The 72,089-nt window shown below is 34.7% G+C and overlaps 4 protein-coding genes across 10 annotated transcripts in view; 3 read left to right on the top strand and 1 right to left on the bottom strand.

The window, feature by feature from the left end:
- Positions 1-4,579, top strand: part of LOC110715681 (transcription factor MYBS3-like) — a 6,285-nt gene extending 1,706 nt beyond the window's left edge. The window contains exons 2-3 of the mRNA XM_021894285.1: positions 2,145-2,341; positions 3,784-4,579. Of these exons, the coding sequence (XP_021749977.1) occupies positions 2,145-2,341; positions 3,784-4,314 (728 nt within the window). The 3' untranslated portion in view covers positions 4,315-4,579. The remainder of the gene's footprint in view (positions 1-2,144; positions 2,342-3,783) is intronic.
- A 19,350-nt stretch (positions 4,580-23,929) lies between these two features.
- LOC110715532 (histidine-containing phosphotransfer protein 4-like) lies at positions 23,930-30,017 on the top strand. Of its 3 annotated transcripts, XM_021894113.1 has the most exons (8): positions 23,930-24,733; positions 28,021-28,095; positions 28,457-28,518; positions 28,620-28,750; positions 28,871-28,939; positions 29,047-29,118; positions 29,479-29,551; positions 29,698-30,017. In XM_021894113.1, exons 2-8 carry the CDS (start codon positions 28,080-28,082, stop codon positions 29,743-29,745), a joined length of 471 nt encoding a protein of 156 aa, XP_021749805.1. In that variant the 5' UTR covers positions 23,930-24,733; positions 28,021-28,079; the 3' UTR covers positions 29,746-30,017. The 3 variants fall into 3 exon arrangements, with proteins under 3 accessions (XP_021749805.1, XP_021749806.1, XP_021749804.1); XM_021894114.1 differs by lacking the exon at positions 23,930-24,733 and having other exon boundaries at positions 26,861-28,095; XM_021894112.1 differs by lacking the exons at positions 23,930-24,733; positions 28,021-28,095 and having other exon boundaries at positions 28,134-28,518.
- Positions 30,018-34,068: 4,051 nt separating this feature from the next.
- Positions 34,069-38,865, top strand: LOC110715355 (protein PAF1 homolog). Its single transcript, XM_021893917.1, has 13 exons — positions 34,069-34,464; positions 34,733-35,720; positions 35,944-36,012; positions 36,376-36,483; positions 36,586-36,766; positions 36,851-36,927; positions 37,024-37,143; positions 37,370-37,475; positions 37,645-37,731; positions 37,839-37,907; positions 38,001-38,072; positions 38,191-38,334; positions 38,433-38,865. The coding sequence occupies exons 2-13, from the start codon at positions 34,756-34,758 to the stop codon at positions 38,580-38,582; spliced, it is 2,148 nt and encodes a 715-aa protein (XP_021749609.1). The 5' UTR covers positions 34,069-34,464; positions 34,733-34,755; the 3' UTR covers positions 38,583-38,865.
- A 369-nt stretch (positions 38,866-39,234) lies between these two features.
- Positions 39,235-54,761, bottom strand: LOC110715358 (MMS19 nucleotide excision repair protein homolog). 5 transcript variants are annotated; one of them, XM_021893921.1, is made up of 22 exons: positions 54,540-54,761; positions 54,386-54,448; positions 54,211-54,265; positions 52,756-52,853; positions 51,805-51,963; positions 51,567-51,626; positions 50,915-51,103; positions 50,623-50,670; positions 49,511-49,597; positions 48,685-49,414; positions 47,611-47,990; positions 47,164-47,237; positions 46,614-46,719; positions 45,619-46,484; positions 45,149-45,224; positions 44,931-45,042; positions 42,283-42,359; positions 41,869-41,949; positions 41,405-41,484; positions 41,257-41,309; positions 40,724-40,826; positions 39,235-39,669 (listed from the first exon to the last, which is right to left on the bottom strand). In XM_021893921.1, the coding sequence occupies exons 1-20, from the start codon at positions 54,609-54,611 to the stop codon at positions 41,294-41,296; spliced, it is 3,429 nt and encodes a 1,142-aa protein (XP_021749613.1). In that variant the 5' UTR covers positions 54,612-54,761; the 3' UTR covers positions 39,235-39,669; positions 40,724-40,826; positions 41,257-41,293. The 5 variants fall into 5 exon arrangements, with proteins under 5 accessions (XP_021749613.1, XP_021749611.1, XP_021749612.1 ...); XM_021893919.1 differs by having other exon boundaries at positions 50,623-50,676; positions 54,540-54,760; XM_021893920.1 differs by having other exon boundaries at positions 45,619-46,481; positions 50,623-50,676; positions 54,540-54,759.
- Between the last annotated feature and the right edge of the window lie 17,328 nt (positions 54,762-72,089).

A 72,089-nucleotide genomic window follows, 5' to 3' on the forward strand; every position in this document is an offset into this window, starting at 1 on the left:
GATAGTACGTAATCCAGGACCATAGTATAGTAGTTGGGAGGTGGGGGGTGAAGGGGATAGAAGTAAGATGTTACACCTGTGTATAGAACCAAATTTTGGAATTGTGGTGTTGGAAAGAAATGATGGATGGTATATTGACGGAATTTGGGATGGTATATTGACGGAATTAGGGATTTTGAGGGGTGTATAGATGTTCCACGTATTGGTTTGTTATTGGAATTTTTTGATAGGACGATGTTGGTTGTTGTGCTGTTGAATAGCATGCTTGATTTTCAAGGGGATTAGACATTCATGCTTTTTTGATAATCTTAAACATTTGTGGTCCTGGTATTAGAATTTATGGATAGCCCCTTATCCTAGTAGGAGATTAGTTTAGTAGTATGTGTGTTCAAGGTATACTGCTGCATGCGACAGTACAAGCTGAGATGATTTGCTGTATCGAGTCATGTTGTTGTGGGCATCCATGTCTCTAGTATTGTTCCATTGATTACTCAGATTCTTGGGAGGAGTTTTGTAGGTTCTTGGACTAATCAAAGCTTTTTGATCGTAATTGATTTTGTGTGAATGTCTGTTATATGTTAATGATACGGGTCATAAGGACGTGCTAATGCACTGTAGAAGGACAGTGTGTTTTGAGTCACGTAAAAGTTATAGATTGTCTGAATGCAGTAGTTACAACTCTTACAAGGTGTGCTGATCTTGGGGGCTCTGTATATTTGATCAATGTGATGGTGGGTGTGTTTAATTTCATCAATTTGTATCAGTGTACGTTTCAAGAAGTTGCTGACTGCTAGGTTTTTGCAATGAGCATGGATAATGGTGGCATTACCAACTGCGTGATAGTAACTTTACATTTTTTTTTAATTCTGCAACCACTACACATGAATGGCCTATGACGAAGACTGAGATGTTTACTGGGTGTCAACTTAGGATTCCTGAACTTTTCCATGTGAATGGCCTTGGAGTTGCTGGTGGATTAGAAGGGAGCAGTAGGATTGGTGTGTCTTGACTTGGTGTAATTAGTGAAAATGCAAGAAACACTATTGATGAGCAAGATTGGACATGTATTTTAGGGTGAGGGAGTAGCTGCTCCATCTCACCTTGTCCTATTTTCACTGTGGAGGGGAGAGGGATGTTGGTTTGGTGGGGATAGATATGAGGGAAGTGTTTTAGGGGCTGGTTGCCTTTGGGTTTGGGCCCATTGGCTGAGATAGGTAGGACAGGCAGTGGCTGGCGTACCATGTGAAAAAGCGGGGCCTGATTTGTCTCATGTTGTTCCAACATCATGAATCAATAATGTTTTGAGAATACTTGTGAGGTAATTTGGTAGTTTGGTAAGGTTGACTAGCACTACCCTTTTTTCTCCTCAGCTTTAAATGGCCTCACATGCTTTCGTGGACTGGAATTGTTTTCGCAAACCTTGTTGATGTTGTTTTATTGCTTTTAGTACTGTCTTGATGGTTTTGCTTTTGTCTTCTGAACTCTACCGAATTCCTATGCCCTTTTACTATGGACTTGAGGGATGTGTTCATGTCAGGATGTCAACTACTCCCTCCGTCCCTAAATTACATTCCTACTTCTCTCTATTATGTGAGGAATAAATGCTAGAAGTAGGAATGTAATTTAGGGACGGAGGGAGTATATTGAGTCTACCTAAACTTTGGAAGATTTTTTAATCAGCTGACAAAGCTTTGATCGCCTTTGTTTGTTCCCCCTCCCTCCCCCGGTGATCTTTGCTTTAGTTACCTTGTACGCGAAGACAAACCATAGATATATGTAAGCTTTTCTGCAAAGATGTTGGTTTTCCTGATTTTGATAATTATAGTTTTCCTATATGCTAAATTTGTTTGCCTATAATCTTATTGAACTAATGGTTTTTCCCTGCCCACCTCCTAACTCCATCTATATAGACTTTCATTTCTTGTGAGGAACTGAAATCTGCAGATGTGAACAAATTTCATCATTCCTGTAAATATGAATGAGTTTCATCTCATTATATAGTTTGGCCTGACATCTAGCTTGCTATCTTCTTCTTTTCTTTGTATGATACTGAAAACTGCAAATGTGAATAATTTTCATCTTATCATATAATTTGGCCTGATATAAAGATTGCTACTATAATACTGTTGTAATACTGTTTTCAGGTAAACCATGGACAGAGGAGGAACATCGTTTATTCTTAATTGGTCTGCAGAAGTTGGGTAAAGGAGATTGGAGAGGGATTGCACGCAGCTATGTGGTGTCGAGGACTCCTACCCAGGTGGCAAGTCATGCTCAGAAGTACTATATTCGACAGAAGAATGCCAGTCATAGAAAGAGGAGATCTAGCCTTTTTGACATGGTTAGTTTTTTTTTTTTGTTTTTTTAACCCTGATTTAATGCTGCACTGATGGTAATGACATGTATATGACGCCATTTTTATATACCTTTTTTTTTTTCCTTCCCCATACTGTGAATAGAGATTTAAGCTTCATGGATAACATAAATTTTTCATGAACAAGCGCCAATGTATAGTCTGGTATCTCAGTATTAAGTCGTGACATTTTTTGCAGCACAGAACAGATGACAAGGATGTGGAACCTGATTTTTATTTATTTATTTTTTTTATAACAAAAAATTTACGGACTAATATGTTTAAGATGTCTCTTACATACAAGGAAGTTGCTAAATTTGTAAAAGGTAAAATGGTCTCATTGGGATTTGCTTGTCATATCTGGTTATCCATTCACCATTTATTAAATGATAAACATGGGGACATCCGGACATGTAGGATGTGGAGAGATATTTAGGATAGTCAACATTCAGTCTTTTCTTTGAATGTATATTGTTCATATATGTGTCATTGCCAAATATATATTCTGAGCTTGCTTACCTTTGACTCTTTAAGAACAGCCATACTCTTTTTTGTTTGTTCTCGCTTCAAAATGTATGTAGTAGTGATTCCAAGGTCCACTTTCTATATTGCCCGGCTTTTTCCATCATTGCCCTTTGTATCTCCTTAAAAATCCATCAATTCTATCCTGTGTGGACACAACTCTATATTGTATGTGTTCTGTTGGTCTTTGAGTGTTGGACACAGAACATGCAGCCTTCTAGAAGTGTCTTTGCTACCTAGAAACCCACATGTATGAATTGTTTATGCTTAGGTTTATTTTGAAACGATAGTGGGGAATGGGGCCCTATGCTTTGCTTTCAGCTGGCTCACTTATTGACAATTTGCTGGCCGACACAATATATCCACCATAGTATCTGTCTAGTTACATACTAAAGTAATAGCTTATTGGTCATTTTTATGACATGCTGTGTGGTTTCTTGAAGGTTTTCCCTTGTCTGAAAGAGAACAATTCCCTACTTGCTAAATCACTCGTGGTTTGCCTCTCTAGCTAATGACTTATTGCACTAAGGGCTGAGGCCTGTTATACACTAGTTGTCTTAATGTTTGAAAGTCTTGAGAATTTATTTTTCAATACTCAATAGTGCCTTGTGTTTATGGCATATTAGTTTTTTTGAGTTAAATTTGTTTGGGTAGGGTTCATGAGTAAGAACACCCAGTAGTAGAGTTTGCCAATGATAGTACTATATGTGCATAGTTTTGAAATGTTCTTCCACTAACCTTGTTTTAGGCCTTGATTTCCTGGCCACAATAATTTATTCTAGAAATAATTAGTTTTTTTCCAAATTGCATCTGGATGTACATGCTCATACTCGGGAAATTGTTTTTAAAAGAACTTATTAAACAATTTTGGTCAATTCATCCATATTGTTATGTTTCTTATGTTTCAGGTAACTGAAGAGCCTGAGACTGTGCCTGAAGAACAATTACTCCCCCCTCCGCCTGAACCTAGAGAAACCGATAACGCAACCTCACTGCCATCATTAAATCTCTCTCTTAGTACAGAACCTGAGCCCATGGAAGCCACTTCCACAGAAGAAGTTAAAGCAAATAATGAAACTCAGTCACTCCCGAACAACTTGACACCTTCTGTTCCTGCTTTCTATGTACCCATTCCATATCCACCCTTCTGGACACAACCCACAATCCACCCCGAAGAGGATAAAAATGGTGAAAACTCACAGCAGCATCAGGTCCTAAAGCCCACCCCAGTGCTTCGGAAAGAACCTGTGAATGTTGATGAACTTGTGGGACTGTCTCAACTCAATCTCAGTGAGACTGAAAAGTCCCATGTAGTTCCTCCACAGCTCTCTCTTAATCTTCTAAGTGCTCCATCTCGACAATCAGCATTTCATGCAAGTGTTCCTGTTAGCAGCTTAGACCTCACTGAAGGAAAGAACAGCGTGATTCAAGCAGTCTAAAGGATTTGAAGAGGATAATCTTTTATCCATCTTTTGGATGTCTTTTGTTCTGTTCGATGTAAACTATCTTTATTGTAGCTGGTAATAGGGTGCTGATAGCAGTTCTTAGCTTTCTGTCTTTGGCTTATGAACCTTTTAGATTAAATTTTATTAGTTGATTTACATTCTTTCTCCCTGTAAGGAAACTAGAATATTTCAATAATTGAGAAGAAAAAAAGAAAGGGAAGCAAAATGGCCATCTTGTACATCATCTTTGAAGAATCAAGTTTCTCTTGTCGGTTATTTGATATGCTTTCCTTTCTTCCATTGCTGTGATGAATTTTAAGTTGTAACCAAATAGTTAGATGTTATCAGGACTAATCACACCATAAAATTGCTGCAGATTGTATCATGCATGTCATCTCATTTAATTTGTTGAAGTCAACTGACAGTTTTGTGGTAAAGAAGGCATGTTGGTAAAGAATGGATATCAATCATATCATGATGTGCCCTTGAGCAAATATGATTGCAAAAACTAAAAGGAAAAATACACTTTAATAATCCCAACTATGGACAATTTACTTACAATAATCCCAACTATTGATTATTCTACAATAATCCTAACTATTAGGTGAGTTTTTCTCCAGCAGTCCCAAAAACCGGTTACCTGCTAAAAGGGTAAACTCTTTTTTTTTTTAAAACGCCACATGTCAACACATGATTGGCTTAATATAAAAAAAATAAAATAAAAAGAAAAAAAAATCAAAAGTCATCCCAGCCACCCCCTCCTCCGTTCAACCACCTTACACCCACCATGAAACCCTAGGCCATGGTGGCTCAATGTTTTTTCTTCGCCCAACACCGCGGCCCCGCCGCCTCGACCGTTCACCTACCCCCTCCGACCAATTGCAGCAGCGCAGCCCCACGCTGCTGTTCTCAACCACCACGAAACTCCCTTCTCTCTCCTTCTCGTGCCTCTTTCTCTCTCCTCCACTGACGAACACCCACAAACACCCACGCCAACGAACACCCACAAACACCGACGAACACCCACGAACACCGACAAACAACCACTGAATTCTCACGAACACCAACGAATACCCACGAACACCCACAAATACCGTACCCAAGAATACCCACGCTGCGATTTGGGGCTACTTGTGGTTTCACGGGCAAGGGCTTGGTGTTTTGGCCGGTTTCGGGGGTGCGGCTGGTCGTGGGAGCCGTTTCCGACTTGGGTGGCTGGAGAAGGTGGTGTTTTAGGGTTGGGCGGCAGGAGGTGGAGGTGTTGGTTAGGGGTGGCTGCCATAATTTTTTTTTTAGTTTTTTTTTTAAAATTTTTTTGAACCACTTACACGCTGACACGTGTCAAACAACCTACAATAATAGGTTGTTGACTTTTGTTGACCGGTTTGGGACTGCTAGAGGAAAACTGACCTAATAGTTAGGACTATTGTAGAATAATCAATAGTTGGAATTATTGTATGTAAATCGCCCATAGTTGGGATTATTAAAGTGTATTTTTCCAAACTAAAAAAAGGTGCAAAGGAATACATGCACATGTTCTAACTTATTTATTTATTAAAAACAAACATCAATCAATAACTAAATACTAAAGGCAAAACCAAGGATGATGGTTAAATTTTTATTCACCACTCTTTTTTTTGTCAAATCTTCAAGAAAACTAATTTATTTCCAATACTATTTAACTAGATGAAGCCCGTGCGATGCACGGTTTGTTTGAATTTTTTAAAATAATTTTTTTATACATATATTTATGTGCTAAAATTTGCTATATGTTTAGATAAAATTCCTAATATCAAAAGATAATATTTTATATTTAGTTAATTTAAATTGGAAAATCTTATTCGCCGATTTTGCTTACGTGGCATTTGAATTATTTAATTATAAAATATTTTAATAATCTCCTATTTAATTGGTTACTACTAAAATTTATAATCCTACCTGGCACACTAAGAAAATTAGATCCTATGTGGCTCTCTAAAAACTCGAGAAAAAACTCCCCTTTATATATATATACATTAGATTTCTAATTTGGCAATTTTATACGAATTATATTATATATGCATTCAATGATATATTTTAACAAATCTTTCGTATATTTTATATTAGGTATTATTTTTATAAAAAACAAACATATACTTTACACTACCTACTAAGTAATATGTTAAATAATGTAGTATCATTCTAAATCATATTATTTTTATTTGAAAGTTTGTTTGCTACAATTAGGATTATATATATATAATTTTAATTTATTTTATTTTATTTTTTGACAGTTGTGAAACAAGTTAAGAGTACATAGACCTCTTAGTCTCCTACACCCATTTCCTGGCTCTCATAGCCAAATCATGGGCTCTAGAATTAACAATCCTAGGGACATAATTAGAGCAGAAATAAGTATAATGAGAACCGAGGAGGATGATTTCCTTAACCAAATTCCTTAACTCTTTCGGTGCCTGGCTAGGTCTTCAAGCGCTCTAACACTTAGCTTACTATCTATTCTGATCTCCAGTTGGTTTTATCATCTGCATGCCTCCACATTGTACTTCCTTCCCTAATAGCCAGTAATTCACATTGTAGTGTTGAGCTCCAATGACCCTTTTCCCACCTTCCTGAACCAGCACCCCGTCTTTCATGATCAGCCACCCTACTGCATCCTTTTCCAAGCCCTATCCATAATCACTATTGCAACCTATTGATGAGAGTCATGCATGCCTCTATGCCAGTAGTTTAACTCTGCTTTCCCCGCCCTATGAGAACCCTGTCTCTAATTAACCGAGATGCCTCTACTTTATCCTTGACTTACTTTAGCAAAAGCTTCACTGCACATCTGCATAAGCCGGTCTGGAGAGCTGGTTACTCCTCTAAAATTGACATTGTTTATGTACTTCTTGATACTCCACAGAGTAGCTAATATCATTCCAACAAGCGCTGGGATTTATTTCTTCATACTAAACACATAGTTCAGAATTTTTTTTTATCCATATCGCCAGCCACCAGGCACGAGTCTTCACTTCTCATCTTAAGCCCTAGAGGGCCGCACAACTATATTCGTCGAACCACTTGGCAGTCTCTAAATAGGTGAGAGTCCTTACAAAAGACACACAGAGAGCTGACATTCAAACCTCTTATGATAAGCCCCTCGTTGCTGCCACAAGCGTTTTGCAGCACCTTCCAGCCAAGCATAAGCCAAGTTGGGGTTATTTTCAGTTTCCAAAATTCCTTCCAAAACTTGGGTCTTTCTGTTTCTCGGAAGGAATCCATCAACCATAAGTACCCAAACTTAACCGTGTATTGCCCATTTTCCGTCTCCCCCCACATGATCTCATCCTGTTCCTCCTGTCTTGGGTGAATACTCAAAATTTGCTTTACTTCTTTCAGTATATATTTGTTGATTTATCTCTCTTTCCAACCATCTTACATGTTATAGAATTTATATCCAATTACCAAATGGTAATCCTTTTCATCCTCTTCCCCACACACAGCTTCACTGGAATCACTACCACCATTGCAGATGAAAAATCCGCCATGGATGACTTGTTGAAATCTTTCGTATCATCTCCTTCTTCTGAGTGGGATTCTAGCCTCCACAGATTTCTTCAAATGGAAGGGTGTAAAGACTGTAATTTGTGATAATAGCAATAGGGTTACCTCCATTAATCTTGCTTCTCAATCTCGGAAAACTACACTTCCTTCTTCCATTAATACCCTCACTCAACTCACAACTCTTTCTCTTTAAAACAATGAAATCATTGGCCCTTTACCTTCTTCAGCTAATGTCTCTCTTATTCAAACTACTTTTATTAATAATAACAAATAACAATTTCACTTTAATCCCATCAGGTGCTTTTTCTGAGTTGAGTTCACTTTAAACTCTCTTCTTCTCTCCTTTAATGATGACCTTGCGCCATGACAATTTCCCTTTGAGCTCACTAATTCTTTAAGTTTAGCCAGTTTTTATGTTAATGATGTGAACGATGACGGATCTTAGACTAGCTATAAGGTGTGGGGGCCAAATTTTGAAATTTAATAGCTTCTAATAAAATTATAGATATCTAACTTTTAACAAAAAACAGTAATTTAACAAAAAACAGTAATTTGACGGAAGTTAAGTTTAAATCAATGAAGTCTATCGAACCCACTAAATTCTTATAAAAGCTTGTAACCTACAATGAAAAATTAATGATTAAATAATTAAATCAATGTAAGAAAACAATATGTGAGTTTGATCTAAAAAGTTAAATTACATAAATTTATATAGGTCAATAGGTGTAAACAACATATTACGATACATGTACAATTGTACAACATACGTAGAATATATGTAAAATATATATACATATATATATATATATATATAATTTTAAAATATGTAACAATTTGGTTTGTAGTTGATAAACTTTCACTACCTAACTAAATTTGTATATTAGATAAGTTATATTTTATTTTTAAGATTATTTTTTTAAAAAAAATATATCTGCACTATTTTTTTTTCCAAACATAATTGACATTAAAATTCATTATCTAATATTATCTTGTTTATTTCATTTTCAATTGTTATTAGAAAAATCTTTAAAATTGACATATATATATATATATATATATATATATATATATATATATATATAGAAAACAATAGCATAAAAAATGTAACATATTTTTAGGTTACATATTTCAAAAACTAGGGTTGTATTTGTATATATAAGTAAATGAAAGAGATATGATCACTTTTGTTATCATATGTTGTTGTTAAATATGTGTATAAAATCCATATTGTTATATAATAAAGAGAACAAGAGAAAAATTGAGGAGAGAATCGATCAGTATATTTCCATTCCATATGATGGGGTATATATATATATACACGCACAATGTAGTTAGGGTTTGCTTGGATAAGAATATAAACTCTAAATATATCTAGAATATTCTGGAATGATACAACAATTATAATGGGCATCCACACAATATTTCATAACACATATATATTATTAATTTTGAAATTTATGAACATGTTTAACTCTTTTTAATATAACATTGTTGATATAAAATGTGTCATTAGAGCGGTGAGTTTGATCTAAAAATTTAAATTACACAAACTTATATGGATCAATAGATGCAAACAACATATAATATTACATGTACAACGTACGTACAATATATGTACAAAAATAATATAGTTTAAAAATATGTACCATTTTGGTTTGTAGTTGATAAACTAATTATGAAATAAATTTGTAATGTTATGATTTGAGCGTAAAAGTTTAATTAAATGTATTTGTCACTTGAAATGGTTTTAAAAAAAATATGTCACTTGAAATATTATTTTTATCATGCAGATCTAATAGCTCTTACGTCTAATAATGAACCCGTTAAAGACCCACTAAAATTGTTGAAATTAAATTCTGCAATACGGGAAATGACTCGAATACATCTGGAATTGGGCATACCTTTTTCACATTCAGAAAAGGATCTTCACTGGGGCTCATAGGGGTTCGACCCCTATAACAGATGGAATCCTAAGAACAGGGTCAAGTTTCTCACAACTAGCTCCTCATTTTCTTATGAAATTTAGTTATGAAAGCTTGATAGGTGCAACCAACAATTTTAATGTTAAGAAGAAACTTGAGTAGTAGTTCATTAGATAAATGGATTAGTGCAAATTCAATTAGGCATCTTTACTTGAGATGATAATAGCCGAGAAATATCATCCTTCATATTGCAAAGGGCCTGGCTTATTGGATGAGGAGTGTCTAGATGATGCTCTTAATGCCAAATATTCGCATTTAGTCTTGTAAAGCTTTTTGGCAAGGATGAAAGTTATGTAATGACTCAAATGAGGTGATCGGAACTCGAGGGTATGTTGCCTATTAGAAGTCAGTTGGTTTATGTTAATATTGAATATTTGTCATATTTATCTTTTAGAAGTTTTAAGCAAGTTAGGGCTTATATATATATATATATATATTTTGTCGTGATTATCAATACAAGGCCAAGTCGTTTTCTCCGATCTCTCTTGAGTTTAACATGGATCACAGCCTGTCTAATTTCTCGAGTTTTTTTTTTTTTTTTTTTTTTTTTTTTTTTTTTTTTGTGCAAAGTAATATATTAAAGGAAAAATTGATTCTAATTTAATAATACCACTTTTGCCAGTTCGATGTTAATCATCCCACCTTTAAATTAATATTTAACAATCCCTCCTTTATAGGGGATCTTCTTCTATTGGTCCCTTATTATGGATTTAATTTAACTTTAGATACTTTTAGAGAAAATAAGGTGAGATAATCCGATGTGAATTTTTCTAACATCAAAATCCATACCCACCACACTTTCAGTAGGAAGTCTTTGGCAATATCAAATTATCAATTGTGGTCTTTTATGACTATGAAAGAATAAGAGTAATTTGGAGGTTGGAAGAAAAAACCAAATGAGGGAATAAATTAAAGGAGATGGAGAGAAAAAGGAAAAGAGAGGCCCCACACATGTAGTGAGATAGTAATCTACCATCACGTGGTTCAACCAATTGCTGAATCAATAGGTAGATTAATCTTATCAAGTTATTAGTATTATTGTATCAACCTTGCTACCAATAATTCTTTGTTGGTACCATTTTATTAGTATTGTACTCTGTATTTCATTTTATTTACATGAGTCAACACCAAAACATTTTTGGTACTACTTTACTTTTCATAAATTAACTCAATTTTTAAATTTTAGATGATAAACCCTGATTGAATATCTTTAACAATGACAAAAATACAATAATAGTTAGGGGAGATCAAACAATCACCAAACTTAAGTTGGATTTTCTTGACTTTCAATCTTTTTATTTCTTCTTGTGTTCCTTTTATTTATTTACTAGTTTTGTGCACCGTGCGATCCCCAGGTTGTTTATTGAATTTTTAAGATAAATTTATAATCTATAATTTTCTCACGATTTGCTATCTAGTAAGCATGTAATAACTAATGATAACGTTGGTGAAAATGTTCGTTTTAATACATTAAAAAAATAAAAAATAAATAAAATTAGCAAAAAATAAACTAAATGTTTAAAGCACGTTGGATTGACCCGAACCCAAAACTTTGGTTAAGGGTTGAACATTTCTTGACTCATAACGTGAAGTGACCCAATCCAAGATGACTCATGACCCAATCCTAATTGACAGGTTTCCATTTTATTAGATTGTGAAGTATGAAGTATATACTTTTAACCAATTAGTATATACTGGATTAGAAATAATGGATGTTTTATGCTTTAAACTACTTCCTTTGCTCCAAAAAATATCATGATACAAAAATAAATTTATATGATAAATTTTGAGAATTATAATCTAATAAATTTTTGAATAAAATTATAATTCAATTTGTACATATTAGTATTATATCGATAATAAAAATCTAAACTAATAATTTTATCCTAAAATTCTATCCAAATAAAATTCTTAATTAACTTTTTTTTTTATCTTATAAAGTCTATTTGAATCTATCTAACGTGGCGCGATACTTGTCGAAAAGTTGGAACGCTAAGTGTCGCAATCTTGTGACCTGGCTAAAAGTTTAACTTTATATATTAGTAACTAGTTTTGTGCCCGTGCGATGCCCGTTTTTTTTTTATTATTGAATTTTAAAATAAATTTTTTTAATCTATATGTCTAATTTTAAAAAAGATCATTAATACAAAATTAATTAGTAATTGACATGCTTTTGTGACGATTTGTTATCTAGTAGGCATATAATGAATAATAATAATGTTGGTGGAAATGTTTGATTTAATTACGTTAAAAAATTAAAAAATAGCAAAAAATAAAATAAAATAAATAAATGTTCAAAATCCGTTGGGTTGACCCGAACCCAAAACTTTGGGCAAGGGTTGAACATTTCTTGACTCGTAACTTGAAGTGACCCATTCTGAGATGACTCATGACCTGACCCTAATTGACAAGTCTACATAATCTATTATGATATTAAAAATAAATTTATATGATAATTTTTTAGAATTATAATCTAATAATTTTTTTGATTAGAATTATAATTCAATTTGTACATTTGAAATATTGGTATTTTATCGAAAATAAAATTCTAAACCAACAATTTTATCCTAAAATTATATCCAAATAGATTTCTAAACTAACTTTCTTTTTTATTTTATCTTGTGAAGTCTATTTAAATATATCCAACGTGGCACGACACTTGGCAAAAAGTTGGAACGCCCAATGTCGCTGTCTCGTGACCTGACTAAAAATTTAGCTTTATAAACCTTTTCTTTTTAAGGCCCATCTCTAGATGACAATGGATCTGGACCCGACCCAGATTCGTGGATCCAGATCCGTTTTTCACGGATCTGGGTCTTCAAATTTTGGACCTGTCGGATCTAGGTCCTGCTTAAAAAAAGGTTCTGGATTCGGGTCTGGCCCCTAGACCTGGACTTAGATCTGTTTACCCATTTTCTAATTTTCCTATTAAAAAAAAAACTAAAATTGTTTGTTTATTATTAAAAATGTTAATAATGAATTTTGGATGCTCCATATCGGAGACATCATCATTGTTTTTTCAATTGCTCATTTATAACATCATACTTTTTTTTGTTGTTATAATTTTATTTCAAAATGTAAGTGTATAAATTGGTTAATTTGTGCTTTTTTTTTTTGGTCCTCGGTTACTTTGTGTTTTTAGATTAGTTGTATAACTTTAATTAAGGTTTAATTTAATAACCCCCGAAAGAAGTTTGAAATGTATTTTTTGACCCAAATGCATTTTTTGACCCAAAAATTACATTCATTGCAAAAATTAGGCAAAACATATTGGACCCGGATCCGTTGGACCCGTCGGATCTGGATTTGGGTCTTCATTTCCCAGACCCGAAGGATCCAGGTTGGATCTGGAACCGGGTCCGGGTCCGACCCGTTGCCATCCCTACCAATTAGTTACATCAATCATTGCTTGGTATTTTACTATTTTATCATTTTGTAATAGGTGGTATCGTAATCCGTAGTTATGAAAGACAAACATATCTCATGGCAAACTCTTAATTAAAGAAAACTTTTTAGGGATTGTTTCACATCGTTATTGTTTTCAGTTTTCTATTTTTTTGAAAACTAAAAATAAAAAAACAGGAAAAAAGAAAAAGGTGTTTATATTTTTGAGTTGTCAGTTTTCAAAATTACCATGAGTTTAATAAGTTAAACTAATTTTGAAAATTTGTAAAAAATAATCCCAACTTTCACGTATTCGCTTTAAATAATCTCAACTTTCGATTATTATTAAATAATCCCAACTTTAGGGTGTATTCGCTCAAAATAGGCCTTGACCGGTTACTAACCTATTATAACAGGTTTTTGAGACACGTGGCATCACTGATTAGTTATTTTTTTTACAAAATTTTATTAATAAAATTATTTTAAAAAAAAAAGAAAAACTTAAAAAATAAAACTGCCCTAACACCTCCACCCACAAACCACCTTTCCAATCACCACGGCGGCGGTCGGGAGCGTCGCTCTTCCCCACCCCACGCGTCGGCAGTTACTCCTTCCCCTCGTCCTTCACGCCGGTCATCCATTCTTCCTGGCGCTCCATCCCCAATAACCACCAAATCCGCCCACCCTAAAACCCACGAAATTCCAAAAAATAACCTCGTCGCCGCAAAAACCCCCAAACGACCCTTCCCCCACCATTGGAACTCTAGTGCTAGGGTTTCATTGGTGGGGGAAGGGTCGTTTGGGGGGTTTTTGCGGCGGCGAGGTTGTTTTTTTTTTGGAAATTCAGGTGATTAATTCATTGGGCGGGTTTGGTGGTTTTGGGGCAAGGTACGCCGAGAAGGGGAGTGCCGGCGCGGGGGAGGAGGGCTGGGTGTGACGGTTTTGACGGGGGATGTCTGCACTGGCCGTTGGGGGAAGTCCATCGGAAATTTGGCTAGTGGTGGTGGTTGTCGTGGGTTGGGGATAATGTTTTTTTAAAAAAATATTTTTTAAAAATTTTCAGCTAATCACACGATGACACGTGTTACAAAAAAGGCAAAAAAAAAATATACTTCTTTAACCGGTTACCGGTCACTTAGGCCTGTTTTAAGCAGATACACCCCAAAGTTGGGATTATTTCATAATAATTGAAAGTTGGGATTATTTAAAGAGAATACGTGAAAGTTGGGATTATTTTTAACAAAATTTCCAACTAATTTTTATTTCGTTATATGATAGGAAAAATACACTTTAATAATCCCAACTTTGCTCAATTTACTTTAAATAATCCCAACTTTCGATTATTCTGTAATGATCCCAACTTTCACCTGCATTTTCTTTCTTCAGTTCCAAACCGGTCAACAAAAGTCAATGACCTAATATTCTAAGTCACTTGACACGTGTCAAGTCGTAAGTGGTCCAAAAAATAAAAAAAAAATTAAAGAAAAAATCAATTAAAAAAAGAAAAAAAATCAAAAGTAGCCACCACCGGCCCACAACCACTGGCGGTGACCACTTCCATCCACAGCCAACCCCGAACCACCGTCTCCCTTGCCCCAGCCACCAAAAACTCCTTAGAAACCGCCTTAACCGTGAAATCGGTCCAGCCATAGCCAAAACTCTAGCGTCGAAACCGCCGCCAATAAAACCCAAAACCACCATAACCAAATCCCAGGCCACATCCCTGAAACCGTCCCTATCCCCCCAACCCCGAAACCTCCTGTAAAACCAACCCTGACCCTCAAAATCACCTCCCCTATCTCCGAAACAAAAAAACACATCCCTTTCTCTCTCCTATAATCGCCGGGAATCGCAATCAAAAGGAGTGACGAGAGGGTTTTCGGTGCAGGGATGGTTTTCGGTAGGTCGGAAAAGAGGGGTTGGGGATCAAAGATGGTGGTTTGGCTGTGGGTCTTGTTGGTTGGGGAAGTGCGGCCACCAGCGTTGGATGGCTGGTGGTCTTTGTTTTTTTATTTTTTATTTTTTTATTTTATAATTTGATTAATTTAAATTTATTAATTTATTTTTTTGAACCAATTAAAAAGCTACACGTGTCATATAATTTTGTTTTTTTAAAAGAAATTAACCCTTTCTTCAGGTAATTAGTTATCCGAACTGAAGAAAGAAAACACAGGTGAAAGTTGGGATCATTGTAGAATAATCAAAAGTTGGGATTATTTAAAGTAAATTGAGCAAAGTTGGGATTATTAAAGCGTATTTTTCCTATATGATATATATTATGTATTTAGGGGTGTTCATAATAGGTCCGGACCGAAAAATTGGACCGGACCGAATTAATCGATCCGGTCTTTGGGTCTAGAAATGTATTTTTTCGGTCTTTGTTCTGGTCCGGTCCAAAACCCTATAACCGGGATTTTTTATTATTAAAAATACGCGTGAAACCTTAAATAATGGTTAAAATTATCCTTAATAAGCTTAGAAAACTTTAAATTTATGAGTTTTTTTTGTACTAAATATACAAAAAAAAAGACATTAAAGGGTAGATTTTAATTCCTTTATTTTTTTTCGAGTTTTCCATAAAATTATTTAAAAATTAGAATTCTTTTTAAAAAATTTCTTAAATCGGCCCAAAGCGGTCCGGTCCGGGTTGTGGAATTATTCTTTCGGTCTGGTATGGGTTTAATCCTAGCTTAATCGGCTCGGTCTTCGCTTCTTAAAATTCTAATTTTCGGTGTTCGATCTGGTTTGGTCCGGTCTGGTCTTTGACTGATGAACAACCCTACATATAGTTAATTTTTTTTTTTTAGTTATTTCAAATCTCAATAATCTTGTGTCAAAAAAAATCTCAATAACAATGTACAGTAAAATTCATGATGGAGGATTGGATTCACTACGCACTTTGGGTCTTTGGTAGGCCATTAGTCCTACACTCCTACATTTCTAATTTTCTATTGGGGTTTTTAAGCTTCAATTAAACAAATGTTGCAGACGTCATAGCTATGTTTTCGCGCCATTTTTGAAGTGATCGTAGTGTTCAACTGTCTGTTCCCTTTGTTAATCATTTGCAATTCTCGGCATTTGCATCAATTTTAAATGTAAGTTAATTTATGATTTCTGCTTGATTTTTGAATTAATTGATTTCTTACCCGACAATTAGGGTTTCTAATTTGGAATTTCAAATTTTTTCATATTTGCTGTTCAATATAATTGTTAAAGGGTTGAATCAAGCCAATTCTTCCTTTATCGTGCTTCAATTGCTTGCTTATATCGTATTTATGTGATAATTATATTCTTGTTTATGGAATATTGTGTAATTAATCAATTCTGTTGTTGTACCCATTCAATTTAATTTATGTTCATCATGAGATTCTTCTTCAGACAAATTTTCTATATAATTCGAAGTACGGAACAGATTATGATTAGAGAGGATGGAAACTAACTACAATATTACTCTCTTTGTTCTTTTTTGCTTTATACATTTGTAATTTTTTTATGAGAGAAAAAAAGGTCAAAGCGTAAAAAAAACAACAACAACAAAACGAAACAGAAGGATTATAAAGGTAAAGGGCTTTATTGAAATTACGAGTCCTAATTTTAATTTGAGTTTTGTAACTAGTGGTGACAATTGTGGAGGAGAACATTGCCCCCTTTTTAATTAGGCTGCACGAAGCAAAGACATAGAGGAGCTAGCGCGCTGAGCAATAGTAATCTACTTCACTTAAGAAGAAGAAAGGGTGTAATTGAAATTATGACGAGTCTTAAATTATGGCGGGGAGTAATGTGACAGTTATTGCAGATGAAAGTTTAAAAGGGATATATAACATGAGTAGGTTAAACAAAAGGCTATTATGTATATCTCATAGAGAAACAATGGGGTGCAAGCATGTGGGGATTAAAGTTATTTTTTCTGTTTGATTGGCATTGGAAAAAAGGGATTGATAAGATTCTCATGCATTGTACTGTATTACTCTCTGCGTGTATTAAAGATTGCTCCATATGACTTTTCATGGTCTCTAAGACACATTTTAAGTCATCATACCCCCATTTCTGTACTTGTTAAATCCTTAAAAAGTTGATGCTTAAATAATATACATTGAAATGAATTCATTACGATCCAACATGATTGTCCCTTATCGGTTGCTTTCAGTCTCAACTGAAGCAATAGGACAAGAACTACCTTTGCTAATTGCACCATTATATGAGGTTTTACGAAAATGTAGTATGTAAATGTGCTTTAGAAAGGCTTCCAGTATATTAGTACCCATGTAAGAAATGCAAATATACTTTGTCCAGTGATTTATTATCAATAAAACTGAAGGGTTGCCTGCTTGTTGATTTTCCTAAGCCCCAGGCATGTTTCTCCTTCTGGTTGCTAGTCTTGCTACATGCCTTCTTTCAATTATTTTCTTGGGGTATTCCAGCTACTTGTATTTGCTAACAAATACGTAGTAATATCTTAAAATTCAATTTACATTGTGAGGATTGGTCTTAACTAGATCTGTTGAAACAACATGAAATCGTTAACTTGGTACCTCCCAATCTCTCATAAAACCTTTACCCATGGAAAACATTGTTTTGTAAGATTTACAAAGTCTATTTTTGTGAAATGCTGTTATATATCACTTAAGCGTTTAAATTAGATAGATGTTGTCTCTGCTATATGTGACAGTCTTTCTTATGTATGTGAGGAGACTTTCATGTGCTGGAAACCATTGAACTTTATACAATTGTTTATTCCCATCTATTAATACTGGCTACAGACCAACACCCATCAAAGGTCTTTCCAAGTTGAGTAATTTTTACAGTGCTAAAAGTATTACTTATTGGCTATTAAAGTGTGTATGCTTTGTATGATTTGTGCTCAGTTTGCTCCAGATCTAATCAGCTGAAATCAATCAATGTGATGAGCTGTTAATTAGAGATGATTATAGAACTTATAAACCATAATGTGACCTGTATGAAGAATAGGACACTGCTTATTGTGCAGACCATTTTTAGTGCCTTGCTATTAAATGCTTATCTTGGGGTGCATTCTATACTGCTATATAGCAGCAACTGGGTTATGGTTATCACTTATTATCGACCATTGGTTTCTTTTAATTCTTCAATTAGTGCCTCTAGGGTATTTGATTTGTTAATAATATCTATGGTTTAGTCCTAGTCATTTTCTTAGAGTTTTGTTTGGTCATGGTAGTGCATCTTCCAAGTTAGGTTGTATGGGCTCCTAGTTATAAATAATTGTTGAGCATCCACCTGGTGAATTTCAGCATTATTGTTTGTTTGGGTATCTAAATCAATCCTCCCATATGTTGGGAAAGATATGGAACATCTTGTTTTGTGTAAAAATTATGGAGATTCTATTCTGAGGTTGCTTTTAGTTTCTTTTGATGAAGCTGTGCGAAGTGAGTTGTTCAGGGTAATTACTGATCGCTGATAATCTGACATAAGCACTTAGCTGATTAAATTAGTTCTTATTGTATAAGCAGACATGAATTTAAAAAGGGCTCATTGATCTTACATTTTGGGCATACTTCTGATTTGCTGAAGTCTGGGTTTTCATTTATTTATGTCTACCTTGGTCCTCCAATCCTTGCTAGTCTTCAAGCTTGGTTTGTTGGTGATGAAGGATCATCATACATTCATACTTATATCATATTAATGTGGAAAGCATGGTGTGGTTGTTCAGGACATGGTATTGAGGTGGGGTCTGTGAGTAAGAGGAACTAAACTGAATAGAAGAGAAATAAGTTTGTCTTTAGTGTCAGTTATATTTATTATTCTCTATCATGAGGAATTTAGAAACTTTGAAGCAGCTTTTAATATCACCAGTTTTAATCTAGGAGCTGTTGTCACATAGAGTTATAGACTGTCATCTGTTGCTCATAGAACGTTTTATGTGTTACAACTTCCTTTACCAGTTGCAGGTTTTATCTTTTGTTTCATATTGAATGAAGCCTATCACTCTTCAGTTTTTGATTATAATGGATATAAGATAATAGCACAATTATTGTTTGTACTTCTTATTTGTTATGAAGTAGCAAAAAGTTATTGTAATTTGGATTTAGGGTCTAATAGAAAGAGACTCTTTGTGACATAGGAGTAACTGAGTAAAGATGCCTATGACCATCTGTTATCATGTCTCGGGAAGGAACCTCTTTAGAAGTTTAATGTCATACCAGGTTAATGTCGATCTCAATGTTTGGTGTAATTATGTAGTGTTATCTGATCATACAGTATCTGAAAAGCTCTAGAGGTATTATTAGTTTTTACTGCATCAGTAGATTTTTGTCTCTAGATCTTAATTATCTCTATTGTTCTTTTGTGGCTGTAAATAGAATGCGATTAAAATTTTAATCTAGTCCTTTATCTCCATTGTTCTTTTGTGGCTGTAAATAGAAAGCGATTTAAAATATTGATCTAGTTGTAATTACAGTTACCACTGTGCATAAACAGAGTAGAATCTTATACATGTGTAATTTGCCTGCTTGTTTTCTTTTCTGGTCCCTGCTTTAAAGTTATGATTAAATTTGTAATTAGAATGGCTAACTATTAATGCAGATACATTATTATTTGTTGCTTATGTTGGTTTCACCTTTCTAATTTATTGTTGTTGCTTGCGTACTATAGGTCCTGATATTAACCTTTTGGAAATTGATGCCTATTTCTGTTTGCGTTTTGGTACTTTTAATAGTCATTTTCATGGAATATGACATTTTACTGGCTGACTTACCTGCTGTTTGGGAATATCTTTTCTGGCTACAATAGTATGCCACTACTTTGGTCATCTTAAGCACTATCGTTTTCTCAAATTTTTACCATTCGCATCTCTTACACCACCATCACCACCCATCTTCTGTTTCTAGTTGGTTCCGCTGTCTAATGTTTCTACTACATATAATCTCTTAATTGTTGTGAGATAGTATGCTCAGATTTGCCTGCCAGATCCTGGAGAGTGGGGGACAGGGGAGGACAAGGGAAATCCTCACCCGGAAAACTCTTTAGGGTGTGATTCTAAATTACCAACTTAAATTAAGATTATGTTTCTTGAATGGCCCTTATATTGCCTTAGTTATAGCCTCTTTAGAAGTATTAAATATATTTTCCAGTATTCTGTTTCATATAAAGTGCTTTTTCATCAATTGCTAAATTTTGTTAATACCAATAGCAAAGAACTAGTGAAGATTCATTATAAAGTTATGTAATCCCTTTATCTAGAAAGAAGAAGAGGTGCTGCTGCCTGCTAGCTTACCTTTACACCCCACCGCCTCCAACATAAAGAAATTGTTACCTAATTTTTCTAGTACGAGAATAATCTGTATTAAAATTAACATTAGTGTCTTTTCAATTCCTAACTATTTTGAAGGTACTCTTGAAAAGCCCTTTATCTTGGGGATTTATTTGACAAGCTTTTACTTTTTTATTATAATATTTTCTAATTTACTTTGTAAACATCAACGCTTAACTTCTGTTACATGTATACAAGTGCAGATTTCTTTAAACTGAATGAATGAATGAATTGTAGAATGGTACATGGGTTATTTTATACCCTAGATCTAATAAAACTTTGGACTTGTGTACTAAATTTTCAAAATTTTGCAAATATTTGCAACATTTACAGTAAGCTACCTTGAATTTGATTGCTTAAGAGAAGATTATAAGAAAAAGTTGACTTGATTATTTACACTTGCTCTTAATAGATGCTAATACACTTTGTTAGTTTATTTTGATCCCGGGTTTAATGCTGGAACTTGGTTGCTTCCCCCCCACAAATTCATTGTTTCAGTTTCTTCTCCTAATATTGATTGTGCATTCTTTCGTGTGTTTTTTTAATAAATTAATTTAATTTGGTGCTGGCAGGTTGGAATGTCATGATATGATGCTCACAAGACTCTTGGTTGTCTTTGGTCAAGGTATATTGATTTCCCAGCCTTTGAAACTTTTACTCTTTCAATTCTATATTTTTTATTTTTTATCTCCCATCATATATGTAGCAGAGAAGGATTAGAGGTCGATCTACTATTAATTGAGCATTAGGTTAGTGTAATAGTACATATATTGATATACAAGAATTATTTTATGCATGATTTACCACTTAATCAATCAGTATTAACATCTACACATTTTTATGGAATGTCTACATCTCTTATATACATTTCTTGTGCATAAAGCACACATGAGTACATGAGTTAATCAAAATCTTCAACCAAGTTTGAATGACTTTTGATTAGATTTAGTTTGAACATGGAAAGTTTTTTTTCATAGTCGGATCTGAATAAGTATTTTGCTAACTAAATCTTGATATTGATGAAAAAAAGGTATGTTTTAGATTCTAAATACAGATTTAAGTATTGTATACACATGATTCTAGAAGAACAATTGTTTTTGAATTAAGAGGGAGTAAAACATGTCATATCATGGGGATAGTGAAGCATAAGTTTTGTGATCTTTTCATGTTTTCTCTTCTCACTTTCCTTCACTTCCACTCAAAAGTACTAGTGATAAAGCTTATGCTTAAGAAGGGTATTTTTCGACTAAATTTGTTAATTTTCTCGATTAAAGGGCTTTTATATATTTTGTCGTATAACCTTGATCACCTAACAAGTAACTGCACTGTTTGTGCCATGATTACAACTAGGATATTGTCATGATGGAATATTTATCGAAAATTATGTTTATTAGTTACAAGTAATTTAAACTAAAAGTTTCTACTTTTCCTATTATTTTCCTAAAATTTATACAGTGTTGCTATTATTTTTAGACAAATTAAAATACTTATGCACTTATTACAATATAGATCCAAAACATTTTGTACCAATAATTGATCATTTTCAAAAGCGAAGGCTACATGACTACATCTTGATGATGATGTCCTTCTATGTTTTATTTTATTTCTATTTTTTTAATGGTCCTTGATCAAATCTTTTTCTCTTGTTATTTTACAACTTTATCCCAAGTTCTTTTCTTAGTTCAAAGTATCTATGGTCAAATGATACATTGTTTGGCACGTCCTATATGTATCAAATATGCAGGTGTGTGTTGATTCATGATGTACATGTTGGATATGGGATACATCATCTGCATAGAGTGTATTTGCAACTTAGTTGTACAAATCCTCTTGTTTTTTCTAGGTTTTATTTATTTATATATTATTTTATTTCTTTATTTCATTTGTATGAAATCTATGGTCATTCATAGTAAGAAAGGAAAGATATAGTTGGCCTTTAAATAATCTTTCACTTATTCTGCACATATATTTTAACAATCATAGATAATCATATATGAAAGAAAATGAGTTCACTCTTTACATTTTTAAAAGTGGCATATATTAACACTATTTTGAATTAAGTTGTGTATACACATGAAGGGAATATGAGTACATACTACAAGAAATTGGAAAAAGTAGGGAGAATTCTTTTTATAGCAAAATTCTCTAACTAAATTAGAAACTCTCTTGAAATGGAAATTACATAATAAATCTTAAGCTGCATTTACAATCTCGGGATGATGAGGATGAAGAGATGATAGTAGTCTAGTCGATGAACAGATTTGAGAAGTTTGATAATCAATTTTTCATAATATCTGAGTCTGACACTTAACATTACCCATGTTGAGTGTTGACACGCATGCACAAGTCCGTGTAACACAAAATAAAGTCACAAATAGATTGTACAACTTTTGCATAGATTGTGCAGACAAATGCTAGTAGGGATAGTAAAGGCTTTTTCTATTGTAGATGCTACTATGCTTAATGATGTCTATTCAAGCTTGGGATACTTCTGATGATGAGAAGAATTTATGCTGCAATCAGAATATCTGCAAAAAGGTCCGTATGAAAGTTGCCATGAAGCAAACATCTATATGATTGCTATCGTATGCATAAGTTTCTTAAGTTATTCTTGTGAGTGCATTTTTTATGGACTATAGAGAATACTATTTTATAATTATTATTATTTTTTATTAAAAAAAACCCTGAAAGGCAGCTAATTCCTTGACATGGCAGCCCTTATGTGTCTCAAGAGTCCTTTCTATTGAGGCTTCATATTCACTAAATAAATTATATACTTCGTGGAGCACTAATTTGTTCAAGTAAAATTCTATATTTATGGTACCAATACCCTTATTATATCTTGAAGATTCAACAGTATCCTATCATCTCGACATGATTCGGAGCAGCTTATCTTTTGCAAGATATGGTTATCTTTGCTTGATAAAGTTCAAGTGTTATAATTAATTACAACCGAGAACCAACCCTCAAATGCAATTGTATGTATCTGGTATGGTTTCCATTCACAAAGTACTGTAGTAAATTGGTATTTAAGAGTTTCTGGAGCCCCTCTCTCCTTTTCCTCTTTATTTAAATTATATCTTAGAAAAGGATATATACAGTACTGAACTGGTAGTTCCCAATTGTTGCTGAAAGTGACAGAAACCATTAGGAAAAGAAAAAGAGGAGTAACAAACATCATGAAGCCTTTAGCATTCATAAAACACTGTAGGTGATGTACGAAATGGCCCTTTTATGTTGAAGTCCATCTTTGATGTAAATAATTTCACAATGTAATAACTAGCGTGTTTACACTTGTTTAATACAAAGTACATAATTTCTGGAATTCATCTTTTTGTTTTGAAAGAAGATTAAGGTATGTTAAAGCATGCAATATTTCATAAAAGACTACATATAAAGTATTTGGATATTCCATTATAATTGTACATTTGTTATTAGTAAGTTTTTCCGCCGATTTCTTTATATAATTGAGCCCCACACCCACCCACTTCTTTTTTCACTCCTCTGCAGAAGACAAGATATACTTTTTATAATGAGACGGAGGGAGTAACTATATTAAGCTTAGTCAAATTCTCTCTCTCCCTCTCCCTCTCCCTCTTTTGTGTTGCCTAAGTGATCATTACTGTTCTTTTTATGTATGCATACTTTCTTTTTTTTCTCCACTGAGAATGTATTAATGGAATTGCAATGCAACGTTTCGTTTATGTGGCTAGGATAAGGGAATTTCCTGCTTTTGTCTATACTTGCCTTGTATGATGCTGTAAACATGAAGTGATTTAAAGCAGTAAGTGTTGGCTGCGTGCTTAAATTTCATCCAAGCTACTAGTATTAATGTTGTCCAGGTCGGGATTCTTATCAACATAAGAGACAGTGATTGAAGAAAAGAACCACTACATATGCCTGAAGGAAACATGAGATCATATTCTGATCCCCCTCCACCCACACACCTATCTTTTACTCCTAATTCTTTAACAAAGGAGTAGATGTGACCACGCATTTGCATAAAGGAAACATTATAGAGGTTTCATGTGTAGGAAGAGGAGTCTGATTTTCACTTCCCCCAACTCTCACTTCACTTGGCCTGTGGAATCAGAATAAAGGGAGAATCTCTTCTTTTCTCTGGACTTTCTTTACCAATTAACAATCTGCAATTTTTTTTATTTTTTTTTTCTGCAGTAAGGTGAACAAGGAGGACATGACAATGACTGATGATTGAAAGGTAAATATTTTACATCTATCACTATTGTGACCTCTTTTATTTATTTATTTTTTTTTTTTTTCAATTGTTACCTTTTCCTTTTCTGGTTATCAGTGATTCTCTTATCGTTGGTGTCTGCTATTTTGGGTATTCTTAGCCCAAAGAATCGAACTTAGTGTTCTTGAGCAATGAGAAATATCCTGGGATTGGCTGTTTAATCAGAATTTTAACTTCATATTAATTGATAGCATTAGATGAAAATTAAATTGCGGTCTTTGGATACCTCAAAATTAGACTTATGGTTATCAGTTCTCTGTGATTTTTCAACCAAGAATAGAAAAACCTATCATCAAGTCTTTTACTCCTTCCGTCCTAGAATACATGAGACGTTGGACTTTTTTCACCATTCATGCATTAGTTTTGACTATATTTTTTTTACTAACATAATAAAAACATATTTTATCATAAAATATGTTGTTAGATAGGTATTAATATGAAGTTTTATAATATAATTTTTAAAATAATTTTCATTAATATTTAATTATATAAAAGTAAAGTCAAACAAGGGCATTGACATGTGTGCAATGTTGACTATGTCATGTATTCTGGTACAGAGGGAGTATTAGTTTTTGGTTTGTAAAATACAATTTGTTTGTAGTAATACTGCTAGTATCTTACGGTATCTTAAGCAGAATCTTTATTTCTCAAAAAGGTGAATATATGTTGGCGTATTTAAATCGAGTCATTTCCTGAAGTGTATTACTATAATATTGTATGAACAGAATAAATTTAGTGTGTTTACACATTTAATTTAGACAAGCATCACAACTGTGTTGAATCCAACTTGCTGCGCTAGATAGCACAATTATGAGTAATTTTTTTATTTTCTCACTGAATTGAACAAGGAAATATAGTCAAAATCTTATGATTCTGCTTTTTGGAGGAGGATAGTAGGTTTAGTGTTACCTATATTTGTCCCAACATGGAAGAGTTAGGCCCTTAATTGTGATCCTTCATCTTCCAAAGATACTGTTTTACTTGACACTCTTTAAGCTCTTAGAGGTAGAAGTAGCCTTTTAGAAGATATGTTCTTGCCAATTAAACTAAACTTAATTATTCCAAAAGAGGTTATTAAGGATAATGAATTATTACAAAAGTTGGCAACTAGAATTTGAAATCCAGTTTTTTCATTCTAAGCTACAAATAAGTAGGATTCGTTGTTTATTAACTAGTTGTTTATAAATTGTTTTTGTTGAGTGCCTGTCATTTCTTGCATAACTTATATTCCTTTTGTGATTGATACATCTGCAATCTCTTAATATAATGAGAATCTTCATAACATGTTAAATCAAGCACCTGTTTTGTCCAAAATAAGGAAAAGAGGAAATCAATTCTTAGCTTTGGCTCTTTTAAGATAGATTCTTCTGTCTTATGCTACAAATATTATAGTACTCGAGAATATGATATCTAATCCTAAAAATGATGTTTATGGTTAGAAAAGTAGGGCAATCACAACTAAATGTGGTATATGCCAAGCAATTGTTTTTGCTAAGTGAATCATATGTTTTATGATTGTTTAAAGTGCCTTTTTACCATGAACTGCCTACAATTATAGGCTTGTAGCACACTCAATACAAAATCATGGGCCTGGTCCACAATTTAAAAAAAATGTTCCCAGGGCACTGAGCCGGAAAACTGCAGCTCAACCCCTATCAAACCGACCTGGTTGAGCAGTCCCATGACTAATACAGTTTGAACTTGATTAGTAGGGCCAAAAAAACTGCTGCCCAAGCCTGTCTTGAATCAGGTCAGGATTAGCTGTACTTTGCCACTACTTAAGGTTTTTTTGTTGTCACTGGAAAGGGATGAATGTATTTCAACCTTATTTTAACACTAATATTATTTCCTGCACAATGCATGGTATCTTTTTTTAAAAATAAAAAATTAATAAATTAATGTTACAAGCAATAACTGAAAGGGGTTTCAAAAGAGGTTGAAGGGGTCAAATTAGGTGTATGAATAACAGTTAACCCAGTTCTTTAATTCCTTTTCTTAGTATTGATAGAGACTTACGTTAGAAATACTCATTTCATCAATTGGGTTATGGGTTGAAGATTGGCAACTCCATTTGAGTTTTTTTTTTAAAAAAAAAAAAAAAGATTATGTAGGTAGCAAATAAGGTTATGGTTTTATACTTAACCATAAATATCAATATAAATAAAAGAGCCATTAGATTTAGTTTGCTTTATTATATTGGGGAATTGACGAGATTTGATCAAGATGTATGTAGCCTAAGTGCCTATTTTGTAACTAGAATTAACTAGTAGATCTGTAGATGTTCAGTGACAATCTGAGTTTTTAAGGTAAAAAGGCTTGAGGATAGAGGTCTGATTTCTTCTGATTTATGTTTCTTAGATGAAGAAGTAGATAATTGTGGTTAATTGGCATAATGTTGTTTTAATTACTTAGTTTTGCAAGCTACACAACACACTGGGTAAATATTTGAACTTCTTTCGTTCAAAAGCTGTGTAAGCTCTCAATTTACGCTGTTTGATGAAGTATAAGTTCATATAAACAAGGATGAGTTAGAAAATATTAATGCATTACAATGTTTTGTACAGGTTTGTTAAGTGTTACCAAACTGTCAAATATTTGCCGCGAGGGTCAATTTTCTATTTTAATCTAACCTGGGGTTTATATGCTCTGTTTTTTTATTTATTTTTTTATTTTTTAATAGGAACAGAGAATGTTCTCTCTGAAAAATCATAATCGTCTGGTATGGTGAAGTTTCCCCATACTTCTTGCCCATCCAGAGTCCCCATTCATGTGAAAAGAATTGACAAAAAAGGGGCTTTATAATTGCTTTCTGAATCAACCAAAAAGAACAGAGAATAGTCTAGGTGTACGAATACATTAATAGTCTAGTGCTCTTGAGTCTGTTCTTTTTGGTTGATTCAGTTTCTAGGTGTACACTTATTGAATATGAGCATTCTAGCTAGACTCAAGAGCACCAAATGAAAAATAATTCACCATGCACCCACCTAGTGAACCGAGTTTCATGCAACCACTGGCTTGTGCACTAAAACGGTGGTGTGTGTGGCTGGCTCGTGCGTTACATATTTACATGTGCCAATCGCGAACATTTCACGTGTCAGTGCATGTGGTGCACGCCCATCTACATCAGGGTGTACCGTATAAGCAGTGTGGTGAAGATATTTACACGCAGTATAAAAGATGAGAAAAGTTAAATCAAAACCTTGTACTTCACAGTATCAAATAAGAATTGAGTGTCTTAAAAGCTATTGCAGATCACTGGAGGATACAGAAAAATTGGAATCTGCAGGAGTTAAATTTCACGGCCAATAAAATGACAAACAAGCCAGGTTTGTCCGTCTGATATTTATTTTTTTAAGCTCCTTACTGCAGAACTAAAGGCAAAATGCTATTCCTATTTCACAGTGCATCCATTATCTGTTGCTTTTATGCTCCATACCATATCGTTCATCTCACAATCATTTAATTGTGGCCCCCGATATCCCTACTTAAGAACATTCTTACTTCTCTCTTTTTCTCTTTCCTCTCCTGGAATCCTGCTATATAAACACCATTTGGCTTGTCCTTATGATATCAATCAACACTCAAGCCTCACTTTGAGTTTTAAAACACACCGACACTATTCCGTACTCCGTACTCTGTATATTTCACAACCAAATTCATTTCCTTACACTTGTACCACTATCACAGTAATGGAGCGTAACCAATTGCATCGTCAAGTTGCTCAGATGAGACAATCTTTCTTTGATCAGGTTTCCTTTGTTCTTCTAACCTACTTGGTTCTTGGATTTAGGATATGTAATTTGTTAAGTTGCGTTATTCTGTCCTTGCTTAATAATGGATCATTTTGCAGGGATTTTTGGATGAGCAATTTGTTCAGCTAGAAGAATTGCAGGATGACACCAACCCGAATTTTGTAGAGGAAGTTGCAACTCTTTTCTATAGAGATTCAGGAAGGTTGCTAACCAATCTAGAGCAAGCAATGTAAGCCATTTTCTTCATCTTTCTTTTCAATGAAATTCTCAAGTTATTATGTAACCAGTTACCAAGCCTGATACTTCAACAACATTGACAATTTTAACCAAGTTTTTCCCCTGTTTACAGGGAAAGGAGTCCACTAGACTTTGTGAGGTTGGACAACATCATGCAACAGTTCAAAGGAAGTTGCTCAAGGTATGCATGAAAAAACGAACAGCTACATATCTGATAAACTTAATGATTAGTTATGAGTAGCAGTCTTTGGTTTTGAAATCTAACCTCATAGTTTTCTGTTGGTGCAGCATCGGAGCCAAGAGGGTGAGAAATGAATGTAATCAGTTCAAAGAATATTGCAGGGCAGGAAACAGTGATGGGTAATTCTCTTGGTCCCGGAATCTTTGTTCTATCAGTCTAACTTACATAGTCTTTGTCAGCTTGAGAAAAGGGTATTACATGTTTTGAAGACACTCTAGTTTCTCGCTATTAACTTAAGATCATTTTTGAGATTCTTTAAAAACCTAAGGCGGCTGCTTATTTAATAACTTGAGGTATCAATTAAAGTTACTCATGGATTGTTACATACCATATTAGACATCTACACACTTGACATAATAAACTTTAATGAACAAATCTTACCACCCAACTGCTGGCCAGTGTAGGAAGTAGGAACTATATTTTGTTTTTCTTTCGGCTCCTTAAATTTATTGCCTTGTGCTTTTGCATGGTGTGAGCAGCTGCATGAGGACTTTCCAGCAATTGAAGAGAGAATATGCGACTCTTAAAAGGAAACTTGAATCCTACTTTCAGGTTTTTATATTCATATTATTTCGGCTATTCCAGTTATTCCTTTATTTTGATTTGAAAGAAAATATCAGTACTTTTTAATTATTCCTGTCGCCATTAATGTTACTACGTATTCTCTGTGTTGCTAACTACTTGTTAATGGTTTTCAGTTGGTTAGACAAGTTGGGCCCAGGGAAATGGCTACTCGCCCACGCTAGATAGATGTTGTTGTAGGAGAAGTGGCTCAGAAACTTGATTGGCGAACTTCATACCAGTTTATGGTCTAGAAATTTTAGCTGCTGGAGCTTTTAGGCCCTGTTTCTTCATCTATACGTGATGAAAATGGGAGAGTTTAGCATGTTTTACTTTGCTTTAACTCCTGTATGTTAGAAATATATGTTGTACGAGTCTTATGTTGAATGTAAGGAATGTTAATGATAATTACCTGCTGCAGTTGATTAATGGTCTACTTATCTTTTGGAACTTAAAATTTTCATTCACTGACCGAGAATTAGCAGGAACACAGTAATGGTCTAGGAGCATGAAACCTGCTCATTTTGACTGTGATAATAGAAAAACTCAATGCAATCAACATTAAAAATGCAATGTGATTGGACTGAAAATGAAGAAATTCATCGAAACACCTTGGACTTCTACACTTGCTGTTGATGTTCTCGTGTGACTTATATAGCTGGTGTTGATGACGTTCTCGATATCTTAGTGTTTTTTAATAAGGTTATGCTTAGGAGCAAGTAAGAATACTCCGCAATGTCAAAAGTTATGTTGGGGTTTTTGGTGGTGATTGGTGAACCTGCATGTCTTATTTGGCAAGCTTGCTTGTTTTGGTTGCTGTTAGTTCTACTTTAATAGACGAGAAACCACAAGTATCTTTCTTTCAGACTTCATAGGCTATGATGCAGTCATATATTGGTATAATGAGAAAATAAATAAAGAATCTAGTAAAATTACTTACTTTCTTATTTCTAAATAATAGGCCACATTTTTATATTAGATATTCAAAATTAATATGTCACTGTGTAAATTTCACTTATCAGTTATCACCCTTAAGGCCTTAACAATAGCCTTAAATTAGACAAAAGTTGAAAAGTGGGGGGTGTTTTGGTGGCTAAATGGAGATACAAAATTTTTTTATATTGAAAGATAATTATGGTATTTTAGCTCAATTTCTTAGTTTAGTTGACACTAAGATCGTTTATGGTCTATTAGTTAGATTGAGTGGTACTACTTTTAAAATTTCGACACGTATAGTTTGAAATTCTTGCTTAAATGTTAATTGTTATAGTGTCTGACATGTTGGTTATACAAAGAAAGGTAAACACAATCATAAGTTGCACACATGCTATTCTAGAATTTTTGTATTCTAGAAACTAAGTTACTTAAAGATGGTCCATTTCAGCAAAACCAACAATGTCAATGTGGACATGTTAGAACTTCAAAAGATGTTATTTGTGAATTGTGGCAGATTCTTCGTTGTGGGACAATTCAAGTTTTAAAAGGTATGAAGAAGCATCCAATTCTAACTTAAAATTTATCCTCTTTGATAGAGAAAGTAGGTGTTTGGATGCATTGGACCTAATCCTTGATACAACTATTGAGGATATTTTTAGGAGAGTGTACAAAAACCTTAATCATAGAATTATAAAGTAATAAACAAAGTTATCATTGGTTTTTAGAAAAGATAATCACCACTCGTAAAGTTCAATTGTTAGTCTCGATAAAAAAAAAAAAAAAAAAAAAAAAAAGCTCACTTGAGAGAGGAAGTAAGAGAAACCCACGAGGATATAATTAGGGGAGTGATGTCACTACCTTACCAGTTAGTTACCACCACAATCTCAATTGTTAATTTACTTGTGCATCTATCAAGGTTAAGAGTAATATTGGTACTATAAGGGCATGATTATCTTGAAAGTATGTTGTTTAAAGATATAACAAATAAATTTTTTACATGGTGCACACTTTTGAGTAACACTTTGTATGATTATTTAAAGTATTATTTGGCCTTTTGGATGGTTTGTATAATTATATTATATTAGGAGAATTGTATTCCTCTCATTTGTTACGATCCAAAACTGTTTATCAAAATAAGAAAAATCTTTATATATAATCTTAGAGAAAAAAAAAAAAAAAGACATAAAATTTGAAAACCACAAAATTAAATATTAGTTGCTAAATTTTTACTTAAAATAGTACAAAACACTCACCTTATTTATTTATATTTGTTATTTTTTTATCCTCTTTGATAGAGAAAGTAGGTGCTTGGATGCATTGGACCTAATCCTTGATACAACTATTGAGGATATTTTTAGGAAAGTGTACAAAACCTTAATCAGAGAATTATAAAGTAATAAACAAAGTTATCATTAGTTTTTAGAAAAGATGATCACTACTGGCAATGTTCAATTGTTAATCTCGTTTAAAAAAAAAAAAAAAAAAAGGGACTCACTTGACAGAGGAAGTAAAAAAAATCCACGGGGAGTCGGGGATATAAGGAGGGGAGTGATGTCACTACCTTACCAATTAGTTACCACCACAAAATCACAAAATTTTCAATTGTTAATTTACTAGTGCATCTATCAAGGTTAAGAATTATATTGGTACTGTAGGCATGATTATATATCTTGAAAGTGTCTTGTTTAAAGATATAACAAATAAAATTTTTACATGGTTCACACTTTTGAGTTACACTTTGTATGATTATTTAAAGTATTATTTTGGCCTTTTGGATGGTTTGTATAATTATATTGTATTAGGAGAATGGTATTCGTCTCATATGTTACGATCCAAAGCTGTTTAACAAAGTAAGAAAAATCTTTATATGTAATCTTAAAGAAAAAAAAGGAAAAAGACACAAATTTTGAAAACCGCAAAATTAAATTGTGGTTGCTAAATTATTACTTAAAATAGTACAAAACACTCAACTTTTTTTTTTTTTAACGGATCATAATTAAAACTTATCTTAATCGTTGTTGAGTGAGAAAATACAAAGCATATAAAGTTAATGGTAAGACAAAATATTTGTTGGTCTAAAGTTCAAGCCTTTATATCGATCGAGGTATGTCTTGTCTTTATATCGATCAATGTCTTGTTTTCATTTTTGCAACGAAAATAAGTTTTTTCAAATATATATTCAACATTAAAGTATTGGATAACATTTACTCCAATATCACACTCCCTCATATCTCCAAATTAGCTAGGTTAAAAGGGACATAAGGAGTATGTCCTGAGTAGTATCATAATTTAATTAAAAAAGACACATGGAGTATTATACAATTTTATGCTTGCTAAGGGTCTGTTCTAATTAATTGAACTGAGTTGAATTGAACTTATTGGAGCTGAACATAACTGAATATTTTATGAGAGAAGGAAATTAAGAACTGAACTGAACTTATTGGAGCTGACTGAATAGAAAATAAGCTGAAGAGAACATGCCCTAACACTACTAGTACCACAATATTACTATAATACGGAGTACAATAGTTTGAAATGCTCGTAATTTATTTCAAGACGTGTAGTTATTTCCATGACATAGATTAAATAATAATAATAATTAATTACAGAAGCTATAATATAAGATCTGATATGATATCATATTAGATTTTGGGAGATCTTCTCAATAGGTTGAAGTGTATGTGTCGGCTTATAATGTATATGCCGAATATAGAGGGTTTCAAGAATACTAATCATAAGTACATAGGTTAAGAAACTCATTAATATAAAGAAATATTATACATAGAATAAATTCTAAATTTATGATTAAGTATATCTAATCTTTAAGATCGCTATCAGTTATTTTCCATAATCGGGTACATGGTGATTAATAACTACAAAGGAGAAAACAATAACGAATAAATTTGACCCCATTATCAAGTAATCAACTTGATCAAGCTATATCTCTTTGGTAGTTGGTTAGTGCTTGCCTTAGCATCTAGGCTTAGGACCTTTTCTGATTTACTGAGCTGAGCTGAATTGGATTGAAATGAATTTATTGGAGTTGAACTGAATTAACTGAGTATTTTATGAGAGAAGAAAATTAAGAATTGAACTGAAGTGAACTTATTGAAGCTGAACTGAATTGAAAATAAGCTAAAGAGAACATGCCTTAGTAACCTACGTTAGAATAGTCTTAGTTTAGCCTATAATGTAATGAGATCTATGATCTTCTTCTCCAATTGTAATGACAATAGTAGAGGTAATCTTTATTCTATCATGACTTTCAACAATTTTGCTTGTTTGCATGCACCGCTTACAGATGAATATTAAATAACTTTTGCTTGCTTCATTTATTAGGCTTGTTCGAATTATTTGGTTTTGTTGGTAAATTTATACTTTGAAATGACTCATATGTTAAAGAGACTATTCTAATAGATACAATAACCTTTAAAATTGTACCCTCAAGACACTTTAGACCTCAAATGATAAGGTGTTAATTACTTATTGTCTTATTGAATATTTCTTATCCCAACAAAAAACAGGACTAGAAAATTATTTTAGTTAATTACTAAAGGCAATGAAATTAATGATTGTATAAGTCCATATATAATTTAACCTAATATGTACATTCTATTTTGATCGTTTAAGGATCATTGTTACCGCCTTCATCCAAATTACTTGTCTCACAGGTTACAACCATTTGCTCAAGGTCGAGCAACAAAAAAAAAAAAAATAAAAATAAAAATGATATAGGTGATAACAAACGAAGTGAACTAAAATAGGAAATTAAAATAATTATACATTTTAATAGATAATTATATATATTAATCAAGTGAATTAAAAAGACAAATAAACCTTCCCTCAATTAGAGCATTTTTACGAGCTTCACCCCCTTCTTCTTCTCTCTCCTCCATTGAAGCGTAATCTGAATTCTTTGTTGAAGCGGCTTCTCAGCTTTTTTCTCCTCCATTGAAGCAGCTTCTGAGGTGAGATGTTCTTTATTTGTAATAATCGTATGTCAATTTCACAATCTAATGTTAATCGTTAATTTGATTGTCAGTAAACTCAATTTAGGGTTCTTCTTGGGTGATTTGATTATTGAACTATTGGGTATTAAGTCTATTACTGAAAGAATAAGTAGCGATTTCGTTGTTTGAATTTTGATGTTTATATTATTAAGCGAAAAGAATTTAAGTTTGAACTTTGAACTTTGATTTGATGATTGAGTCAAATTTGGCTGTTAATGTGTTGCAGGATTTTGTATATATAACCCTTTAATGTTAGGAAGAAACTATGAAAAAGGAATTTTTGTACCTGGACCGAGGGCGGCTGCCCCGGCTCCGCCACAACAACCGTCATTTGCACCTCCACCCCCTACACAAAACCCGCTTCCGCCACCGCCATCACGGCCCCAATCTCAGTATACTCAGAATTGGGGTTCGGCGCCTCCCCCTTACCCTCAAAACTATACACAAGTGACTGCCAATCAAAATTTCCAGCATTCAGGGTATAATTCAGGTAGTCAGCAATATCAACCACCTCCACCCCCACCACAACCCCAGCAGCAACCTCAGCAATACCCTTTTCAGCCACCGCCACCTCCACCTGATTCGTCGTATGCCCCTCCCCCGCCCCCTCCTCCTTCTAGTGGTCAAAGCTCGGGCAATGTACATCAACAATATTACCCTACTTCACAATACTCTCAATTTAGTCAACAGCAGCCTCCTTTACAGCCATTGCAACCACCCCCTCCACCACCTCCTCCACCGTCTTCCCCGCCTCCTAGTTCATCTGTTCCTCCACCACCACCCCCTCCATCATCTCCCCCTCCACCACCTCAAAATAAAGAGAGTGGGGGAGAGAGAGGGAGGCATGAGAGAGATAGAAGGTCTTCTAAAGAGGGGAATCACCATGTATCTTCTAGGCAGCACAAGCCTCCAGTACCTCCCGGTCTTGTGAAAAAAGCTAATGGAACTTCGGAGAGGGTTGAGACAGAGGAAGAAAGGAGATTGAGGAAGAAGAGGGAAATGGAGAAGCAAAAACATGAAGAGAGACATAAGCAACACTTGAAAGAGGCGCAAAATCGGCAGAAGCCACCCCAGACTTTGCCTTCTGTAGTAAAACCTGGTAATATGTCAATTTCAGGGTCTAGAATTGGTGAGAAAAGGAGTGCGCCAGTTCTAGGAGGTGACAGGGATGAAAACCCGATGAAGAGACAGACAGCATTCATGTGCAGGATGAAGTAAGTAGTTTTCTCGTCAATTAACATTCATGTTGCTATTTATTTATTACATTGGTCTGAAAGTTGCCTTATGGACTACTTTGTAAATTTGCTTGTTCTTTTCCACATGTATATGGTGCCTGTACTTTTTATCATGCTCTCCGCTGCTTTCATGAAGCTGTAGGAAGATTTCTTTATTGTTTTTTCTGCTAGTATGCATACACTGACATATTATCTATGATAGGTTCCGGAATGAACTGCCTGATCCATCTGCCCAGCCAAAGCTTATGTCTTTAAAAAGAGATAAGGACAGGTATGTGGTTGTACCCTTGTACCTGATATGTGTATTCTGTTCTGCTGCATGTTTACCTTGGTTATTACTCCACTTCTTCAAATATTGAGCAGTTGTTAGTTGGGGCTCGTGAATTGTGATGTGTTGAGTTGATGGTTCCTATGCACAGTATATAGACTAATGCTAATATAAAGCATCATGGTTGAAATCTAGTTTTCTATCCCACTGTTATCAAAAACGTAATTGAACAATTGGTAGTCATTTACTCATTTCAGGTTTGAAGAAAGTTCTCTTGATTTAATGCGCAAGAATTTTCATTTGTCTTTGACTAGATATGATAGATGATTACTTGATGTGACGCAAAGCTCCTGTCTTTGTTTGCAGATTTACTCGGTATACTATCACATCACTGGAGAAAATGCATAAACCAAAGCTATATGTGGAGCCTGATCTTGGCATTCCACTTGACCTCCTTGATCTTAGTGTCTACAAGTATGTATTATCTTTTGCTGTTCGTTGAACTATTTTCTTGTACTTGCCTTCTTATCAATCAACTCATATAAATTTTATTTTGTATTTTCTATCAACTTCTAGCCCTCCCAAAGAGAGGTATCCTCTTGCTCCTGAAGATGAGGAATTGCTACGTGATGATGAGCAAGTGACTCCATTAAAGAGAGATGGAATTAAGAGAAAAGAACGCCCCAGTGATCAAGGCGTCTCTTGGCTTGTTAAGACACAATATATTTCTGCTCTCAGCAATGATGGGACCAAACAGGTTATTTCTTATGATCTAATTGTCTTCCGATGCCTAAGCAACATAGTTTGATATTTACTGACTGATATATATGTGTATTTGCAGTCCTTAACTGAAAAACAAGCAAAAGAATTGCGTGAAATGAGAGAAGGCCGTAGCTATTTGCAAAATCTTAACAATAGGTTTGGTTCATTGTTTTTTTTTGTTTGAAAATTTGTGGGACTTATTTCAATCTTTATTAGTAACTCTTTGCTCAACACTCTGTTTCCTCTTTTCAGGGAAAGACAAATTCAGGAAATCCAAGCTTCATTTGAGGCTTGCAAAGTACGCCCTGTACATGCTACTAATAAAAACTTGAAACCTGTGGAGGTTCTACCATTACTGCCTTATTTTGATCGGTACGATATTCCATCTTTTATGCTCACCAATAATGTTAGTTTCTTTTTTCATATTATTTTTTTATTTGTTCTTTATTGTTACTCCGTACTCTGTATTATTTTGTCATTGGAGTATTTTTTCACATAGTATTACCTATACTGTTACATTACTACGTTGGACATTAGCTATTTCTTTGCATGCAAGTTTGAGGTATCTTGCTGATTCATGCATCATATGATGCTACAGTTATGATGATCAGTTTGTTGTCGCCAACTTTGATGGAGAACCTACAGCTGACTCAGAGTTGTTCAGCAAAATGCACAAATCCGTTCGCAAAGACATTGAATCAAAGGTAATTTTCTAGACTACTTGATCAGCAGCTCAATTGATACTTATTCTTATTACTTTCATATATGGAACTTTAGACTGTAACACAATTGCTTCTTTAACTTATTTTTAGCTCTTATCTCAAGCCATTCTGTATTGCAATTTTAACTGATCTGCTTTGTCCTTTGCTACAGGCTGTAATGAAAAGTTTTACTGCAACGGGATCTGATCCTGATAAACCTGAACGATTTTTGGGATACATGGTCCCGTCAACGGATGAGGTTAGATATCACGTGATTAGCTATATTTATAAATTGACAGTACTGTTTGCACTTGCACTGGTTTACAGCTAGCAAACTTTGCTGACAAGCTTTGTTGATTATGACAGCTATCAAAGGACATCTTCGATGAAGATGAAGATGTCTCATACTCTTGGGTCCGAGAATATAATTGGGATGTATGTACTATGATTTGTTTTCTTGCAGCATGTTAAAGTCTTGTGTTCATCCATTTGGAATTAGTACTGAAGATTTTTATTTGGTCAATGCAGGTCAAAGGAGAAGACCCAGATGAACTCTCAACATATTTGGTGTCATTTGACGAAGATGCTGCTCGCTACCTGGTATATCGAACTTTCTTTTTCCATCCCTACCCCTTTATAAAAGACAGACCGTCCACTGTTGTGAGCTTTGTACTCATATCGGTCTGTTAAAATTGCAAAATTATTGTTGTCATTGCAGCCTCTTCCTACAAAGCTTGCACTGAGAAAAAGGAGGTCAAAAGAGGGAAGGTCCCAGGAAGATGGAGAACAATTTGTTCAACCGGGCAAGCTTACTGTCAGGAGAAGGGAGACTACCTCTGTCATTGAAAGGAAGGAATCAGCGGTATGATGTTAAACACAAATCTTGTGTAGTGAATTAGTGATATTAGGGACCAGGGAAGTTAAATTACTGATGAATTTTTGGCTGTGTGATGTTTTCAGAATGATTCTTACTATAGATCAGGTCCTTCAAGATCTAGTAGGCCGGAATCTGATATTGAAGAAGAGGATCAAGAACGTATGGATGTCGGGGATGCTGGGGACGATCAAATGGGGCATTACAGTGGAGGGGATGACTATTTGTCTGAGTGACATGAATGACATGTAAACACAAATGTTGAATCAGGGTAGTATGTCATCCAAGAACAAATTTTTCTACTAGCTAATTTGAAAGATTTTTGGTAGTTATTTATCCTTTGATTTTTTGGTAGTCCATTCCTTTTACTTTTTACTTTCTCATTAGATTAGATCATCACAGTAGCTTCAACAAGATGGGAGTTGGAGCACTGCTGAAAGCAGAGTAGATTGTAGAGAAAATATATGTATTTAACCTTTAATAGTATAATTGGAATGATTCAAATATTTCAGTTTTGTACTGTTCTACTTGCCTATAAGCTGTAAGAATTACGCGATCTAATAATACCTCTCATACCGTATTAACTAATTTCTCAACTTTAAACTTTAGCTGCATTTGTTTTGCATTTTCAATTGAAACCCCTATCCCAATAACAAAATAAAAGTCCCAAGTTTGTAATGATCTCAAGTGGCTACAACATACATCCCAACTACATTCTCAGACCTGGGTGTGCGAGCATATATTCTTCAGGATGTCTTGTAATCCCAAGTGTAGATGAGGAAATCCTGTACTCCAGGGTCGAAGCATATAATTGTAATCATATTTCAAATATCTGACACACTTTTAAATTCTGAGCACCAAAAATCATATTTCAAATATTTGACACCCTTTTAAATTCTGAGTACCAAAACTCTGAAACAGAACCAGAATATGAACAAGATGGAAGATAAATTAATGTCTTAAGGTTTACACTAATGCTTTCTGCCTTTCTTCATATAGTTATACAAACACATCTTTAAAAATGTTCCCAGTTCCTCATTGCCATTACACCCAAGTGAAAAGAAGTGCAAATGGTACATACATACGGAAGAAAACTCAAACTCTAAAATTAGTCGCCACAAGAAGAATATGATGAATATTCAGGTTGATCTTGCAGCTACTAGTAACTTCACATTAATCATCAGTGCCAAAGCGTACTGGACTTGTTTCACAACATATACTGATAGGTAACAAAAAGACGATGAAACATTTACACAGTTTCAAATTTACACAACCTCGCCCATTGATCAGTTGATGTGAGTTGAGCTGATGTTTCCAGAAGACCTGCAGAGACATGTTTCAGAGGTTAATATTTCTTTTTTCATAACAAAATTGGAAAAATACAGCAATCCGAAAGCAACAAAAAAAAGCTAGCATATTCCCTCAAGTGATTAAGTATGAAAGGAAAGCAAGAGAGAACAAGGAATATGCCACAATAGACATAAAGACAAGAAAACTAGGCATTTCGAACCCATTAAGATCATTAATCATAGAGAAGAAAATTACTTCCATAAGCCTTACGCTTCATTGGGTATAATATTAGTAAAGGAAAAAGCGATAATAGGGAATAAGACATAAAGGAAGAGAAGGTAAAGGGAAAGGAAATAAATTTTACTTTCATTGTTTGGTTTAGTGGAAGTGTGAAGAGAAGAGAAAGTAATTATGATTGATGGCTTTTAATTCTCCTCTCAAATTTCTCCGATTTTGGGAAGGAAGGAAAATGAAAATTTTATCAAGGGGCTTTCCAATCACTTCACTTCCTTTCCTATCATATCATGTTTCACACCAAAGATGAGATCATGATATAAGCCATTTTGTCAACTGAAAAGTGATGTGCCCACTGAAAGTGATGAGAACAAAATACAAAACCCTTAACAAGTGGGCAAACGGGACAAGAGAGTGAAGCCCTCAACATAATTATATTAGCCCAAAAGATATACAAAGTTTCAGATACTCTGGGTCTACTTTAGTGTCTGGGCTGGAAATGGGGTTGTATAACGTACAGATTACGAAATTAGATTGATTAACTCAGCAGAAATTAACTAAGTGAAAAAACCACTAATGAATGATCATTAGCCTCAATAAATTAGTCCCCTAAACTATTTCAAAACGAAATAAATGCAACGAGGACCTTGTACATAAGCCAGCAATGTCATCATTGTTAGCTATGAGGAGCATCATAAGGGAAGAAATTTATACTTATACTGTTATACAGTTGTACCTAGCTAGTCAAGAGTCTCAAAGGCCAGCAAAAACTAGTTAGGCTGTTCCACATGCACCATACAGAAAATTAATTGTAGGAGAGAGTAATTGACAATAAAAAAGAAACCAATTATACCTATAAATTCGTTCAGCTTTTCTTGCTGGTTTCTCATCATCTCATGATACAGCCTCCACCACGATAAATCACTATCCCACTCTAGGCGGAAATAACAAAAGATCTACACAAAAAAGCATAACACATTAGTGTACAATCTGTAGATAGAACTGTGAATTCCTCTCTTGTGTCTGCACCTGAACCCAACTAGGATATCCCCCTTTCTTTCAGTCTAGGAAGCTATGCAATGTGCAATTTCTCCCCACCTTTTCCTTTCCCTTCATGTGTATACTCCATTAGCCCATAGTTGTAGCCTTTATTGAAGTTTTTACAACTCATTAATACAACTCCTCTGTCACTTTTATGCTTATAGACTGTACCTTTTATTGCTCAACATTATCCTCTAGTCCCTACTCTCCAAAAACAATTATCTCCAAACTTTGAGAATAGCCTCAGCACCACTCTATAATAATGAGGATAGCACTGCAAAAATCTAGTTCTCTCCATTAGTGATATCTATACTAAAGTTATCGTAGAAGAGTTATAAAGCTCACCGCATAACTCCTATTGGTCTTAATGACAACAAATTCTTCATGCGAATGAAGACCTATTAAACAAAAATACAATTCATTAAGTGAACAAAAAGTATTTATGAAGGATTAACTATGATGTAGATGTAAGAGCAACATAAATAATACAGACCATGCTTGCCGGCATCTGACAGCTTCTTGGCGAACACTCCTCTTTGGATCATCAAGAACCTTGGACAAAGCTCTTAGCACCTATATTATCAAATATGAAATCCAACATTAACCAATTCCATTCTTTGGCATTATATTGACTCAAAGGAAGGGTATTTCAGATAGTCTCAATTTACAACTAATTTCAATTCACCAGTCATCAGAACATTTTCTGACAGCTCAGTGATAGACAATACAGTCAGGAACTCAGGATTACACACCGAGGGCATGATGATTGTTGCTCAGGACAACCAAGCATACATTTTGTCATTTTGATACCTCCTTGTACATAATTTTTTTTATTACTTTTACCAACAATCAAGGCAAAATGAACAACCAAATTAAGGTTCTACCCAAAATAAATTTGTTTTGACCATTATAGGGAGGATGGTAAAGATGTTTTTCAGTATAGAAAGTTATATTGACCTGTAACCGCATTGGATAAATTCTTGTATGGGGCATCCCTGACACAGCAACAAGACACTGTATTGCAGTTTCTCGTACAACCTGCATAAATTCAGAAGGAACAAGTAAATTACTTCATCACAATTAAGTTGAATTACATACGTGAAAACTAGAAACATCAGCCCTTCAGAATCACAGGTCAAGCAGAGAGAAGAACAAAACAAGTTGCACTTGTATATAAATATCTGTAAATTAAGTTACTTCACCGGTACTTAATGAGTATATGAAACACTGGGAATGTAGTGTGAATTCTTAAAGTATAAAGGTACCCAGCGAGAATACCCAATTTAAAATAAAGGCATGCAGAGTTAGGTATGCCAAACAATGCAAAAATAAAAAGATGTAAAATGAAAGCTACTGAGTGACACATATTACCATCTTATGGGGATAAGAAACAAGTCCAGTCAAGCAGTTTATTATAACATGGACATTCTCCACAGCAGTGTCTTGTCCTGCAAAAGATAGAAGCATAATGCATATAATCATTTGGTATCCAGAATATAATAGTAATAATTTTCAGAAACATTTAATATTATATTGAAAATAGACTTTCAAAGAAAATATAGCAAGCTCGGAAAAATGTCTTGCAATTATTTTCTTCCAGATAAAAAAAAATGAGTGCTATCAATGAACGTACATAAAGTACTGATTTTGTATGACATGTTTATTTTCAAAAGAGGAAACTAAATCAATGTGCAACCTGAGATAATTAGTTTGGTTCAAGCATCACAAAAGCAGATTTACGCAGAAATTTGCTAACAGGTAGTGCTCTCACAGTCTCACCACTCAACTGCAAAGTGTTCTTGCATCCACAGTGATGGAGATGCTAAAGACGTCTATATATACTGAAAGTAGAATTGTCTCTTCAGGGGCCTTTTCTTACAATAATTCTTTGAAAATATGGTTTTTGTCATGATTGTGGGAGCAATCATGGTGTAACGGAAACGGAATTGATGCATTGATCGTATCTTGGTTGTCACAATACGAATTTGATTTCAAAGCCTTTTTAGGATTTTATATCAACTGTATGCTATTACAGTAGTTATAGTAGACTATTAGAGGCTTAAAGCCATTATTAGGGGAGACATGGAAAATTTTATTGCTACAACTCGGATTTGAATGCTTGATTCAAACGATATAGTGGGATTTTGGAAAAAACACCACTTACTGAAAAATAATTTCAGCACCATCAATTGAAAACTCTTTACAAAACGACCTGATTGAAATGAAGCGGTCATATATATGTATTATGCTTGGATGTGCGGGAATACTTTAAGAGATAGAATCAGTAATGGGGTTATTTGCAAGAAAGTAGGGGTGACAGGCATTGCAAACAAACTAAGGGAAAATTGTCTGCGTTGGTTTGGACATGTAAGACGGAGACCCGAGGGTGCTCTGGTACGATGAGTGGAAGAGTGGGACCATGGAGGGGTTAAACGAGGGAGAAGGATATGAAGTATATGGATTTGCATGAGGATGAGGCATTGGATCGTAAGGGATAAAGGAGGAAGATTTTTATCGATGACTACACGGAATAATCACTTTTGGTTCACGTAGCCGCATCCACTTATGGTATTAAGGCTTTGATTGATATATATGTACCATGCTTACAACTACAAGTCTTTTCAATGCTGATGAACGAGATCCTCTAGGTATTAGCTTCTCCAATTGCAAACTTCATCTGGAAGGCAAAGGTTCCTCTAAACATGATAAATCTTCAAGTGGAGAATGGGGAGGATTGATACTAAGATAGGCTCCAAGTTAAAGTGGACTATTACCCGATATCTACTGCTTTCTGAGTTAACAGTGAATCTTGTCGCCATTTGATTAATAGTGTGAAGTTGCTTTTTATCTTTAGAGGATGTTTGCATAGCAAGTCTAGGGTTGCCCTCTGAACAATAAATATTGGCTGCAGATTTTCTTTACAGGGTATGGAGATGGACAGGTAAAACAGAAAAAGTTGATGTGGCTCAAAGCTGTTACGATGATTATGTGGTGAATGATCATTTGTAGGATCAAAAATCATTTCAGCGTATGGGCTAAGGCAGCTGAGGCTATTAGGAGTTATTTGATTGTACTATTGGAGAGATTTACAGGAACTGGGTGGAAGTGTCATACTACCTCCGTTTTTTTTTTATTGACACGTATTCCTTTTTGGAAAATTTCTTTTGCCAAAATGTCATTTTTACCCTCACCCATTTCCCGAACTCATCTTCTATCTCCTCCCTCAAGCAAAGAATCTAATTTCTCACTCCTCCACTATCTTCCCCAATCCCCACCCCACCTCTATCATCAAAATTATTTCCATCACCATCACAGAAACCACCACCACGGGCACCACCACTTCTTCTCTCCCCTCTTCCTTGTAACATACCTATTTCCCAAAGAAAACACCATTAAAAGCCCCCAGAACTTCTCCTTACTTCCTGTAACTTTGCCCAACCACCACCACGACACTGCTTGCCCAACAATCACAACCTCGCCGACTCATGCTTGATACCGCCTCTCCTCTCAGACACAACCCCATTTCCCTCTCTCACTAGCCCTCTCTTTCCCCCTCACAAGATATAAATATGATATTTTCAATTAGCTATAGAAGGTGAATACTATAGAAGACGAGATGATCAAGAATGGAGGTGCAGACCGTGCAGTTGAGCAGGAGAGAGAATGATCGTGAATGGTGATGATGAGAGAGAAAGGTACTTGTAGGTGGTAACTGGTAAGGGTGGATAGGTATAAAGGTATTTTTGTCTTCAACCATTCTTTCCCACTTCTCCTTAATTAGTGTGCCAAATAGATATGTGTCAACTAATAAAAAGCGGAAGAAGTGTTTTTTGGCCATTAATGGATGAAAAGTACAAAAATAAAATAGGACAAAATAAAATAAAAATGCATAATGTGATCTTTATATAACTTTGGTCAACAATCATTCAATTATAGACTTATTAAGGCTATAAGCTGCATCTAAATTACCTACAAAGTGAAGCATGATTCAGATTTCTTTATTGAGTAGAATAACATACCAAATTTATCCATTAGAAGGCCAGAAAGAACCAGCAAGAGATTGTAGATCATATCTTTATTGAGTATGTCCTCACTAAGTACAGAGATAACATCCAAGAGTAGAGGAAGCAGCTGCAAAAAATGTCAAAAAGTAAAAATCATTTACAGCCTGAGGCAACAATTAAAAAAAAAAAAAAAAAGAAAAAAAAAATCTGCTTGTAAAATCAGTGATCAAAACCTTCTTAGTTTCTGACAAGATAGCTGCTAGAGGTGTATTAGTGATAACATGTCCAATTGCCCGGTAAAGCATAGATCTGAAATTCCAAAGAGTAGTATGGATCTTATAAGATTATAACACGAATTGTTTTACATCAAACTTGACACTAGCAAAGCATTTAAAGCATCTAGAAGTTGGCCTAGCTGCAATGACAACATCACTTATGCAAATGTTCTGCTAAGTGCTAACCTAAATTGATGGCAGACAAATCCAAATACAGATACACGATATGTTCTCAGAATCTCAGCTGTAAAATAGAATCATAAGAAACGATCCTAATGGACAAAACAGCTTGAACATGCATGAAAATAGCCCATTCGTAGAATAGATAGACAGTATAGAATCAATGGTCAGAAATTCATATTAAGAGATGAACTTCATAGTTGATGATACTGTAAGAATCATGAGTTCAAGAGCTTCATTTTGGGTACCTCACTGTATGGGAATGGGTCTTTTTTGCAGCAGACAGCAGAATTGGCATCACAGTAGAGAAAAACCGTTGCTTGTATAGAGGCCTTATAGCAGCGTGAAATGTTTTATTCAAACAATCCTCAGAATCACTCATAAGAACATGAAACGCATCTGCTGCAGACCTTGCCAACGATTGCTGCACCCCCTCTCTCTCTAACCCACCAATATTTTCAGCTAAGGCTTCTAATACACTGCTAAAAACTAAACATCTTACAAAAATCATAGTTATGTCTTTTAATTTTTCATGCCCCCTCATTAGCAGCCCTTTCCCTATCCATGCAAGACCAGAAATACAACGGGCTTGAGGCAGTATACAATCAGCTGCTAATTTTGAACGAAGCTCGTCAGAATCACACATCTCAGAGCTACTTGAAAGAAAAAGATCACTACAACTTCCTAAGCTCCTTTCTAAAATCAATGTCAGAACATCATCCAGGTTAAAGTAGCTAGAGTCCTGCATGTCTTCTTTTGTTAGAGACATTTTATTGACAATTGAACCCAATGCTTGAGCTGATGTCACATGACCATTTATGAAAGCCGTCAGCAATGACTCAATAACAGCTCTAATGTTAGTAATTTGTGTCTTAGGGCGAAGTGAAATAATTACAGATGCAAACAATGTAGTAAGCCACTCATCTCTACATGAGAAACCATCTGAATCTTCTGATATTTGCAACTCTTTAAGCTTGGAAGGCACAAAGTTGGGTGAGAAAGATAAGTGGAATGAAATCACTTTAACAGCTTTCTCGATGATTCGCCATTGATTTTCCTCTGACAACGTAGCAACAGCTAGCTTTAGTGCCACCTTTGTTGCATCAAGAAGCTGCTAAGCCATTAGAAATTTCAGTTCTCATATCATAGAGAATATAGAGTTTAGTTACAAAAAATAGCTGGAGCCTATATGCGGAGAGTTAAGACCACAATAAAAGGCTTTAAAATGAACATATTCACTTACCTTTCCTTTAACAAAAAAACCGCTTCCCATGGCTGCTTCAATTTGATCCCAAACATCAATGGCTAAGCGGAATGGAACAATTTCAGAGCCCTCACACAATTGAAACCTAAGCCCACATAGAAAATAAATAAAGTCAATAATTTCTACTTATTAGGCCATTGTCCTCACTCCTCAGTGATACAACCAGCATCAATGAGTGATAGCAAGATCATAGGTAAACAAGAATGAATGGGGATCATATAGAAGAATATATGGACTGATGGGCAACTAGATTATCTTCATTGCAGAAAAAAAAAAATAAAAAATTAACTGTGATTTGTCCCTTTGGAAGTGTTACAGTTGATCTTATCAAAATATTCAAGATTATTGCTGAACTAGTTTTAGCTAATACCCAGTTATTCAGTTACCTACCCAGTTAGTCAGTTACCATAGTGATACAAAGAACGTGAATCAAATGAGTATCCTTTATATTACTGAGAGAGTTCAAAGCTAAATAGATACAATGACCCTTTGGTGGGATGGATGGAGTATTTTTCTAGTTAGTAAATACCGTGGAAGCAAGTTCTTAGAGTAGCAATCCAAAAGCTGGACCAGTTCTGCACTCACTTTGACATCGCCATCAACCTATTAAAGAAAAAGCCAACGCAATATTACCACTTCTGTATATGCATGATAGGGGTAAAGGATATGTGCAATTGCTAGGATACACAGAAAAGATACAGATGTACTCCCTCAGTCCCAATCCCTTTGCCAAATGCTTTTTAGGTGTCCAAGTTTAGCAGCAACATGACCTCTTTAGTAACCCTTCTATCACCACAATTTTTTTCGTCAAAGTTGGGTACTACACCTACCAACTGAATTTCTCCTCTCTACTATTCACGTCCATTAAATTGGTGCCAAAAGTGTTTTTGGTAACCACAATGGAGCACAGAGAGGAAGTCCATAATATAAAGTGATGCAGTAAGTAGAACAGATAACAAAAGGTATAAAAACATACATAGACTTTAGCAAACTTGGCAGACATAGCTTCTTGCCATTCTTGAACATTTCTCAACAGAAATGTATACCCACTAGCACTAATTTTAGACAGTGCTTCTAAAAGTAGAGAATAAGGCATTGTGGAATCATCCAGCGAGATCAACACAATCATCCTCTCAACAGCAGTAGACATGAAGCTCAGCAACTTCTCAGAATAATGGAAATCATTCAGAAATGTACCAATTTCTGTTAGTGCATTTATTGATGCTTTCCATAGTGCAGTCACATCAAAATTATTAGTGACAATTGATACCAATGTAACCACAATATTCTCAAACAATGATTTTGAAACTGGAGCAGAATCTCCAGGGAATGTAGCCAGAATCTGAAGACTTTTCACTGCAATACATAATAACAAGTATAAATAAATATGGATAAGAACAAAATGTCCTCAGATTCCACATCCCTAGTCCATGCAATAATTAACTTTTAGCCTTATTACGACAAAATTTGAAACAAAAGTGCAAACAAGCTATAAGAACTCATAAAAGTTGGCACAAAACAGTTACAGATAGCGTTTTGCAAGGTTACAGCAAATATCAAGTTTTCTGCCGATAGAGAACAGGCCCTGTAAGTAGATTATCCAGAGAAAATTCAACAATGAATTTAGAATGGACATTTTATTTTATATCGTGGCAGATGAGGAATCTCTTCAGAAAAGAACATGAAAATACTGCACACAAAATTTTAAATCAGTGGAAATTAATCCAAAACTACACACAAATTATTAATCAGTAGAACTTAATCTGAAAACTTTCTTCATATTCGACTTTTGCTATAAAAAAAAATAAAAAAAAAAATCCCTTTCAAGTTCCTTTATCATAATACTCAAACCCTCCTGAAGGAAAGAAAAAGGAAATAGGATTATATGAAGAAGGGACAGATGAATGGTGTCCAGCAGGTATGGGGGGGTATAGGTATGAATATTATAAACGTAACAAACAACCACTTTTTGTTTCCACATATGAACTCTCGAAAAATTAAATAGTCATTCCATGATATTAAAGAGGCATCATGAAGCAAAAGCACTAACCTTTAATAGAAATATATGCTTCATTATAGATCTCGTTTGTACTTGGTACCAAATCAGAGACCATTGTCTTCATTAATGAACTAGAACATCCAATAAGCTTCTGGCACCATGCATCATTGACAAAATTTGAACTTGAACTGACTTGAACAGAAGCAACAGCCAACTCTCTACATGCACCAAGGATTTCGACGCAAAGATAAAGGGCACTGAAATTCAATTTCTGGTAAGGAGAATCAGAATCTATGGCTAGCACATTTTTTTTATCATTATCAGCCGGAACCCTGAGATTGTCCAGTAAACGGAGGAAGAGAGTATCAAACACCGCATTGCATGAAGATGTTGATGCTTTTGCCAAAACAGAGAAAATACGACCAACAAAACAAAGTTCCTGCTCATTCTGTGGTGGAATAGAATCGGAACTTCCAGAAGCAGTAAATGAGTTGATAAGGTTGTTTATGTCCCTATCTTTAAGAACTAAGTTCAGGAAGCCACTGTTCTGTTGTGAGGCAACCTTTTGCAGAAGATTTAGCGCTTCTTTTGTAATTTCATTCTCTTCAAAGATCATACCATTTGATAAATCTGAAGCAAAGGATGAAACATCTTCGCTTGGGCCTCTAGGCAAATTACATATTGCAGCTTTCAAAGAGTTCCATATAGCTTCAGCGTGCTTTGCTATTCTATCAGGCCCGTACTTTACAGTGCAGTCGCTTAGATACTTTAGTGAATCAATCTGTTGACATTAAATCTAGCTCAGGAAAAGCAATAAAGTATCAAATTCTTAAAGTAGCTGCACCGAGGCACATATGGAACTGTATTCATTACCAACCTTTGCGAGAGGCAGATTAGAAGAAAGTTTCTCCAGAAGCAAGGGAATGGCAAATGGCTCGAAAAAGGGTGAAGCAGAAAATGCCATCTGTATATTTAAATAATTATTAGGATGAAAATTTGAAATTGAAATTCAAAGATAACAAAAGATTCAAAAGCACACAATAATATTATAGTCAAAACCCTTAAGTACCAAACCCCTTGCAACCAGTCAGACGGACCAGTGGACCCTCATATAATTAGGTTGGCCAAAATGGCAAACCCTTGGCACCAACATTCCAAGCACCAATTGCATCCTTACAGAACACCACACCTGATTCTTTGAGAATTGAGAATAGTTATAGAACAGACTGTATAGCATTATAGTTAAGAGTAAAACTTTATACACAACTCTCCTGCTGTTCACTCCCTTTAATTGTGGATCCAACTAGACTTTACAGCTAATATATTTATATAAAAACACATAATCAGGTTGCACCAGAGATCAGACCAAGCAAAACTGGAAAATAAGGCCTTTCTGGAACCTCAGGTGGGCCCCATTAGCAATACGAACATACAGAACAAAGAAGGCATGCTAACAAGACCAACTCCCTTCCTACGTTAGGGAAGACATCCAGGTTCAACTGGTAACTAAAGACACTATCGTGTTGGAGGTAGAAACCTCTTTGTAACTTAGATTTGCTCTGGTAAAAACTTTCACATCTGGATGTTTGTTCAGGGAACTGGATAGACAAGGATTTTTGAAAAGTAGACTCGGTGAAACAGGGGCCTAAAACATAATTTTGAATCATTAGTGAACAGATATATCTTAGTTTATAAAGATGTACTAACAATTTATAACACAAGACATTCTTTTAATCTTTTTTACACATTGTTGTAAAAGTTAAATCTCCATTATTTTTAAGGAAACAACCCAACCTCTCCACAATGCAAACTCAGAATACTTCAGACAACAATTAGTTAGAATTACGAGGCTCTCAAATTAATAAAGTCCAGTTCATTGACTCCAAGCATTCATAAAACTATAGTCGCAACCAGAAAAGAATGCGCTTGATACAGAAATACTGCTCATTAACATATTCAATTGAACAAAGCACACAAGAAATTGCATACCATCAAAGCCCTTGAAAGGTCCTCTCTGCTGATATCAACATCTTCACTCTTTGGCTGGATGAGAATGAACCCAAAACAATATAAAGTAGGAAAATTAATATGAGAACATCAAACCATAGAGAAGATGTAAAAGCTCTGTCTCAGACAAAAAGATAAACAAGTGTATTGGCCTCACAGCAGCAAAGGAAACAGATCGCTAAGTTAAGAAAGTAGGCCCATCTAGAGGGAGCAATAATTAGATAGATGAAATATTTAAGAACAGTGAAAAGATTTATCAAGTTATCAAACTTACATGTGTGTAGTGGATAGGAAAATAACGGCCAATAATATCAAAGAAGTCCTCAGCAAAATTAGCTACAGGTCCAGAAGGATCAGGAAAAACTCGTGCCAGACCCTCCACGATATGGAAAACATGCATCAAGCACTGAGGATCTTTTTCTCCTTCGATGGCTTCACAGACACCATAAACAACGTGGTCACCCTAAAGTATGAGTGAAGCTCATTAAGGATGGTATTTAAGCTCTAAAAGTTGAGAAACATTGCAGATGAAATCAGCATGCATATTCAAAACCTTATATATGCAAATCAATGAGAGCCAAAAGTATAAATTCAGAGATACTTGTGAAAACTATATAACATAAGTGCGTAATATCAAAACCACGACAGTGAGGTGGACAGTAGGTATTATAACAGCATGAAATATAGAGATAACAATGATAGTACTATAGTAGATTGGAGGATTCCATCAACACAAAGTGCAAATAAGTGACATAAGTACATAACAATCACAATGCCACATAAATATTTTTTCCAAAAAGCAACTAACAAGATTTCAGAGCAAAGCATTAGTAATAGTAGATGATGCTAGCTAATCAATTATTACTGATAGAACTTATTTGAGAAAGACCTAAAATGGGATTTGTACAATGGATTAAACAACATACCAGTGCGGAAATCGATCCTGGGTAACGATTAAGAAGGTCTTCTAGAAGTTCAAAGCACAGCTGCAGCAATAACATCAAAGATAAGCCAGAGCTATGTGTCCAATGCTTCGACAAGAACAAACAAAATGAACATGAATCACTGCAGCAAGGCACAAACAAGAAAAATATTTTCCAACATTGTTACTACTTAGTACTTACTAATAACATTATTCACATAAGGTATCTTGTCACATCATACCTTCCTGTCATGCTGTCCCAAAGATTGCACCTGTACGTTTTCCAAAAAGGACTGGGTCAAAATCTTAGCATCAGTTCCAGTGACCACACCTGCATTAATTTTTCTTCTCACAAGGGCCAGACAACCAACAAGTGCTCCACGTAATGCTCTCCAATCTGCCTAATGAAAATTAGTATCATACATCACATTACAAAAACAGAATCGATATTTTACTAACTTCATCCCAATATTATAGAACAATTTTATTTGATGGTCAAAATTCATTAACCTAGACCATAGATTTTCGTAAAAATAAAATGTCAAGTAATGATAGAAAAAATGTATTATAGATTTTTTTTTTTTTAAAAAAAATTAAAAAAAAAAACATATTATACATACATACATACATACATACATACATACATACATACATACATACATACATACATGCATATATGTATATATATATATGTGTGTGTGTGTGTGTGTGTGTGTGTGTGTGTGTGTGTGTGTGTGTGTGTGTATATATATATATATACATACATACAAGGTTTGACCACAAATTTCAGATGTCTCTATTCAATTAGGATTAGAGGGAGTATTCTCTTTTACAAGAGCCCACAAGTCAAAACCATTGTTTATCATTTACCTCCCAATAGACTATGTATTAAAAGAAGCAAAGATCATTGTTGATTTGAGAGATGATAATGTCAAAATAAATTGATGTATGAAAGTTAACATGCCAAGCTTTGATCTAAAGCATTTATAAGAAAAATATTAGCAAAAAAGTAAAAACAAAAAAAGAGGAAGCCAGGTTTTAGATTACAACTAATAGAAAACTTACTTTGCTCTCAAAATATACTCAAAAAATAAAAGGGAATGCATAAGAAACTTCATCAGTAGATGACAACAGCAACCAGACAAAATTATCTCCCCCAACTAAATAAAATTCATAAGGAGTTGCAGCCTCACCAGTCTCTCACTGAAGAATCCTACTAAGGTGTGTATAGTAGTTCTATCTAGCGGCTTTGTTTGAAGATGCCCAAGCACTTCTGCAAGGAGAAGTATACCTAAGAAGAAACAAGAATTATCACACATAAATCAAACAGTTCGATGAGAGCAGCAGAAACAAAACATATAGTAGTACTACAGAATCATTGATTTTGCAAAACCGTCTGCTATTCAGGTGATAATTTACCATGACATAAACCTATTATACCCCCACCGTAGGAAAAAAAATAATAAATAAGGCCTTCTTCGGTTCATGTCATCACCTGTCAAAGAACTATGTACAGCTCTTATAATTGGTAGCTCAGCTAAAAAAGCATGCAATAGAAAATGTAGTTGAGAATGTCCAATGCTGCCCGTTCAACTTCACCACAATGGATGTTTGTTTCTTTGGTATGTTATTTGGGTTAAATACAAGTAAATACACTTGTCACAGTTGCATGAAAGCATTGTGTTCAAGAAAAACGTAGTAGGAAACTAGGAATTATGCCATCTAGTTCTCCTATTAATTAGTGAACAGTAGAATAGTTCAAGAATCAACTCAAAATTGGCTTTCTCGACGCTCATTTAAATTCAACATGACATCACAATGGGCAAATAGGATAATGTTAAATCAATTATACATGAGAATATGAGATCATCTTATTGAATTTGGATAATCAGCTTGTTATGCTTGTGATTGATTGTCAAATACAAGCAAAATCAAGCTGATCTTCATGCAGAGCTAATTTCTTCTTTTTTATAAACGACTATCTAGCATAACTTTCACAGTTTCTCATCTATGTTGTATCTTCAGCCCCTTGACAACTTCTACCAATTTTGTCAGAAACATGATTCAGTGCATCGATGCATTATAGTTATGCATTATATTGGGCATCAATAACACAAGGTACAGAGGTATCCCTTAATAGCTCGAACGTGCCAATTCCTTTGCCTAACCAAACATGATTGCCAATTGCTGAACAAAATTACAAAAGCATAACCCCCTAAACTACAAAAAATACCCTCAACTAATAAAACCTTCGCTGGTATCCTCGCCTTGCAACTACCAATGTGCCGCTCCACCCCACAATAACACCCACCAACAACACATTTACACTACTATCATCTAATAGCACCTATACAACTACCTCATTCACATGGTTTTCCTAGACATTTATGCTACCAAGAATCTCAATCGTGCACAAAAAAAAATCTAGAGGGAGTACAAAACATCTACTCAAGTTCCCCTTATCATCAATAACCTAGTTAAAATGCTCTAATGCCATTAAGCTAGAAAATTTAACACCAATATTCCTTATTCACCAATTAGTAAAAGACAAACATCAGCAACAAATAAACAAAAGGGAATAACTAATTTTATTATAAATGGATGTAATACATTTTATTAAAATCAAAGTTTAAGAACAAAAATAGTACCTCTTGCACGAAGAATATGGTCAGTAGTGGTCAAGTACAGCTCCATTTCCTTAACCTAATGTCACCCAAATTAGAAATACTGAGAATGCAATGAATTTAATACAAAACCCGGAAATTTGTTAAAAGTTAACGAAGAAAAATGATGTAATTACAAATTTTTAAAAAAAAAAATTACCAAAAACTCCATTGTAATTGAGTCATTCTTCAACAGAGAAGCAATTGATTTAACACATGCAATCTGCAAAGAAAGTTGTAAAATTGGGAAATTGAAGTACAAATTTTGATTAAATAAAAATGAAATAATAAAGCTAAAATCGAAAGAATTGGACCTGTTGAGCAGGAGTGGCTGAAGAATCAACAAAGGATTCGATTTGTTTTATCAATGATGTATGTGGCTCCATAGATTTTTTTGGGAATTATACAGAGAAGGGAAAAGAGTGATACTTGTAATTAATAAGTGAATGAAGGAGAAGATTTGAGACTGAAATGAAATTGAGAAGAATCAGTTTCGATTTTCTGGGTTTAAGGGTTTAACGGGTTACAGTATTATTATATGAAGCCTCCGTTCTCAAGAGCAACCCCAATAGTTGCTTTTAGGACTAGCTTGCAATTTTAATAATTTTCAAGCTAATAGCCAAGCCATTGGAAAGTAGTTTAATAATTAGCTTGGCCAAGCTAATGCCAAGCAAATTAGGTTAGCTAAGAGCAACTACAATGGTTGGCTAATTCATATAATAGCTTGTTGTGCCACATCATCTTTTTAAGCTACAACAATTCTAGCTATGTGTTGCTCCAATGGTTAAGCTAGTTAGAGCAACTACAATGGTTGGCTAATTCATATAATAGATTGTTGTGCCACATCATCTTTTTAAGGTACAACAATTCTAGCTATTTGTTGCTCCAATGGTTAAGCTAGTTATAATTTAATTTATTTTTAAATTTAAAATATTTTTTATCTAATAAATTTTTACCAAGCTAATTAGCTCTACAAAGCTATTTTGCTTGCCAAAGCTAATCAACAAGATGTGTAACAATGGTATAGCTATTGGTTTATAAGTTTTAATATTTACAAGCTAGTCCCTTTTTTCAACGATTGGAGTTGCTCTTATAATGTAATTTATTTTTAAATTTAAAATATTTTTTATCTAATAAATATTTACCAAGCTAATTAGCTCTACAAAGTTAATTTGCTTGCCAAAGCTAATCAGCAAGATGTGCAACAATGGTCTAGCTATTGGTTTATAAGTTTTAATATTTACAAGCTAGTCCCTTTTTTCAACCATTGGAGTTGCTCTAAGCTAATTAGCTTAGAAATTAATTGTCTCTAATAAAAGACTAATTATTTAAAAAATAAAGCTGAAAAATCTAAATGCTAATTAGCTTAACTATTGTGGCATAAATTAATTAGAAGGAAGAATAACTTTGCAATCCTAGGTGGCATGGCAAGCTAATTTGGCAATTAGCTTGCCGTTGGAGTTGCTCTTAGAGCTGCTCTGCTCTGTTCTGCTCTGCTCTAATTAAATATAATACTAATAATAATAAAAAAAAAAAAAAAATTTGCTCTGCTCGGCTCTACTTGCTGAAATCTGCTCTGCTCTGTCTAGAAGCTCAGAAGAACAGGGCCAAAGTACTTTGTAGTTCACTAGTTTGTATGAGTAGTTAATACGGAGTAGCAAGACAAGAAAGTACGGAGTACTCAACTTTTTACTCTACGAAAGTATTGATTGATTGACGTTGTTCACCTCATCATATTTTTATTGAACTGAAATTAATTTTACTGAAATGAAATTATTTTTGCTAAACTGAATTTAATTTATTTTTACTTATTCTCTATTATATATTTCGTCTTTAAATTTACTGATTTTAACAGAATTGAAATTACTTTTACTAAGCAGAACTTATGTTAACTTAACTGAAATTATTTTTACTGAACTAAAATTATATTTATTGAATTAAAATTATTTTTACTAAATATTATTTTTTTCGTTAAGATGAAGTGAACAAGACCTTAAAGGTGTTAAAATCACACCCACATGACCCGATCCAAAAACGACTCAAAAATATTCGATTCAAATTTTGACTCACGTGAACACAATAATTTAGCATGATTTAACTTTAAAATTGATCCGATCCGACCTCACCCAATCCAAATACCTGAATGGCTGAATGGACACCTCTACATAGTCCGTTTGGCGAGGGGTCCTACATGCCTTGTTAGGTAAAGTGTTTTTAGCTTATTAAGTCTTATTAGAGGTTTAATCATTTTTTAAAGCTAATTTGGATGTTTGGTGAAAAACTTTATTGAAATAGTTGTTTTGGGCTCAAAAGCTCTTTTAAAATAGTTCATTACATAAGAGCTTTATTGAAATTAGCACGTTCAACGATTAACTTTTTAGCTAAATAAAATAATTAATAATTAACAGGTATTACACTTTTACGTATATAATCAACTATTTACAACCAACTAATCTAATAAGCTAGTTAAATCGGTTAATACAAATAGTTATATCTATATTAGCTACAAGCTAACTACCAAACGGGGCGAATAATTTAGAGATTTTGTCCATAAATTAGAGATATTACAAAATCCTAGACTTGCGTTTGAAGGCTGAATAAATACAAAATGTTCCAAGATAAAGTTGTTGCTCCTTAACTTAGACTACTAGTAGCAGGTATTAGATCCAACATGGCTTGCCTAGCTTAATTACCTCCACTACATCTGCTTCCTTAACTTAGTTGACTGCCTCCTGGAGCCCTCACATAGCTTTGCATTTGCTATCCTCCTTAACAAGTACTTTTAATGCAAATAGTACTTTTCCAAATCATCGGGTATGGTTACTTGAGTTTAAGAATGAGGGAGCCCTAGTTGATCTATTAGATTAACTAATTTTGTCAATCTATGCTTAGTTATAATTAGTCATGCTTAGTCTTCAAAATAGATATTAATATTCCATTGAAACTTCAAGCTTCCTTCCACTGACACCTCCCACTTCCTTCCACTGACACCAACCACTTCCACCATGCCGACACCATCTGCATCACCACCTCCTTCCACCGACACCATCTGCGTCGTCTCCTCCTTTCACCAAAACCATCATTTTCTATCGACGACATTACGGCAGCTTCGCCCTCAAATTTAACAAAATCCGTTAAAAAGGTGATATTAAGGGCATGGTTAACCCTAAATGAAAGGGGTGCAATGCTATCCTCCTCCATTAATGCTATCCTTGGAGCTTCAATTTCTGTCGGAAAATTTCAAAAATAACCATGCTTTAATAAAATAGAATATAATTAAAAAAAAAAAAGGAAAAATTGAGTTTATAATAATTCCAACTTTGGGTGATTTACTATGAAAAATCCCAATTATGCATTATCCCTCAAAAATCCTAACTTTGATACCCATTTTCTTTTAAAGATTCCAACAGGTCACCAAACCTGTTACTTCAAGTTACAATCCACGTGTCAACACGAGATTGGTAAAAAATAATTCAAAAAAAAATAAAAAAAATTAATTAAAAAAATAAAAAAAAATTAAAACAGCAGCCCCTTCCGATCCCCATCCCGGAAAACACCCTACCCGCACCCCACCACCAGCGGATTATCGCCCCTACCCCTGATAACCCCTTCCCGTCGCCGGAATCCGACGACAAACCCTCCCCCACCCTCGAAACCCACCCCTTTCCCTCCCCCACCCTCTTGAAACCCTCCCACTATAAACCGAAAAACACACCTCCCCTAATCCCCACCTTCGAAAAACGCCCCCTTCCCCTTCCCCCATCGTGGGTCGATTTCAGGGATAAGGGAAGGGAGGGGGGCAATCTCGAGGCTGGGGGTTTTGGGAGGGGGTTTTCCGGTTTAGGGTCAGAGGGTTACGCGAGGGTGGGGGGAGGGAAAGGGTGGGTTTCGAGGGTGGGGGAGGGTTTTTTGCCGGATTCTAGCGACGGGGAGGGGTTATCGGGGGTGGGGGAGGGTGGGCGTCGTTTTCAAGAGGCGGGGAGAGGTTTTCAGGGATGGGGGCGATTTCCCGGCGGTGTGGGGTGGGGGTGAGATGTTTTCCGGGATGGGGGTGGGGGGCTGGGTTGTTTTTTTTTTTAATTTTTTTTTTATTTTTGAATAAATCATATTTTTTAAAAAAACAATTAATTTTATTTTTTGGACCACTAAAATTATGACAAGTGGCAATTTAATTTTAGAAAAAATGAGTTAACCTTCTCTTCAAGTAACCGGTCATCTGGGATCTTTAAAAGATGGGTATCAAAGTTGAGATTTCTTAGGGATAACGCATAGTTGGGATTTTTCATAGTAAACCGCCCAAAGTTGGAATTTATAAACTCAATTTTTCCTTAAAAAAAAGGATGTAGTACCGTGCTCACTACCAATGCCTTCTTGCTAGTGGTTGCCGACAACAGAGGTGTCATAGTGGTGGTATTGTGGTCGTTGTCTTAGGGCATGAGGCTTGGTGTTTATGGTGGTAAGTTTGCCGTTCAATTGGAAAATGGCAATGGTGATTTGTCAATGTTGCCTAATCATGTTCATGCTCTTACAAAATTGTCCTATACTAAATGAAGGAAAAACCTAAAATGCCCTTATGATTGACAATTTTGTTGATCTAGTAGATCAACTTGCATTGTATTTCCTCTTTAAGAATTACTCATTTACTCCTACTCCATAATATTTTTTTACCGAGAATTAAAATTTGTGAAATTACTCATTACGACAGAATCTTGATCTCTAAAATGACTTAACAATGAGCAAAAAAAAAAAAAAAAAAAAAAAATCGATAATGGAGCAATAATATAGCTTGTATAGTACTCCGTATAAACTTAGACCTTGTTCTTTTGAGTTGTACTTCTCTGCTCTATTGTGCTTAATATATTAATGATTATTAATTATTAAATAATTAATTTTTAGAAATTAGTAATTAATCTATTAACTATTACTAAAACAGAAATTTGCTGACAACATACACCCCTTCTCTATCCTAAGTGTTGCTTCCACGTTAAAAAATTTCTCGCCATTTTGTTGTATGATATCATCAATTTTTTTTAATTTTTCCAAAAAAAAAAACTACAAGCATTGTATTAGATAATAATGCATACTAAGATTATTAGTTGCTGGCCTATAAATACGAAACTATCATAATACGGAAACTACCGGTGATGAAAAGTGATTGAATTTTGGCCACAATGCCAAAGTGAATTATAAGTGTAAATAAAAAAAGCACTAATTATGATGTCATCAAATTGTGATGATATGTGTAAATAAAAAAAAACAATTGTATCCAAAGTGATTGACATTTTGTTTTAATATATACTAGATTATCCCCGTGTGATGCACGGTAATAACAATAGATTTGATTGCAATATCATTGGATTAAGTATGGACCAAAATGAACGATTTTAAATACATATTTATAGATTTTCGTATAAAAAAAATACATATTTAAAGATCATAGTATACAAAAATCATAAGCTTATACACAAAATAACAAAAATTATTGTGAAGTATCAAATCCAATCCAAAATAGTGCCACTTTAAATTGTGAGACTATCTATGTAAAATTGTAATCCTTCATTGGAGACTCCTTAGAAGCTTAAATGTGATGCAAACTTCAATCCTCCAGAATTTTAAGATTTTATACACAACCGACAACTAATGCAACATACAAATCCTTTATAAAAAAAATTTGGAATAAACAAATTCCAATTTGAGGAACCAAACCCAACCATCAATTATTCCGAAAAAAATTACTTATCTTCGTTACAAAGTAAATCATCATATCAAATGTTAATCGTATTAAAATATTTCGTATTCCCCACTACTAAAATTCGGTTAAATTGCGGCCGTTTTTCTACGACCGTCTGAAAAACGGTCGCAAAATATGAAATTTGCGACAGTTTTTTGTGCGGTCGCAATATTACGACTACTTTGACAACGGTCGCAAATTTGCGACTGTTTTGCGACTGTTTTTAGCCTTTTAGACGGTCGCTAGGATGTTTGAACAATTAAAAATAATTCCAAATTAAATTAAATCGTTTGCGACCGTCAAAGACGGTCGTTAAATGTCATAATCTGCGATCGTCAAAGGCGGTCGTAAATGTCATAATCTGCGACCGCTTTAACGGTCGCAAAAGGGATTTTTTTTTTATTTTAAAGAGTATATGGTATAAAAGGAGCCAAACCCTAAGAGTTTCTCAGCTCTTAGCCTCCGCCTCTTTCTTTTCTCTCTCCTCCTTTTCCTTTTGCTTTCTCATGTGTGTTCACTTTCCTCCATGGTTCCATCTCCTTCTCTTCCTTCTTCTCTTTCCTTTCTCCTTCCTCTCCATTTTTGTTCTTCATTTTCACATCTCCATTTCCGTTCCAAGTTTCGCTCCTCTCCATTTTCGTTCTCTTATTCTCCGGCAGCGTTGGTGGTGTGTTGGTTTGATGCTTAGCTTTGTGGTGTTAACTAGTTCATGGTTTTTAAGGTCGAATTTGACCATAAAAAGTCTAGATCTAGACTTTTCATGGTCTAATTTGACCTTATTAAACCAAATTCGAGGTAAAATTCAGAGTTTGAGGTATGTTTTCGTGTTTTTGGTTTATTTTTGTTTTGTTTTTGGTTGATTTTCGTTTCTTTTTGGGTTTGATTTTGTTTTTTTGTTGATTTTTGGGTTTGATTTTCGGGTACATTTTAATTGGATAATTTTGTGGGTTAATTTTCGTTAATTTTAGGGTTTGATATTCAAAGTGAAATTGTTTGATTTTGTTATTTTTTTTGATTTGATTTTCGCTAAATTTTGGGTTTTCGTGTTATTTTGTTTGATTTTTGGTGAATTTGGTCTATGGGTAGCTTTTGTGGTGGCTGATTTGGGTTTTCGTGGGAAAGGGGTGTGAATCTAGGGTGGGCTGGAGTTTTCGTGGTGGATGGGGTTGTTTTCAAGGTTATTTGGGGTGGCTGGAGATGTTTTCGTGGTAATTCGGGGTGGCTGGAGGTGTTTTCGTGGTGGTTGAAGGTGTTGTCGAGGTGGTTGGAGGTGTTTTCGTGGTGGTTGAAGGTGTTGTCGAGGTGGTTGGAGGTGTTTTCGTGGTGGCTGGTAGTATTTAGGGTGGACGGTGGTGGTGGGTAAAGGTGAATAGGGTTGGTAGTGGTGGTGGGTTGGTGAGGCTGGATACGGGGTGTGGGTGATTTTCTTTTTTTAGCGACGGCTTTAGGCGGTCGCTAAATCCAATTTTGCGACCGCTGACTATACCGGTCGCAATTACATTTATTTGCGACAGATTTCAAAATAGTCGTTGAAAATATTTAAAACGGTCGGAAAAAAATTGCGACCGTCAAGCGGTCGTAATTTTGTTTTTTTGCGACCAAGTTAATAACGACCACCACGTTACGACCGTTGACAGTCGCAATTATGTTTAGTGACCGTTTTTGCTATTTTTAACGACCGTCAGAGGCGGTCACAATTTGGCCGAATTTTAGTAGTGCCCCCCCCCCAAATGATGATATATTGATATGTTTACAAATAAAAATGATTATATGTTTTATTATTTTAAAAACCCTGTAAAATCAACTCGTATAACAACTCGTTATGTTGTTTATTTCTACAATAGATTGATAGAGATTTAAAAATATATTAGAGCTTTAAAAACATCATATACACAACACACCAATGGTTACCCTCCCCTAGTCCCCCTTCTCAAATTTCATTTACTTGCCACTTTTTCCATCTCAGGATGTCTAAAATCATTTCATTCAATATTTTTCTTCCTTATATTTTTCTTCCTTATAAAACAAAACATTTATAGTATAAAAAAAATAGGCAATGTACATAGCTACTTTCCAAAATTTCAATTTAGACGGGAAAATATTGCACCACAGTCCGACATGTGTACAGTTTAGAAAAAAAAATCTTTTAGTTTATTTATAGATTTATATGTTCCATTTTTTTTAAAACATTACCTTTTTTTCATTGTGTGTCTTATGTATTTGAAGGTATATATGAAAATATTTTTCTTACATATTTCAATTTGCAATTTAGTTTTACTCATGTTGATGTCAATTATTGTGATTATTCGGTAGTAACTTTTCTAATCATGCAGGATATATGAAAATGTATGCACAACAATATGAGTTCATTGAAGACATAACTCCAATGAAGGAAAATATGATAATTAAGATATGAATTATATGCATAGCCTTGAGATGATATTTCTTGATGAAAAGGTATTAATAATATATTTAAAATAAATTCTTAAGTCACATACAAACCTATATTAATTCTATTTTTTCTAAACGTTTGTTTTATGATTACTTCAACATACTTATTTGATTATGAAATAAATACACTAAAAGAAGAAAAGAGCAAGTAAACTTGTATAATCCCACTAAATGAAAAACATATGATAATATTTAATCTCATATAATTTAAATTAGGTCAAATATTTATCATCACCGTATAACACACGTGTATTAATCTAGTATAATCTATAACTAGTTTTGTGCCCCGTGCGATGCTCGGGTGGAATTTTAAGATATATATATATATATTATGATACAAAATTAGTTAGGAATTGATGTGCTTTTATGCCGAGTTGCAATCTAGTAGGCATGTAATGACTAATAATAATGTTGGTGAAAATGTTTGCTTTAATACATTAAAAAATAAAAAAAATTAGCAAAAAATAAACTAAATAAAATAAATGTTCAAATCACGTTAGATTGATTGACCCGAACCCAAAACTTTGGGCAAGGGTTGAACATTTCTTAACTCGTAACCTGAAGTGACCCAATCCGAGATGTTTCATGACCCAACCCTAATTGACATGTATCCATTCTATTAGATTGTGAAGTATATAATTTTAACCGATTAGTATATATTAAAAATAGATGTTTTACGCTTTGAACTACTTCCTTCGCTCCAAAAAAACTTATGATATAAAGAATAAATTTATATGATAATTTTATAGAATTATAATCTAATAAACTTTTTGGATAAAATTATAATTCAATTTGTATATCTGAAATATTGATATTTTATCGATAATAAAACTCTAAACTAACAATTTTATCCTAAAAATCTTTCCAAATAAAATTCTGAACCAACTAACTTTTTTATCTTATGAAATCTATTTAAATATATCTAACATGGAGCGACACTTGGTGAAAAGTTAGAACACCAATTCAAGTGTCGCAATGTCGTAACTTGGCTAAAAGTTTAGCTTTATATATTAATTATATTATATGATCACTAATATATAAAGTCGGTCTCGCAGTCAAGCCACGAGACATCGTCACTTGGAAATGCAAATTTTCGCTAAGTGTCGAGCCACGTAGGCGACGAATAAATATTACTAGATGAAGCTCGTGCGATGCACGATTTGTTTGAATTTTTTAATTTTTTTTTGTATTTATGTGCTAAAATTTGTTAAACATTTAGATAAAATTGCTAACATCAAAAGATAATATTTTATATTTAAATAATTTAAACTTAAACATATCATTCACCAATTTTACTTGCGTGGCATTTGAATTAATTAATTCTAAAGAAATTCATAATTAATCTCTTATTTAATTGGCTACAACTAAAATTTATATCCTACGTGTGTGTGTGTATTTATATATATATGTATATATATAGGGGAAGGCTCTTGTGAGAACCCCTCCTTTATGTGAGAATTCTTCTTATATGAGAATAGTTTTTATGTTCTAAATTTTAAATATGATGTTCTAAACTTTTCCCCAAGTGTTCTAAATTAAATCAAATGTTCTAAATTAATACTAATATATTCTAAACCATAAATTAGTTAAGTTAGATGTTATAAATTTTGAATGACGTATTCCAAAATTTTAACTTTTTTATTCTAAATTTTAAAATGTGCGTGTGTTATAAGATTTTTAGTAATATGTTCTAAATTTGAAAGCATATGTTTCAATTTTTACTCACATGTTCTAAATTTTCACTCATATGTTCTAAATTTTTTATTCACATGTTCTAAGTTTTAAATCAAATGTTCTAAATTTTACTCATATGTTCTAAATTACATAAATCAGATTATTTAAAATTTGGAAATTTTGTCAGAAAGGACCTTTTAAGTGCATTTCTTTGTCTAAAAGGACCTTTTAAAGCCAAAGTTGTGAAAGGGGTACAAATTTTGGAAAAAATTTGTGACTTGGGACCACATGCCGGAATGTCGACGTTGAGTGGTCAACTCCGGCGTTAACCAACACTTGCAGCCACCAATTTCCTCCACCCCATCGCCTCCTTCGTTCTCCCCCCTCCCCTTTCACGACAAGTCGACAGTCCAAGCCACCCCCTTTCTCCTCCGTTGCCGACACTAACCCCGAAACCCCATCCCATCCCATTTCACAGCAGCCCACTTCTCCCCTTTCCCCACCTCCACTCCCTTTCCTCCACCTCGATTACTGTATAATATTCAAGCAATTTCCTACACCCAAACCTTATAATTTAGGGATGAGAGAATGGAGCAAAGAGAGAATATGGGATTAAATTTCTAAATGAGTTTAATGAAATTAGGGTATGATTTAAAATTGGATTAATTTGTGACGAATTTGGGGAAAGTTGAGATCTTGGAGATTAAGAACCCTTACCAGAGAGTAAGTTGAAAACGAAGGGGATGGGTAATCGGGTGAGGAAAAGGATCGGGGACTCGGGGTGGAGGAAAGGGATGCTTGGGTGCTGCTTAGACAATGGAGGGGGAGAGGGGGGCTAATGGGGGGGTCTGCCGTGAAAGGGGAAGGGGGAGGGGTTGGGCTAGGGTGGTCAACGCCGGAGTTGGTGGGACAAATTCCACTTTCCGTCATGTGGTCCCAAGTCACAACGTTTTTCCAAAATTTGTATCCCTTTCACAACTTTGGCTTTAAAAGGTCCTTTTAAACAAAGAAATGCACTAAAAAGGTCATTTTTAACAAATTTTCCTTAAAATTTTTACTCACATGTTCTAATTCTTAAATTAGATGTTCTAAATTATTACTCACTGTAGGGAATATTTCAAGCATTAATCCCTTAGCTTGAACCCCACTGTGATCATACACTAAAGTATGGTGGCATCCAAAGGGAAAGACGATAGAGCAAAAGAGTCGCCAACAAGTTTTTTTTAGGAACTTGTAAACCGTTCACGAGGTCAAGGTTACACCCCTTAACGATCGAAGAGATCGTCAACTCCATAAGGTCTTGAACCAAATAGGGTTCAGGGATGAAGGTACAAATCCAACCTAAAAGAGATTGAACCTGCCCTAATAATAGACCTCTACTTTATTCAGATCGTATTCATGTGCGCTTTTTGACTAACATACAAGCAATAGGATTAACCCTAAACCTGTTTATCTATGTTGGTTGAATATTAATGCACAAATAAAACTATTATTGGCGATCACTTGAATTATAATCAAATTAACCATAACAAAATTATTAAATATCTTATTAAGCGTGATTACAAGTACCAATTCCCTTTAAACATGCATAAAAGGCGTGATCAAGCAATAAAAATATAAATATCAAGCAACATAATATTAATAAATATAAAAATAATCATAATATTCATAATCATGTTAAAGCATAATAATAGCAAGATCCTAGGCATGATACTAACAAGATTAATAACAAACCCTAGCATGTCACTAAACAATAAAAATCAAAGCTTTAATCCTAACATGATACTAACAACCATAAATATTAGGAAGAAAATAGGAAGCATCACAGGAATCATAACAATCGTATTTAGCATTAAAATTACCCTAGACATGATACTAGGAATATCATAATAACAACCTAAACATGATCTCTACATCATAACATCAATTAAAACCATTAAATTACCTTCTTTAATGCCTCGTACCTCTTTCTAATAACAAAACACACACGTTAGTAACTTCAAGGAAAATATAAACAAACAACAATTAAATTAAATAATTGAAAGAGAGATTTAGGACCAAACCCTCAGATATTAAACCTTTCACGTCTAGGGCGAAGGCAACTTCGAATATGGCTAGGTGTATCTAGATCTAATGAATGCGGAATTTTGTATTTGAGAGAAGCTAGTTTAGAAAAGAGAGAGAGAGAGAGAGTAATCAAGAAAAACTTGATGAGAGTTGGTGATTGTCGATGAAAACTGGTTGTTGATTAAAACTAGTTGTTGATTAAAACTGGTTATTGATTAAAACTGGTTTTAGATGATTATAGATGAAAACTGGTTATCAAAAATGGAGTTTTTAGCACGTTATTTATAGAAAAATTATCCAAAAAAGATAAAATATCAAAACAGAGTCTGGCGCTGATAAAACTGAACCAGCGCCAACGCTGGCTGTTGGCGTCAGGCGCCAACATCAGCGTTAGGCGCCAAAGCTGGCGCCAGGCGCTACAGCTGGCGTTTGGCGCTGATTCAGAAAATCACGTGTTTTCTTAAAATCAGATAAAAATTGCCGTACAGGAGGATAAAATCGTATTTTCCTCAAAATGCTCTTTGATTTTAATTTAAACTCTGAAAAGTCAACAAAAGTCAATTTATCAATGCTAATTGAATTAGGAATGAAAAGAACCTTCTAGAAGAATCTAAAAGACTAAAACCATTCCTAATTGCATTAGGAATGATAAATCTATATTAGGCCCTCCCCTAGATCATTGGGCCGCACATAAAGCTCAAACCGGGTCCAGATCAGTAATTTGGCCATAACTTCCTCAATTTTCATCGGAATTGGGCTTATAATATATCGTTGGAAATCTCTTTTCAAGCCCCATACAACTACACTACTATTGGACCCATATCATGGACCAAAAAAACTGGATTGGCTGTTTTCTTAAAACAGGTTTTCAAAAACAGAGAGAAGAGAAAAGAAATTAAAACTATCCGCAACACTAGACTTTCCACACTTTCAATTCATTCGATTATGATTCGACGTGAAAGGTACTCATCACTGGGTTTGGTTTTGGGGAGACACATTTGGGTGTCTACAGAAGCCCCCACTTTGACTGAGTTTGGAGAAACGCAAGTTTTGAAAACAAAAGTCAAAGTATCGATAGGGACGGAGAATGATTCAGAACGTTCTGCGATCCTAAATCACTCTTGTAACGTCGATACCTGCAAAACTAGCGTTAGTTAAATAGATAAAAGAGTTAAGAAACGCGTATCTTGCACCGTCGAGCACACGTCTCTGAAAGTAACCGATTTGCTGCAGCTTTACTGCTGTTTTGATGACTTCCTGCCAAGAGAATGTCATCCCTACACTTGTAACTGCTTCCAATATAGAAGAATGCGTTGTTTGAAACGATCCTCTCCCGCTTTGATAATATTACACGTCCAAGGGAATACTATCGAAGATTGCTTCGCTTGAATTAATCCTGATCCGTATTGATAATATTCCACGTCCAAGGGAATACTATCGAAGATTTCTTCGCTTGAAACAATCCTCAGTTGTTTGTGACAACTCTCCACAATCTAGGGAACGCCACCTTACTGTTTCGATGTTCACTCGTCTCTGAACAAAGAGCTTCTTTTTTTTGGATATGTTCAGGCGCCTCTGAACAAAGAGCTTGAATGATATGCCCACGCGTCTCTGAGCAAAAGAGCTTGATGATATGTCCACGCGTCTCTGAATAATAGAGCTTTTGATGATATGATCTTCTGAATGATGTGTCCACGCGTCTCTGAACAATAGAGCATTGGTTTGATATGCCTCCAATTTCCGCTGTGATAGTCTTTGTAAAGATCACTGCTTGTTGATCCTTAATGCTGCTATGCCAGTACATCAGCGCTTTGCTGCTTGTGAACCAGTATGTCGACAATCCTCTTTTATTTGGGAATAGTTTCCAACACAACTCTTGTGTGATGTATGACAATCCGATTTAGGGAAAGTTGTCAATGCCACGTAACAATCCATCCTTGGAAATGTTGCCACGATGAAGCGACAATCCGTATCTCGGAAAATTTGCCAAAATCCAATTTTTGGGAAAAAGTTGCCAATGTTTCGTAACAATCTTTCATAAGAACTTTGCTACGATCGACAATCCACATCTTGGAATATAACTCTTGAAAGCAATCCACCTTGGAAATTTGCCAACGCTATGCAACAATCCTTTTGGGAAAATATTGCCACTATTGACAATCCGCGTCTTGGAACATTTGCAAAAAGAGTCGACCGACAATCCGCTTTGGGAAAATTTTCCACTTACTGAAATGAATGACAATCCACGTTGAGGAACCTTTGCCGAAATTTATGATGAATAGAGACCTACAACAATCCTTTGGGAAATTTTGCCATAGGGAACTGGGTGTATGGCAATCCAATCTTGGAAAACTTGCTAGTGATGACAATCCGAACTTGGAAAAAATTGCCAAACAGAAAAGGAGCACGACAATCCACGCTTGGAAACTTTTCCAGAGATGACAATCCGATCTTGGAAAAATTGTCGTTGAAGAAGATGCACGACAATCCATTTTTGGAAATATTGTCAGTTGGGAATGACAATCCAATTTTGGAAATTTTTTCGTTTAAAAAGAATGCGCGACAATCCATATTTGGAAATATTGTCGTTGCTTTTAAACCGAAACGTTGGTGCTTGTTTTAGGCGCTTAAGCTAAGTGAGACGATTTTTTTGTCAGGTCAATCACTTACTACGATTGTAATCGAGCCGACTACTAATCATGTGAATTTTCTTTTAGGGGCTAACTGGCGTACCAAGGAACCCGAAATTGCCGCATGAGGTCGAAATCACCTTTCTGAGAGGCTTTGAGCTCTGTCGCTGCTGAAATATCTCTGGCGCCAAGAATTGACTCTGCCGCTAGACACTGGGATCTGGCGTCAGGCGCTAACAGCTATTGCCATACGCTAGATGTTTCCGTCTGATGCTGGAGTAGGGTCTTCCCTATTCTGCTGCACCTGTATTTGTTTTTGACCATAGAACTTTGCTAATCTCTTTAATTATCTTAGGGTTGACCTAAGGTTTAACGTCGCTTGACTCATCGACTTGACATGACTCAAGGTATAAACTTGACTCACTGCGATTGACTCGAGGTTGACTCGACTCAAAGTGTTTGACACATGTGTTAGACTCAAATCAAGGTGATATGACACGACATGACTCAATGTGTACATGACTTATGTTTGCATCGTAATTTGATCGTGCGACTCAAAAATGCACAAAAGCAAAAAATTTCCGTCATTTTTGTGGAGGGTACCGACTTTCTCCCGAAAAAGAAAGACGCAAAAAAAGGATCGAAGTTTTTGAAGGTGCATGTTGAATGAGCTTAGTCAAATGTCATTTGATACTATCTCTCAAGGTTCAAGGATTAACGCATCCTAGACTATCTCAATGGTTGAATCAATGATGAAAGCATTTGGGTAACTTAGGCACAGAGGCTAAGCACTTCATGCTTCGATGTAATGACAATTATGAGTGATGAGCGATTTTGATATGACAAGGCATGCTTCAGCGTTGTGTTAAGATCCCATGACAAAGGATTCCTAAGGGAAATATATTTGGTCATGTATCTGTGCAGTGTGTGAAAGTGACACTAAAGTTAGGCCGTAAAGGCTAAGTGTGTGGGAAAATATATTATTTGTTAAAAGAGTCAAATGGTGGTGACTCTTAGGCTAGGTAAGCTAATGATGTAGGGATCAAGCCCCCGAGTCTAGATCTACATGAATAGGGATGAGCATAGGAGATCCCTTGATATGATCATGGTGTAAGTGTGTGAATGTAAATATGAATGCATTTTTATTACGACCGCATCTCGATGTGAGGCTACCTACGTATCCGTTAGGAATCAGGCCGAACGTAGCTCTAGCCGAACCTCGCACAAGTGTGTGTATACCTTAAAAAGGTCTTTTTAAGGGTTGTAACGTGGTTAGGCTAAAGGTTATAGAAGAAGAGGATAAAGGCTCAAGACCCTCGATAAGCCCCCAAGGTGTGCAACCTTGCTTTTAAATCTTTATCTTTTTTAGCTTGTGTTTCTACTCTTTTTTAGCTCTTTCTTTTATCTTTTGTTTTAGCATCTATTTTATTTTTATAAGTGTGGGCAATCCCGATCATGCGGTCTATCACTCACTTGGCATTCATGTTTCTCAGGCACGGTACCGAGTACTCGATAAGAGACGCAATCTGAGACGTGTTCTTATCAAAGACATTTTCATGTCAAAGACATTGGAACACTTACCCTTTTTGTACACTTTTATTTATTTTTTGCTTTTGCTTATTTTTTCTATTTTAATCTTTGAATTCACTCAAGCCTTTTTTAGAATTGCATAAGTTGCACACTGTCCCACCCCAAGGTTAGGTAGATATGGGTTGAAAAAAGAAAAAAAAAAAAGAAAGGTCTATCGTTAGACGAGGCTCAAAGTGGTTTATGAAGAAAGGATTGTAAATTTGAAGGGTGAAAGGTAATATGATGTGGCTACAAAGGGGTGCCTTAAATCATTGGTATACCTTGTGCTTAATTCGACATGATTTTTTTTTTCTTTTTTTTTAATGCAATGAAATGATCATATGCAAGTAAATAAATGCTCATTTTATTAAAAGGGGAAAAGAACTAATCTACGAAATTAATCTAAGGGAAAAGAAAGGTGCTATGCTAGACTTATTTGGGAAAGAAAAAAAATGAAAAAGAAATAGAAAGAGAAGAGGTCGCGAAATCTCGTCGTTGAAGCTTGCCTCGTGCATTTGTTTCATCATTATCCTCATTTTTTGTTTGTCAATCACATGACTCAAACTCGATTCAACATACATGGATGGATGAAGTGAAGAAAGATGGAATAGAATGTGAAGAAAAATGATGTAGATGGAGGGATATGAAGAATTAGGAATATAATGTACCCCCAACTTAAATGACGGAAAGACCGACTCATGCATGAACCTAAGACATGGTCATGGTGATACATGTACTCAAAGTGTGTGCTAAGACTAGTGAGTGTAGGTGATATGTTAAGACTCGTGTCATGACCATGTGGCTAGACTATGTGACTAGACTCAATTAATGACTCGACAAGGTACTATTGACAGCGAAAATTAACCGAATTAATTAGCAAACTGGTTAATTAGACTCTAGGTGATCTGATGACTCGGGCAATAAACCGAACTGTCGTCAAAACGACAGGACTGGCGCCGCACTGTGTAGTGTAGCGCCAGATGACAGAGCTGTCGCCAGGCGCCACACTCCACAGAGTGGCGCTACAGTCTAGACTTTGGCGCCAATGCTGGAGCTTCAATCTGAGATTGTTTTCGGTGTTATTAATCAACAAGGTATGCCTAAAGTCGTACTAGGTCAATTCTGATTAAAAATATTAGACTTTATTTACTCAAATTAATTAATCAATTAATTAATTAGGGAAAGTTCTTTAAGTCATTAATTTATTTAATCTCAACACAAGTCAAACAAAAGGTTAAGAAAAATCACATAGAGTATGCACAACAGATAATGCACAATTAGTCAAGTAGGCACAATATGATGCAATGAGTTTGCAACCTAACCATGGCTCTAGTTCTCTAAATTTTGGGATATGGGTTAGTCAATAGAGGGTCCACGGTTAATTGTCCGGATGCACCGCGTGGAAGCCTAACCGTGAAGGGTTGGCGCGAGTGGATGGGACACCGCGAGTTTAGAAAAACTCGCTTCCATGGTTTGGTGAATTCAACATTCTCGGATGTACCCTTTGTTGCTCAGAGCGTTCAATCAGGTAGATGGAGCATGAATTCCCAGAGGGTTATGTCCATATGTAGAACACATATGGGTTTCAGAAAAGTGAGAAAAACTCAATCAGGAAGTAGGATCGAGCAAACAGTGCTAAAAACTGGTAAAAATTAGAACACATATTTCTGGCTCGGTATTGGAAGAACTTGGCGCCAGCACACAGAGGCCAGCGCCACAATTTGGCTTTAGCGCCTGGCGAC

The sequence above is a fragment of the Chenopodium quinoa genome, unplaced genomic scaffold, assembly GCF_001683475.1.
Source record: "Chenopodium quinoa cultivar QQ74 unplaced genomic scaffold, ASM168347v1, whole genome shotgun sequence".
Classification (NCBI taxonomy): Eukaryota; Viridiplantae; Streptophyta; class Magnoliopsida; order Caryophyllales; family Amaranthaceae; genus Chenopodium; species Chenopodium quinoa.

What these genes read in the sequence shown, in the direction of transcription:
- LOC110715532 (XM_021894112.1), top strand. Translation starts at nt 28,195, where the DNA reads ATGCTCCATACCATATCGTTCATCTCACAATCATTTAATTGTGGCCCC. An exon ending in ACCAATCTAGAGCAAGCAAT is followed by an intron (nt 28,751 to 28,870) that starts GTAAGCCATTTT and finishes CCCTGTTTACAG; the next exon opens with GGAAAGGAGTCCACTAGACT. An exon ending in AACTTGAATCCTACTTTCAG is followed by an intron (nt 29,552 to 29,697) that starts GTTTTTATATTC and finishes AATGGTTTTCAG; the next exon opens with TTGGTTAGACAAGTTGGGCC.
- LOC110715355 (XM_021893917.1), top strand. Translation starts at nt 34,756, where the DNA reads ATGTTAGGAAGAAACTATGAAAAAGGAATTTTTGTACCTGGACCGAGG. An exon ending in GCATTCATGTGCAGGATGAA is followed by an intron (nt 35,721 to 35,943) that starts GTAAGTAGTTTT and finishes TATCTATGATAG; the next exon opens with GTTCCGGAATGAACTGCCTG. An exon ending in TCCGAGAATATAATTGGGAT is followed by an intron (nt 37,908 to 38,000) that starts GTATGTACTATG and finishes TGGTCAATGCAG; the next exon opens with GTCAAAGGAGAAGACCCAGA.
- LOC110715358 (XM_021893919.1), bottom strand. Translation starts at nt 54,611, where the DNA reads ATGGAGCCACATACATCATTGATAAAACAAATCGAATCCTTTGTTGAT. An exon ending in AGCATATATTTCTATTAAAG is followed by an intron (nt 47,991 to 48,684) that starts GTTAGTGCTTTT and finishes TATGTATTGCAG; the next exon opens with TGAAAAGTCTTCAGATTCTG. An exon ending in CCAAGTTTGCTAAAGTCTAT is followed by an intron (nt 47,238 to 47,610) that starts GTATGTTTTTAT and finishes TTTCTTTAATAG; the next exon opens with GTTGATGGCGATGTCAAAGT.